This window comes from Triticum aestivum, chromosome 4B (genome assembly GCF_018294505.1).
Source record: "Triticum aestivum cultivar Chinese Spring chromosome 4B, IWGSC CS RefSeq v2.1, whole genome shotgun sequence".
Classification (NCBI taxonomy): Eukaryota; Viridiplantae; Streptophyta; class Magnoliopsida; order Poales; family Poaceae; genus Triticum; species Triticum aestivum.
The window spans coordinates 359103092-359175180 of record NC_057804.1 but is presented as its reverse complement, the minus strand read 5'-3'; the positions used below and the strand labels follow the sequence as shown (position 1 = coordinate 359175180).

Here is a 72089-nt window from a genome sequence, read left to right as displayed (position 1 = left end):
TACCATTCCTAGAATATAAACGATTGACGTGGGGAAAATGGAAAAATGGGTTTGTCTCTCATGAGTCTCGTCACACAATCTCACAAAAGGCCGCCGTAGCCTCTCTCTCTCAGCGTTGGTCAGTGATCCGGTCGCATCACGTTCGCTGGCGGAAAGGGAGGATGTGCATCGTCTCTCCGTTCGACGACATTGAGGTAGCTCGTCCCGATCTGCGGTACCCGCCGTTCTCTCTGACCAAGCTCCGATGCGGTAGGGCCTTCGCCACTTGCTCGCTGCCGCAGTATGGGCAGATCTCGACCGCCGGCGCCCTCCTAGTAACATCCCGATGACCCTCAGGTACAGCTTCCTCCGGCCTTGCTCCACTGCCCATCTTCCCACGTTGCTGCATGTGGATCTTCTTTAGTTGTTTGCTTAAATCGTATCTCGGCCGGCATACTTTCCATCTTGCAATCTCGTCCTCAAACCATTTTTGATAAACCACCATGTGCTATCTTTCCCTTTTTACATGGAACATGCTTCTTTTTTGTCGGCGTATGTGTCTTGAACTCGTGTTATTGGGCAGTAATTGTTTCCTTTCGACCTCCTTCTGCAAACAGGGCTATCCATTTTCACCTCATTGCTATTGCGACCTTTTGGTGAACTGCACAAATCACTTTTCTGAAGAGTGTTTTGTGCAGTTCCGCCAAAATGTCACATGGGCAACATTTTTACATTTCTGTGGGACTGCGGAAAGGGAGATTGGTTTTGCTATCCTCCTCATCCAACTCCGTGCCTAATCTTCTCCAACAAGAAGTTAGTCCTAAAGAGAGATCGTAGAGGTGATCGGCTTCTATTTATGTGTGTTATGTTTCATCATCTAGTTCCACTATTATTGCAATCACACTGACTGGATATCTTTGCAAACAGGGATGGTCCGCCCGATTTTAGTGGAGCTGCACAAAATGATCGGATTGTGGTGTCCTTCATACACCTCTTTTTTGGCTACAGAGCTGGGTGAAACTAGCTGCCAACCAATGAACACTGTGCCAAGGAAATGGAGCCATGCCTACGAACAGCATCGATCAATTATATTTTTTCTTTATTTGTACACCTTCTCACAACTTTGTCTTCAGTTGTGATGTGAATATTGGCGCTGATCTGCGAACCATTGAGATGCATTAGCCATGGTAGTTTCATTTGTATTTGATGGAATGTTGTAACGAGATAATCTCGAGGCAAGACACATGAATCCTAAGTTGAAACCTTTTTTTCCTGCGGGAACTAGAGTTGAAACCTTCATAGCATCACAGTACAATTTCATCAAAATTATGCGTACATATAAACAAATCCTGAAGGATTGATAGCAATGCCAGAAACAATTCAACTTCGTTTCGCCGACATGTTGGACATCCTTCATCCGGCTCCACCTGCCATGCAGCAATATTGAGTGCACAACACAACTTCAGGGAAAGATTCACCGCGGTCATTGCGCCACAGCAGTAATGACTAGTGAGTGGTCAAATCACAGAGCCCCACCTTCGCCACAGTAAGTTGCTCAGACGAAGCAACCATCATTTCTTTGTTCCTTGAATCCGCTGGTATTCCCATATTCCCACAGTAATAAGTTGCTCGGGCGAATCAACCATCACTATATCCGCTCACGTGTGATGACCACAGGAGCTATCCATTCAGATTGCATGTTAAAAAAATAAAGGTTGATAACTAATGCGGCAAACTTTCAAAAAAAAACTAATGTGGCACCTCGGGCCAACGCGGCCAGATCGCATTTTGCAAGAGAAATTACACACAATGTTTCGTTGACATGTGGTCCCATTCCAACATATCAGTGAGACGACGGCGAGTAGTAGGAGTATTTCCGAACCGACGTGTAGGCCAGGGCGCCCCTTCGTGCACCATCGCAAACTGGCAACCGTCCACCGACTCTTCGCCTTTCCCTCTTGATTTGGAACTGTTGTCGCACGCTCTTCCTCTCCCTCCTCCATTTTCCTTCAGCCCTTCACGCTTTCTTCTGCCATTGTTCGATCGTCTTATCCATGGAGGGAATAGGACGGAAATGACCCCGTTATTCTTGCCCCAATCTGAAAGATGACGTGGTGGAGGAACTCATTGATCGGTGAAACGTCATCATCTCGGCTAGCATGGCAGGTTCGTTCAAGCCCATTCTTGACTCAACTAATAACATCATTACAAGGAACCCAAGAGTCAAGGAACGGTTTGATCTCCCCTATCTTCTTCGCCGTGACCCTGATGACTGGCGCCGTCACGATGGAGGCCTCGCCCTGTGCAAGTTGATGCCACTTGATAATGATACGTATGATGTTAAGATGCCATCGCTTGAGGGCAAGGCTTGGGCAGGCGCAAATGGAGATTGGGTTGTTTACATTGGGTCCAACTGCGAGTGGGAACTTGTGAATGTGTACACTCGTGACCGAGTTCCACTTCCAAAAATCTTAGCAGAATGCCCAGAGGTTGAGCACACCGGTATTGTACGCACGTTCAACTACAATCATGGTGACTGTCTTCTACGGAATATAGCAATTTCTCGAGTTCCCGCCCGCTCTTGGAATTACAACAACTATGAAGTTGTTGCTATCTTCGACAAGCTTGTTGCCGTCGTTGCTGGTTTGACTCGATGGAAATTGCTCAAAAATCAGTTTCTGTACACGCATGAGTACTGTGATGCAATTCAATTTGAGGGCCTTGTGTTTGCTGCCACCACTCGTGGCACTGTTTTTGCATGGAATCGTTATGATTTCGGTATGTTTGTCTTCCACCGTAATTATAATTGTTTCATCCACATGCATGCGGGTTAGCAAGTTTCCCTTTACTAATTAACCTTCTTCTTGTGTTTCCAAGGTCCTGTGAACATTCCACCACCTATACTTGAAAATTTTTATAACCAAGGGGGAGATGATGATGGTGATGATCACGAGAATGAGGACGAGCAGCGCCCATATACTCGTTGGTGCCTGGCAACTAATTCCGATGGATCACCTCTTCTCATGTGTATACAGCCCACTGATGATGTTACTGGTAAGGAAGCAGGTGTAGTCTCCCATGGTCGGACTCTCTGGACCTATTCCAACACCCGTTGCATGGTATTCGGGATGGATACTAGTGTGCTAGCGCCAACACCTTCTCCCTGGTACAGAATTGATAGTCTTGGAGAAAACTCGCTCTTCCTTGGACAAAACTATCCGATGAAGGTGAAAGGCAATCCAATTGCTGTTGACACAACGTTACTAGCACCATTTATGAGAAGCAACTGTGTCTATACCTCGGACATTAGCGTGGTTCCCTACCACGGTACTGATATAGTAGGCCGCTTCAGCCTGGATGATCAGTCCTGCGTTGGTTTCGAGATCGACAATAGATGCCCCGTCCCAGAGAATCACTTGTGGTTCAAAGCAGGTGTTTCCAACACCGATGAATGGTTGAGTTGAAGTTCATTTCATTGCTTGTTATTTTTTGTGTGGTGAAAACTTTAGTATTTATAATGTATCCTCCTTGTCGATGTGGGTTGATGACCTGTTGTATGTAATAAAATGATATGCCTGTGATAAACTTACTAAATTTATGAATGGCTTTCGAGTTGCTTCTGTGAGTGACTAGTGCAATGAGGCAAAAAAATATTTTCCGAATACATAATTGAACGTGCATTGCAACAGGTTATCGGATGAGGCCAATCAACAATAGTAGTACACTATTTGTACTAGCTTCACATGCTTCGCGCGTCGTGCGGGTGTTTTTACTGTAGCCATATTATACTACGTAACCAGCACCTCGAATCCTCAATACTAGTACTATATAGTAGTAAGTAGTAGGAGTAGTAGGGTGGCATGGGCCAGAACAAGCATTCACGTCCAGGAGTACGGCACACGCCACCAGCACGACTTCTTTCTGACACCATATTTCTTGGAGTCCGTGCTAGAGCAATCTCTTCAACCTCATCATTTCTCTAACTCAGCCATCACGCGACGGGCGAGGTGGGGGTTTGCCGATAGTCGGTTTCCTCAACTGCGGTCCCACTTGTAAGGCCAACTCCCTTCGTTCTACTACCTCCGTCCTGGTTTATAGGTCCCCTTTGTAGTTTGTGTCAAATTTTGACTAAAGATTTAACTAACAAAATGTTAATGCATGTCAAGAAAAATTATCTCATTGGATTCGTATTTGAACATAGTTTTCAAAAATATAATGTTTGGTGACATGCGTAAACATTTTGTTAGTTTAATCTATGGTCAAAATTTGGCACGAAATATAATGGGGACCAATAAACCCGGACGGAGGTAGTATTTGTAAAAATATATATGTATCTAGACATGTTTTAGTATATAGGCACATCCATTTTTGGACAAATGGAAGTCAAGTATTTTGGAACGAAGGGAGTACACAATAAAAAATTTAAGTTTTTTTTGCGAGGAATAAATTTTTTAAGTTAGCACAACTAGTCTAATCCGAGAGCACAACCGAAGATTTGGTCGGGTTCTTCCTCCTTTTGCTGACACGTGGGACATCCAGCATCCAGGTCGTGTCATGAAAGAAAATAGAGTGGTAGTTGATAAGTTGAAGCCACGAGATGTGCATCTTGGGTTAAACTGTAAATAGAATCTTACTACTCTTGAGTAACTCCAAAAGCGGCCACCGAAGATCTTTCTTGGATTTGTTTTTCATCACCAGCACGTCGAGGTGAAAGATGTGCAGGTTCAGTGGGTCCTCTTGCGTTTTCACTGACATGTGGGGCCGCATGTGAGCAAACAGACGATGGGCTCTGCGCATCCGCTGGCTGGCTGAGAAGAGAGATAGAGGAGGGCTGAGCACGGACTGCAGGAAATTTGTTCTACGTAACCAGCACCTTGATATTCGCGTGTGGTTGTTTCTAGAATAAAAAAAAGGAGGTACCTCTACTTATGTTACTCCCACTACGCCTAGCCTAAGGTTAGTAGGTGACCTTGCGCTTGGCTCTTCGCCTCTTCCGGAAGTCGATGGTTCTACAGTAGTGCTTCTGGCAATCTGACACCAAATGAACTGCTGCACGTCCACCGCTTGTAAGCAAAAGTTTCTCCTCGTGCTGCAAGCCACCACGCACGCGTTGGCGAGGGAGAAGGCGTAATCAAGCTTCTCGTCGTTCTGCGAGTTGACGGGACACATCAAAGTTATTTACTGGTAGTACGTACTCTCTCCAAAAAAGGGTTGACCATGTCATTGCTACCATCCCGTGCTCCGTCGTTGAGTACGTGCATTATTCACGTGCCATTCACGTGCCATCGAGGAGAAAAAGTATTGCGTAGGTGCCATCGAAGTGCACGACTCACTTACAGAAAAGGGTTTCCCCCCGCTTCCCCCCCCCCCCCCGCACGACTCACTTACGCACTGCTTATCTGATTATCTCCATTTTCTTGCATGACACTTGCACCTTGATGCTAGATGTCTCGTGTGTTGGGAAAAGGATGAACAAAGCTCACGTAAAAGAAAAGAGTTGAAGAGCATAGATTCCCGACGACCGAGGAGGAGCAAGGAACCTCGCGGTGGAGCGTCTGCAAGGAGCCTTGCGCGTTTTCCCCTGTTTTTTGCTGCCAGCCCACCTATAAACAACTAAAAGAGCATGAACTTTTTGCTAACCACAAGAAACGGTACATCAGGATGCTAAGTTGAAGATGTTTTATACTCCCTACGTTCCCAAATATAAGTCTTTTTAGATATTTCAATAAGGGACTACATAAGTATAGAAAATGAGTGAATCTACACTCTAAAATATGTACACAAGCCAACGCACTAACTCCATCTGATCCAACTCAAGCACATACGCGCACTACATGGAGCACACAACGCACGTACACAAGACGTGCATGCACACACGCTCAGCCACAGAATGCACGTGAATAACACATGCATGCACACACACTCGGCTGCATGGAGGCGTGTGCTGTCGGTGTCAAAACCGGCGGATCTCGGGTAGGGGGTCTCGAACTATGCGTCTAGACGGATGGTAACACGAGACAAGGGACACGATGTTTTTACCCAGGTTCGGGCCCTCTCGATGGACGTAAAACCCTACTCCTGCTTGACTAATATTGATGATATGGGTAGTACAAGAGTAGATCTACCACGAGATCAGAGAGGCTAAACCCTAGAATCTAGCCTATGGTATGATTATTGTTCATCCTACGGACTAAAACCATCTGGTTTATATAGGCACCGAAGAGGGTTAGGGTTACACAGAGTCGGTTACAATGGTAGGAGATCTACATATCCGTATCACCAAGCTTGCCTTCCACGCCAAGGAAAGTCCCATCCGGACACGGGACGAAGTCTTCAATCTTGTATCTTCCTAGTCCAGGAGTCCGACCAAAGGTGATAGTTCGGCTATCCGGACACCCCCTAATCTAGGACTCCATCAGTAGCCCCTGAACCAGGCTTCAATGATGACGAGTCCGGTGTGCATATTGTCTTCAGCATTGCAAGGCGGGTTCCTCCTCCGAATACTTCATAAAAGATTTTGAACACAAGGATAGTGTCCGGCTCTGCAAAATAAGTTCCACATACCACCGTAGAGAGAATAATATTTACACAAATTCAATCTGCTGACGTATTCCGTGGCGTGACATCACACCACGGCCAAGCCTTTATTCGAATCGTTTTACTATCCCACCTCACGCGTTTAGCGAGGCGGTTTCCTTGGCACGTCTTGTCAAAGCAGAGATCGTGTCCCCTTATTCCAGGATTCTCATTAATACGGGCACGGGTAACCCAGTCGTGCCCATTGGCGCGTCTCCTCTATCGAAGGCGAGTACCGAACGATCACGGGGAAGGCTCTTGGTATTCAACCTCTTTATAAAGAGACCAAGGTTCCACTCCTTTCTTTCAATCTCAATCAAATCCGCGCCTCACCTCGAGTTCCAACACTCAAAGCTCCAGATTCAGGCGCTTCAGACCTTCGATGATGTCCGGCTCCGACCTGCAAGGCCGGTGGATGCCTTCCTCCATTACAGAAGAAGACGTGCTAAAGCTAAGAGATGCCAGGTATCTAACCGGTGAAATTTCGCATCAGTTGCCTGCCCAAGGGCAGGTTATTCCCACTCCCAAGCCTGGTGAAAGCGTGGTGTTCGCGTCTCACTTTCTTAGGGGGCTAGGCTTCCCGACGGACCCCTTCGTGAGGGGGCTCATGTTTTACTATGGGTTGGAATTTCATGACTTGGATCCAGAGTCCATCCTCCACATCTCATCGTTCATTGTCGTATGCGAAGCCTTCCTCCACATTACCCCTCACTTCGGATTGTGGCTCAATACCTTCAAAGTGGAGCCGAAGATGATCAAGGGGCAGCAGGCAGAGTGCAGAGGGGCTGTTATAAGCAAGAATGCTGATGCTCCATGCCCGAGGGCTCTTTTCAAGAGGAGCTCTGCCTATGGCAACAAGAGTGGTTTTATATCACAGCACCCAGGGGCCCCAAATGGGTGGCGCCACCTGCCTTTCGCTCGGGTCCTCCATCGCGGCTGGCGTCATGGGTCAATAAAGGACTTGACTGGGGGGCGTCCAAGGACGTGCCCTTGTTGCAGGGCCGCATTTCAAGACCTCCTAGAGAGAGAGATCACTCTGGTCATAGTAGCGCAGGTCATGCTGATTCATCGCACCCTGCCCTGCAAACATCGCCCCCTCCGCCTGTGGGAATTTAACCCGGAGGGACCACGAGCTCTCCAACATTTTATGGGCGCGACGCCTGTGGAGATGTACAAGCTTTTCTTTGGATCACAAGCGATGTGTCTGGACTTGACCGAGGGCGCAGGTCTGAGCTGCAATCGCCCATTTTGCGGATTGTGTCCTGGTATAGCAGGTTTAGATCACTACCGCCGTCCATTAGGACTTGTGTAAATTGGAGTCCGTCAATTATCGGATCTAATATCAAGGCAGTCCATCCTGCATTCCGGATACTTCTAGAGTAATCCTGATGGTCGAATGTGATTGGTTTTAACAACCAGTGGTGGGACTCCTCTGGGATAGGCCGTAGGGCGCGTACCTCTATGGGCGCCGCTCTATTTTTCCCTTTTGTGATGTGAAGTGAGTTTACTATTTTGACTTCTTGTGGGAAATTCTTTTGTTTTCCGGTGCTCTGCTTGTGGGGTTCGTCATCGTCCTCGCTTGGTGTGTCGAGCCCCTTGTGTTCGGTGTTGAGTTTGCCGGACTGCTTGAAGACCCAACAATCTCTGTGGGTATGGTTTGTAGGCTTCCCGGGAGTACTGTGAATTTGGCATATCTTGTCCAAGATTTTGTTTAAGTTAGATAGCTCGTCCCTGTTATCCTTAAGGGGCATTTTTTATGATTCTGCCGAGAGCTTTTGAATCCGGCGTTGACTGCCGTGCTCTTTGGGCTGTTTCCCTTGGTCCGGCTCTGGGCCTTGCTGCGTCACGGTTTCCCGTTTCCATCCCTGACTTCGGATGTACTTGGGTCACTGGTACTGCATCTTGCCAGCCAGCTATCCTCTCCCGCACAAAAGCGGGTCATGAGGCTTGCTAACGCGGCCATTGTTCTTGGCTTTTCTTGGCTGAGGTGTCTGGCGAGCCATTCGTCTCGGATGTTGTGTTTGAAAGCTGCTAAGGCTTCGGCGTCCGAACAGTCGACTATTTGGTTCTTTTTAGTAAGGAATCTGTTCCAGAATTTTCGGGCTGACTCTCCGGGTTGTTGAGTTATGTGACTTAAATCGTCTGCATCCGGAGGTCGGACATAGGTCCCTTGAAAATTTGCCCGAAAAGCATCCTCGAGCTCTTCCCAACTTCCAATGGTGTTTTCGGGGAGGCTTTTGAGCCAATGCTGGGCTGGCCCTTTGAGCTTGAGGGGTAAGTATTCTATGGCGTGGAGGTCATCTCCTCTAGCCATGTGTATGTGGAGGATGTAATCCTCAATCCAGACTCTAGGGTCTGTTGTTCCGTCATATGCCTCTATGTTTACAGACTTGAATCCCGCTGGAAATTCATAATCCAGAACCTCATCGGTGAAACATAGGGGGTGTGCGGCCCCCCTATATTTAGATGTACCATAATATTCAGATACTTGATGTGTTGCATTGCTTACTAGAGCTTGCTTTCTTGGCCCGTAGATAGATCTAACTGGGCCATCTTTTTGATGCGAATCCATGTGCGGGTCGCGTGCCGGCTTGTGTGCGGCGCCGTTTGCCGCTCTATGTTTGCCATGGGGTCGTCTATCCGACCGGGTGGTCTCCTTGTTCTTTGATTGCGGGGGCTCTACGGCCTCCTCATCAAATTTGGGTAGTAGTTTTCGCTTCGGGTAGCTTGTTGTTTGGCGACTATCGCCGTATTTGTCTGCGGTGTTGAGTACTTTGCTCCATCTGATTCTGAGCGCATCTTCCGCTTTTTGGAGCTTCCGCTTCTGCTTTTTTAGGCTACGCGTAGTGGCGATGAACCTTTTGTGGAGGTTCTTCTGCTCCAGCAACTTGTCCGGCGTGAGATCATCCGGACTGTTATCTTCGCCGGGGACGGATTGTTTATCCAGGTTGTCCTGTTCGGACGGTTGCTCGATGGCATGCTCGTCATTCACCGGTTCGCCCTGCTCTATGGCTGGGTCTGTATAGCTCCTCTCTTTGTCGAGGCGGGATTTTGAGCGGCGCTTACGTCGCTGTTTTGACTGCTTTTCGAGGGAATGATCCCTCGTGGCGTCCCGTTGTTCCTCGTTGTCGCTTCCTTTAGGTGTGTCCACCATGTATACATCGTGAGATGAGGTGGCTGTCCAGTGCCTTATAGGTGCTGGTTCATGCTTATCTCCTACATCATCGTCCATACCTTCGATGTCTTCGGTGTCGAAATCGAGCACGTTGTTTAAACTTTCGACAGTGGCTACGAAGTGGGTGGTGGGTGGGCTTTGAATTTCTTCGTCGTCCGCATCCCAACCTTGCTGACCATAATCCGGCCAGGGCTCTCCTGATAAAGAGAGGGACTTTAGTGAATTCAGGATGTCACCAAAGGGTAAGTGCTGAAAGATGTCCGCGGTGGTGAACTCCATGATCGGCGCCCAATCGGATTCGATTGGCAGGGGCGCGGAAGGTTCGGAGTCCAAAGAGGAGTCTGGCACCTTGGAGTCACGAGCTTCGCAAAGGACAGGGTTGGTGTTCGGCTCAATCGCCGTAGAGATAGCAGCCCTCGAGGCGGTGTCCAGCCACCCGTCCTCGATCGGCGCAGTCAGCTCCGAGCTAAGGGTCGGAGCGGACACTTGTGCGGCCTCCAGGGCACTTTCCGGCGGCAGAGCTAGATCATGCCCATCGTGACAGTGCGGCGCGCTTGGCTGTGGCTCGAACCCGTCAAAGATCAAGTCTCCGCGGACATCAACCGTATAGTTCAAACTTCCAAATCTAACCTGATGGCCAGGGCGTAGCTTTCAATCTGCTACAGATGGCCAAGCGAATTGGCCCGCAGTGCAAAGCCGCCGAATACGAAGATCTGTCCAGGGAGAAAAATCTCACCCTGGACCGCATCGTTGTTGATGATCGGAGGAGCCATCGGGCCTAAAGATGACGACACAGAGGAACTCCCAATGAAAGCACCAATGTCGGTGTCAAAACCGGCGGATCTCGGGTAGGGGGTCCCGAACTATGCGTCTAGGCGGATGGTAACAGGAGACAAGGGACACGATGTTTTTACCCAGGTTCGGGCCCTCTCGATGGAGGTAAAACCCTACTCCTGCTTGATTAATATTCATGATATGGGTAGTACAAGAGTAGATCTACCACAAGATCACAGAGGCTAAACCCTAGAAGCTAGCCTATGGTATGATTGTTGTTCGTCCTATGGACTAAAACCCTCCGCTTTATATATGCACCGAAGAGGGTTAGGGTTACACAGAGTCGGTTACAATGGTAGGAGATCTACATATCCGTATCGCCAAGGTTGCCTTCCACGCCAAGGAAAGTCCCATCCGGACACGGGACGAAGTCTTTAATCTTGTATCTTCATAGTCCAGGAGTCCGGCCAAAGGTGATAGTTCGGCTATCTGGACACCCCCTAATCCAGGACTCCCTCATGTGCCATCCGCGGTGACGTCCGGTTCGTCGTGCTACGGCGAAGCTCGCACGCAACGGCGCATACGCATCTCTTGCAGCACCTCTTTGCCGTCGTTGCTCAACTACTAGTCGTAGACGAAGACGACCGCAGCCTCAGCCTTAGAGCTAGCACCGATGGAAAAACACGCATGCTGCACGCACACGAGCACATACGGAGTGCCCACGACGTGGTGGTGGTGCATCCCCAGTCGCCTCTACTCCTTCTGCGCACATTGTCTATCAAGGCGGCCGCATGCTAATGATGATGTGGGTGAGATCTTCTAGACTCAGATGATGATGAGGAAAATTATGAGACACAAGGTGATGTACACCGTCAAGGTCCATGGTCAAGGGGGTGCTAGCAAGTGCTTAGATGTTCTTAGAGCAAGTACAATAGAGCTGAGTCAGCGGGTTATAAGGAATAAACAGTAGTATATTTCTGCTTAGTTGGAGGAAAGAGAAGAGGAGAGAGAAGGTAAGCGGGCTCTTCCTGAAGAGCCAGCTCTAGCACGTGCTCCTAGGCACTTTGTACATGTTGACTATAAGATGGGCTGTAGGCTTATAGCCAGCAGCTGGCTATACTATTAATGCTCTTTAGATGAGGTGCTAAGTGCATTAAATGGCTTAGTAACTCAAGTGTTCAATGCATAGGTGCTTAGTTTATTGGTGCCACATCATATTTGTTTGCCTACGTGGCAGGCTTAGCAGCTATACATGGTGGAGCACTGGGAGAGGCCAAGGCTGGTCATAGTGGGGAGTAACTTGTACTGTAACATATTACTATGTTACTCTAAACATCTCTATAAACCGGAAAGGAGGGAGTAGTAACATAGACTAGTGTCATATGCAGAGTATGGGAGCACATGATATTTCCCTGTCCGGACCGATCCCAAGTTGGCTTCTCACCTTCTTGTGCCAGCAAAAACCCCTCCCCCCTCCCGCGCGCGCTTCCCGCCCGGGGCCAGCTGAGCCCGCCGCTCCACATTGATGGCAAGTCAGGGCGACGCGACCTCTCACTGCTTCCATCGTTGAAGCAGCGCGTCGACCGAGGGCACCGCCGGTTGCACGCCCGACATTTCAGACTACACAGTGGATAGTAACTTTTAGAGCAAGTACTATAATAAGATGACATAAGCAGGCTATAAGGATTTAAATATAGTATTTGTGCTTAGTTGAAGGAGAGAGAAGAGGAGAGAGAAGAGAAGCAGATTGTAAACGTGTAGCCGGTTGTACTCCAACATACTCTACTTTGTGAGACAAAAGGTGGGGCCATTATTAATGATATTGTATTTATACTAAAGGGACTAACGGGCGCCTTAATTACTCCTTTTTTTAGACAAACCTTGGTGGGGCTATTATTGACTTTTTTTGAGCTATTATTGACTTGGACGTGGGGTTTGGGGGCCAAAGGCCTACTATTATACTCCGACCTGACATGCTCTACCCTAGCCGCCGCTGTATCATATGGTTTCGCACCGTTCCAAATCTTAGCGCCGCCACGCAATTCTTCTCCAACCCTCCTTCCGGCGTGCACCGCGAGAAGGGACAGCAGTCCTCCGAACCCCGCCTTTCGTGATCCTGTAGGGGAGAGGGGCGATCAGGTTTTTGGGGAGCACACTCCTGTGACTGCTGCCAGCGACGACTTCCTCAACGACAGCCTTCTTCCCCGACCTAGGTAACCTCTTCATCAACGACATGAGTGACAACATCAACCACATTGGTTCTGCTCCCGCTGTACAGTATGTGATTCTATCCTCCTAGTTTAGTCCGCATCATTACTTTGATGTTTGCAATTGTCATCATGATCTATTTACTGCTGATTTGGATTAAATCTCATACTAAATTGCTCATATATTCAACAATCCAATCCAAAAACTTGATCACAGGCAATTTACTCCGAGTGGTTTTGCTGCGCTTTTGAAGCCGCCTACTTTTAAGGGGGTGCAATATAAAAGGTGGCACACAAGAGCAGTATATTGGTTTCAGATCATGTACTGCTATGACGCCACTAAGGGTAAGCCTGAGGGCAATCTTAATCCTACACAGCAGGAAGCTTTTCAGAACATGGATACCCTCTTCAAAGCCGCCCTGCTGAGTGTTCTTAACGATTCCATTGTGGATTCGTATATGTTGTTTGACAGCGGCAAAGACATGTGGGCCGCGCTCGAGGCCACGTTTGGGCCCTCGGGCACTGGCAACGAGTTGTACGTCATGGAGCAATTCTGTGACTACAAGATGACTGATGAGCGCTCTGTTGTTCAGAGGACTCATGAGATACAGTCACTCTCTAAGGAACTTGAGTACATTAAGTGTGTGTTGCCGGAAAAATTTGTTGCTGGGACCATCATTGCCAAGCTTCCACCTTCATGGAACGATTTTGCTACTTCTCTGAAAAACAAGAGACATGAGTTTTCTGTTTTGGATCTCATTAGCACTCTTGATTTTGAGGAGAAGGCGAGAGCAAAATACACACGTGCTCGGGTCGCCGAGGGAGCTTCTAGTGCCCACATGGTACACGAGAAGAACTTCCAGCCCAACCAGCCCCAAAACAACAAGAACAAATCTCAGGGGAAAGTCAAGTTTGATGCAAAGAACAAGTCGTCACATTCTACCAACTTCAAGAAGAATTCTCATAACGGGAAGGGATACAAACCTCAATTTTGGTAGCACCGCACAAAATTTATATGGCTGCATCTACCTGCTATCAGCTAACCTCATGGTGCTCCAGGTATTCCTACACTCGTAACTAGGTACAATGACCACCGCAAGATGAAATTAGCTTATTCATACGTTGACTTGCTGAATGCAGTGCGGAACGATCCTGTCATGTGTGGAGGAGCAAACAAGCAGTGCAGCCGAAGGTGGAAATCAACCAAGGACTTATGAAATTATATGTAATCTTCCTCAGGCAGGTCAGTATCCCCTTCGTCCAGATGATCGTGTTTTGTCATGCCGAGCTATTGATATGTGCTACTATTTTGCAACACCATTTAAGTATAGCTACTGTTTTCCTATCTTTTCAGATTCAGGACAATGAATATGATATCAGGAGAACTGCACAATATGGACCCATGTTGAGTCATGTCTATTGCCTCATGTGTTTGCTGCAAATGTGTCAGCATCAATTGCAAGATGAGGCAGCTAGCTAGCTGTGGAGTTGCCAACATGCTCAAAGTGCTCACAACATTGAGAAGAAACAAGCATGCCCAGGAAATTAATGCGTGCGCAGGGAGGCCCTTTGCTCAGAGAAGCATTGACCGATTTTCTTTATTTCCACACCTTCTCACAGTTTTGTGTATTGGTTATAGTATGGTGAATCATTGAGATGCATAGACATGCTAAACTTTTGTTCTTCTGAATGTTAGTTTAATGTGAGTGTTTGCATCCAGTACCGCGTCCTCTAATTTGGTGGATGCACACAGAGAAAATAAATTTCCTTAATTTACTCCATAACCACCCTATTAAATAGGCCTAGTAACAAACCAGGCGCATGCAGTGGCTAGCGGGCACATGCATCCTGCATGCATGGCCAGTCATGCAGCAACGCAAAAGAAGAGAGCGGTTCTTGGGAAAAAGCGAGTAGTTAGTGCAGTGGGCCTTATAAACACGAACAGATCACTCTCCCACTTCCGCCTCCCCACCCAATTCTCCCCGCTCCCCAATCTTCCTCACTCGTCTAGAAAACCCCGCTCACCTTCTTCCTCACTCGTACAGAAAACGCATGCTCCTCTTCTTCCACTCCTACAGAAATCCCCAGCCCTCCTTCTTCCCCACTCGCACTGCCACTAGGCTCGTCTCTGGATACTCTGCTCAAACCCGTGAGCTCGGCGCGACGCCCACAAGGAAAATGGAGTCGGCTGGCCCCAGCGCCAAGAAGATGAGGGTCCCGCCAGCGGCGACGCCGGTTGTAGATCCTGCACCCGGTAGCGCGGGGAGAAGCGGCGAGCCCCCCCCTCCCACCCGGATCTGAGGAACCGGTAGAATCTTCGGTGGACCGCATCAGTGATCTCCCGGACATCATCCTTGAGGAGATCATCTCGCTTCTCCCCACCAAGGATTGATGTTGCACACAAGTCCTCTCAACTCGGTAGCGCCCTCTATGGCGCACCGCGCCCCTCAATCTCGACTGTCGTCAGATATCTGTCCTTCCTGAATTTGATCTCATCAGAGCCATCGTCTCTTCTCACCAGCAGGGCCCCGTTCAATGCCTCTGCATCCCGACAAGCTACCTGCTGTCCATACCCGGCAAGGTGTACGCTTGGCTGACATCCCCTGAATTCGGAAAACTCTAGCAGTTTGAGTTCTACCACTACCACGAAAGTTTCATACCACGAACATACCAAGAATTCGTGCCCACACCAACTTTGTCCATCTCGTGGTTTTCCTCCTCTCTCCACACCGCCACCTTCGCCCGGTGCCATCTACCAGACGATCTGGTACAAATGCTTCGACTCCCACTTCTAAAAAAACTTTCACTTGCGGTGGTTTATCTGTCGGAGGCCTCACTGCACAGCATCATCCACTCCAGTTGCCCTGCCCTGGAGCGCTTGCTGATTGTTTTCGGAATAGAAATCGGTATTAGTTGTCTCCAAATAAAGTCGCGTCACCTTAAAAGCATTGGAATTTGTTTTGAAGGACAGCAGCTCATCATCGAAGATGCACCTTCACTTGAAAGGTTGCTCCTTCATAATTCTTATACACCTTCATAAATAACTGTCGTCTATGTGCCCAAACTGGGGACCTTGGGTGTAATTCGTGACCCGTTTAATAATCACAAGGAGTTGGTGTTTGGCTCCTCACCTTTTCAGGTACCGTATATTATCATCTACACATTTGTAATCATATGCTGCATTTTTAATTTGTGCGCATAAGTTTTATATCATCTTGGAGTACACTTTGGGTACTAATATTATGTTATATGCTCAATGAAGAGTTCGTCCATTGATAGCCTATCAATGCTGCTGGATTCTATCAAGATCATATATATCAGAATGTATAGTTTTGATCTGGACATAATTATTGGCTTGCTGTGATGCTTTCGATATCTAGAGAATTTATACATAGAGGTGATGATTTCATGCACATTGAAAGCCCGTATATATTGTACTAGAATTAACTGTTCAGCTGTCGTTCTTTCGACATACTCTTTTTTCAGACCTTAACTATTTTCAATCTTCATGTCTACTTAGGCAGAACCACATGGAGAAAAACATATAACCAATCGTTGGTGTAATAAGCACAAGGATTTTCTCAGTTCTCATGACATTCGTTTGAGGACAATAACGATGGGACGATATGCATCCAACCAGGCAAACAGAAGCTTTGTCACATTCTTCCTGTTGAATGCGAGGTTACTATTGTCCATGAGGCTTAATTTTTACAACAGGAGATTTCTCACGGACGAACATGTTGAACAGCAAAAAAAAGAAGTTTCAGGTGGACAAATGGGCTTCTTAACGTGCTCGGCTTCTATTTACAACAAGTTGTACACATCCTAAAATAATTATTTTTGCACAGGATGTTGATTTTATGGATCAGACCAATCCATTTGTTTCTGACTGCAAAAAAGAGTGGTTGGGTTAGATGTTACTGTCATGTTCAATCTGGGTTTTGTCTAAAAATTTGATGAACAATTAATCCTTGGGCTTTTTGTACCATTTGTATGCTTGACTTGCATGTTGTTGCCCTCGTACTCCCCTCCACCTGCCACTACACTGCCGCATCTTCCATGGCTGCTGTCTGTTCCTGTCCGAGGCCTTGCCATTGTTCTCCGCCTTAGTTAGCTCGCTGTGCTCGCCGCCGTCTGGTGTTGTCAAAATGGTCAACAACCAAGAGGAATCAGGAGATGACTGTACGTGGAGAGGGTGATAATAGGGACCCACCAGGGTCATTGCATTTCGCAAGCAGGTGCCTCGTTATTATAAGCCAAAACAATACTTCCTCCTAATTGTTTGACAACTAGGTTCCACGCCATTGTCAATGTAGTCAATAAACGAGAAAATTACACAACGAGCGGATAACACCAGGGACCCAGCAGCTCGCCCAGTTGTTTTTCAATTTCAGAGACGGAGCTCAATTGCGCGTTGTGCGGGGGCTGTGGCCCGTCTAGCCCACGCTTACGCTTTTATTAAGCACATGACGAGCCAGTTGATATTTTTTTCTTTCTAAAATTGGCTAGCCCAGCTCTTTTTTTGGAGAATACCAAAACCGAGGCCTACTTGCTTTTCTCAGCCCTGCTGGGCTGCAAATCTTTCAAGACGAGGAGGGATAAGAAATGGGCTTCCCCAGAAAACGGGTTATAAGTTGTAAGAAATGGGCTGTAAATTTTTAAACCAAAGCCAACCGGCAATTGCATTAAAATATCATTTTTTTAGGATTTCTCTACTCTCTACTCTTATAAAAACCAAAGCCAACTGGCAATTACATTAAAATATCATCTTTTCACCCACAAGATAAACTACTCATACAAATGCATCTTCATGTTCCGTGCAACGAACGGGCATCTTGCTAGTTAAGATTCTAAATTTCATTCAGTCTTTTTGTGGAGAATTGTTTTTTGAATTTTATTTTGATATAATTTTTTGAAAACTATTTTTAACATGACTCAAAATTTCGTGATTAAAAGAGTTCGGACCCCACCGAAATATGCAAAATTTCGTTGAATTTTTTAGCAGTGCCTAGAATATATGGTTTGTAATGCTAATAAAAAGAATATGGGCTTCAAATATCCTTAAGAATTAGCAAATGGGCTGTAAATTATTGAAAATAATGGCTAATGCTTTGTATGCTGTTTTCCACAGATTTGGAGGCTGACTTCTGGGCCTACTAGGTTGACGATGACGCTGTCCTAAATTTATTTTTGACGCCTACGCAAGGCTTTGTCAACTTAGTCGATGCACATCAGTGACTGTTGGATGTCCATCCAACTGCCGCCGTGCTTCTTTAATATCTGATCTTCCTGCTCTAGCCTCCCAAACCAGCGCCGGCGGGCCTGCCTGCTCTCTCCTCTCGTGGCTGGCTGTGCTGCCGCCAGGCCATCCCTCTAACCACCCACACATCATGTTATTTTCCGGCAACGTCAGCCTCACCCCGCAGCCGACCAGTCAGCGCTCGTTCTCCCCTCAGCGTGGGCATCCACTGCGGTGGCTTCACCAGCTCTGGGTGGTTCTCTTCCTGGGCCCCGCCGTCGTCCACCGTGTTTGTGCTCTCGGCGCGGCGAGGTCAACATGGTCAATAAACAACAGCCATCGGAAGAGGCTGACAGTAGGGGCCACACAGGAAATTGCCTCCTTATTACGTGCATAATAATGATTCCTCCACCTGATAGCTAGGACCCACCGGAAGGGTCTCTGTATTTCGTGAAAAAAACATTCCCCCCACTGTCAGCTCGGACCCACCGGAAATGCCTCCTTATTACGCACAAAAAATGAATACTCCCCCTTCTAGCTGGGACTCACCTTGGTGGGAGGCTGACTTGTGGGCCTACTAAGTTTACGGGGATGGAGGGCTTTGTCAACTTAGTCAATATGAACAAATCTAGCTCCAGTGACCGTACGATGTCCATCCAATGGCCGTAGTGCTTCTTAACCCTCTGGTCTTCGTGCTCCAGCCACCCAAAGCAGCGCCGGTCGTGCCGCATGCTCCTGCCTCCCGTGGCCGGCTGTGATGTCGTGGAGGCCTCACCGCCCCTACTACTCCCACCACTGGCCAGGCCATCCCTCTACTCACCCACACCCCCTGTTATTCTGCGGAGATGGCAGCCTCACCCTCGTACTCCTCTTCGCGTGGGCATCCACTGCTGCGTCTTCCCCGGCTCCGCGTCGTCCCCTTCCTAGGCCTCGCCGTTGTCCACCGCCGTGGTGCTCTCGGCGCGGCATGGTCAATATGGTCAACGACCGATTTCCATCGGAAGAGTACTGTGCGTGGAGAGGCTGACAGCTGGGTCCACGGCAGCCGCAAGGAAGTGCCTCCTTATTACGCGCAAAATAATTATTCCTCCACCTGACAGCGGGGACCCACCGGACGGGCCACCGTATTTCGTGAAAAAAACGTTTCCCCCTGACTGCTGGCACCCGCCAGCTACATCTTTGCACGCAAGGAAGTGTGTCTAGGCAAAAAAACGATTCGCCCCCCTGACAGCTGGGACCCACCAGCTACATCTTCGCACGCAAGGAAGTGCGTCTGGGCAAAAAAAACAAAAGATTTGCCCCCTGACTGCTGGGACCCACCAGCTACATCTTCGCAGGCAAGGAAGTGCCTGACAGTCAGGACCCACCTGGTCGAAGCGTACTAGCGTTGTCATTCTGGTCGCGAACGTGTACGTACATACTGGTCGATGTAGAGGCGCGCACGTGTCGTAGTAGAGACGCGCATGTGTCGTGGTAGAGGCGCGCATGTAGCATGTACACGTACGTACAGCGGCGAGGGTTCAAGAAAGAAAATACGGCCACGTACGTACATACGGGCAGGGTCTCGAACGCCTACTCACGCATACGTACATGGCTGGGTCAGAACGGAGAAACAGAGTCATCATCGTGTTCATGGGGAGGCAACGAAATGCGTCGTGTTCATGGGGAGGCAACGGAATGCATCGTGTTCATCGGGAGGCAACGGAACGCGTGGGAGCCAACCGGCTTGGACGGAACAAGTGATGGAAACGAGGCCTGGCATACCGCAGAACGGAGGAAACGGCCTTGTGTTCGACCGGCCACGTTCGGAACGGGGTCCTGTTGATCGGGAGGGGTGTGGCGTACCGCAAAACGGAGGAAACGGACCTCCTACGGTCGGAACGGGCGTCCTGTTGATCAGGAGGGGTGTGGCGTACCGCAAAACGGACGAAATGGACCTCCTACGGTCCAAACGGGGGTCCTGTTGATCAGGAGGGGTGTGGCGTACCGCAAAACGGACGAAACGGACTTGTGTTGGAGCGCTACGGTCGAAACGGGGGTCCTGTTCATCGGAGGGGTGTGGCGTACTGCAAAACGGGACTCCACGGGATACTGTTCATCTCCACCGTCGACCTCCTCCAGCCTCCACGGGCTACCGTCGACCTCCTCCAGCCTCCACGGGCTCCTGTTCATCCAGCCTCCACCGCGCGCTACTACACCGGCTACTGTTCAACCACCCCTCCACCGTCTACTGTTCATCCAGCCCTCCACCGTCTACTGTTCATCTAGCCCTCCACACCACGGGGTCCTATTCAACCACCCCTCCGCGGCCACCCCTCCACCGTCTACTGTTCATCCAGCCCTCCACACCACGGGGTCCTGTTCATCCAGAGGCAATGCCACCGCTCACTGTTCATCCAATCGATCGGCTTCAGTTAGCAGCAGTAGCGAAGGAATCGCTCCATCGGGTTCAGTTAACAGCCATCGATCGATCGCTCAGGTTCAGTAACGCGTAGCCTGCAGTGCAATCGCTCGGGTTAGTTAGAGCCCAACGCCTCACTCGGGTTCAGTTAGAGCCAACACCTCGCACGTGTACGAGAGAAATGCGCATCGCTCGGCCCCCGACCTGCCATCGTAACCGGCAACTCCCCGAAATTCCCCCCCCCCTCGCTTCTACCACGGTTTTTTCGGTCATGGACGGACCAAAGAATGTCATGCAGCTGCGTCTATGGCCCGCCCAGGACGAAAAGCCCATTTTCTGTCATGATTTTTTGTCATAGAAGTAGGAGCCCACCACATCTATGATGATACCGGGTTTTGTCACAATTATCGTCATAGAAGTGTCATATGTATGACAGGAAAAAATTCCATTCGTCCCAAAATGTCACGGATGTGTCTTTTTTTGTAGTGTGGAGGCGTGCTTCAACGCGTGATTTCGGGAGCAAGGCACAGGGTGCGAAGCACCAAGCATGCAGGAGTTCATGATCAGGGAAATCGAGAATCTTCAGGAGGTGCAGGCCCTGCGAGGCGAGCGACGGCCCACATCGCCCAATGCAGCTGCCGTCCAGGACGCAAGCGGTGAGCTGCGCATCTGTGTCAACATCCCATGCCTCAACAGAGCTACTTCTCAAGAACTCTTCTAGCCGTCCCGCATCGGCCGATGTGGAGGACACCCCCACAGCTACGTTCGCATGCCGTTCGGCCTGTCGGGCGCGGCTGCCTTGCTCCAGCGATGCATGCGTGGCGTCCTGGCATCTCGTGAAGCCAGACGCCAAGCAGTCCTGACAGAGGAGGAGCCTAAGCCTCTAGAGCCCCCCCGAGGCTCAGAGCCTACTGGCTCATGAGGAGCAACTTCTGCGGCGCGCATCTCCAGCTACCTCAACACTTCTACCCCAAGAGTGCTAGGTGACTTTTTAGTTTGTTCAGTTGAGGGCGCCCCTCGGGCTGCATTATCCTCAAGCTATATGGGTCTGTCTTGCAGCATGTATCGTTTTGCGCATCTATCAGAACTGGCCTCGCCTTATCATGATTACCTGCATCATCTCCATTATCCCGTTATTCGCGGAGCCACCTCATGCGGCCTGTACACATTGCTAACCCGCCTAGAGTTCATCCCGCAATGGAGGCAGTTGGCACGGTGCCTCTGCTCGGGTCCGTCCCTGTAGCGCTGAAAAACCTGAGAGACCGAGCTCTGACTCGTGGCCTGCACCATACACTTCACCTCACTGGGTCCTCAATGCCTTTACCTCCTCGCGGAAAGATCACCGGCAGGTCGGCGAGCGCCACTGTATTCTATGCTTTCTTCCTCGAGCTAACCTGCAGGGACCTCCAGAGCTGGTGCAGCAAGTCGCGATCACTCCAAGGCATCTACGCGAGGCCGGCCATCCCTTTTTCCATGCGACTCGCTTGCACCTTAAAGGGGAAGCCCCTGAGCATCGCGTCTCAGGGGCCCCTACTGGCCCTCGAGCCCTCACCCCTAGCTTTCTCCATGGCATCGCGACCTGGCATACCAGCGCAGCTGATTCTCGCTCGAGAGCCGGGACCCGAGGATGTAGAGCGCCCATATGAGGGAGGAAGAAGGGGTCGGTGCGAGTCTCTCTTGGGGAATGTCGCGGCAATCGAACCACGGCCAGGCATCACGCGAAGGCTGACCCCGCAGCATGAACATAACCGCGGGTCGCCAAGATAAGTCTCCAAACATGCGCAGAGTGTGCATCTCGCGATCAGCATCATGATCCTCATGATCTCGCTAGGGCAAGGAGGCTTACCTTTCAGTCCTTCGAAAGCTGCTTGCACGTCAAAGGGGACCTCCTGAGCATCGCGCCTCAGGGGCTCTCACCGGACCTCGGGCCGCTCACCTCCTGGCCTTGACCACGGCATCGCGACCTGGCATACCATCGACAGCTAAAGCCTTCCTAGACACTGGGTCCTACTGACGTAGAGCACTAAGCTACCGCAAGAATGGAAGGGGTGACAGTGTCGTAGTGGGAGACGCAAGCGTAACACTGATTGGAGAATAATAGCGACTAAGAAAAAGCATCACAGTTTTTACATACCCCGAGGGGTCCATCATGACATATTGCAGGGCTAAAACAAAAAAGGAAGCCCTAAGGAAACCGCGGCCTCAGTAGCTTCACCAGTGACGCCGGGTTGACGTCGTTCCAGAGGTGCGGGCACGGTGACTCGGCAGCTCGTAGCTGAGGTCGTCGCTCGAGTCGTGCTCGGAGGAGGCGCTGCTACTATTAGAACAGGCGCCGCCACTATCTGAGGAGTCGCTGGCTAGGCCAAGGGCGAGTTCACCTTCGGTGGCCCTATCGCCTGATACGTCTCCAACGTATCTATAATTTTTGATTGTTCCATGCTTTTATATTACCCGTTTTGGATGTTTATGGGCTTTACTTTACACTTTTATATCATTTTTGGGACTAACCTACTAACCGGAGGCCCAGCCCAAATTGTTGTTTCTTGCCTATTTCAGTGTTTCGAAGAAAAGGAATATCAAACGGAGTCCAAACGGAATGAAACCTTCAGGAGCGATCTTTTTGGAACAAACGCAATCCAGGAGACTTGGAGTGGACGTCAAGAAGCAGCCGAGGCGGCCACGAGGTAGGAGGGCACGCCCTAGGGGGGTGGGCGTGCCCCCCACCCTCGTGGGCCCCTCGTGGCTCCCCTGACCGACCTCCTTCGCCTATATATACCTCCATACCCTGAAAACATCCAGGAGCACCACGAAAACCTATTTCCACTGCCGCAACCTTCTGTACCCGTGAGATCCCATCTTGGAGCCTTTTCCGGCGCTCCGTCGGAGGGGGAATCAATCACGGATGGCTTCTACATCATCGCCAAGGCCTCTCCGATGAGTTGTGAGTAGTTTACCACAGACCTTCGGGTCCATAATTATTAGCTAGATAGCTTCTTCTCTCTCTTTGAATCTCAATGCAAAGTTCTCCTCGATCTTCTTGGAGATCTATTCGATGTAACTCTTTTTGCGGTGTGTTTGTCGAGATCCGATGAATTGTGGGTTTATGGTCAAGTTTAGCTATGAGAAATATTTGAATCTCCTTTGGATTCTTTTATGTATTATTTGTTATCTTTGCAAGTCTCTTAGAATTATCAGTTTGGTTTGGCCTACTAGATTGATCTTTCTTGCAATGGGAGAAGTGCTTAGCTTTGGGTTCAATCTTGTGGTGTCCTTTGCTAGTGACAGCAGGGGCAGCAAGGCACGTATTGTATTGTTGCCATCGAGGATAAAAAGATGGGGTTTATATCATATTGCTTGAGTTTATCCCTCTACATCATGTCATCTTGCCTAATGCGTTACTCTGTTCTTATGAACTTAATACTCTAGATGCATGCTGGATAGCGGTCGATGTGTGGAGTAATAGTAGTAGATGCAGGCAGGAGTCGGTCTACTTGTCGCGGACGTGATGCCTATATACATGATCATGCCTAGATAATCTCATAACTATGCACTTTTCTATCAATTGCTCGACAGTAATTTGTTCACCCACCGTAATACTTATGCTATCTTGAGAGAAGCCACTAGTGAAACCTATGGCCCCTGGGTCTATCTTTCATCATATAAGTTTCGGATCTACTTTTTTGCAATCTTTACTTTCCAATCTATATCATAAAAATACCAAAAATATTTATCTTATCTTATTATCTCTATCAGTTCTCACTTTCGCAAGTGGCCGTGAAGGGATTGACAACCCCTTTATCGCGTTCGTTGCAAGGTTCTTGTTTGTTTGTGTAGGTACGAGGGACTTGCGTGGAGCCTGCTACTGGATTGATACCTTGGTTCTCAAAAACTGAGGGAAATACTTATGCTACTTTGCTGCATCACCCTTTCCTCTTCAAGGGAAAACCAATGCAGTTCTCAAGAGGTAGCAATAAGGATTCCTGGCGCCGTTGTCGGGGAGGTCTTCGCACAAGTCAAGACATACCAAGTACCCAATACAAACTCATCTCCCTCGCATTACATTATTTTCCATTTGCCTCTCATTTTCCTCTCCCCCACTTCACCCTTGTCATTTTATTCGCCCTCTCTTTTCCATTCGCCACTTTTTTGCTGCCTCTTGTGTGCTTGTGTGTTGGATTGCTTGTCACAATGGCGCAAGATAATACTAAATTGTGTGACTTTTCCAATACCAATAATAATGATTTCCTTAGCACTCTGATTGCTCCTCTTAATGATGCTGAATCTTGTGAAATCAATGCTGCTTTGTTGAATCTTGTTATGAAATATCAATTCTGCAGCCTTCCTAGTGGAGATGTCGCTACTCATCTAAACAACTTTGTTGATTTGTGTGATATGCAAAAGAAGAAATATATGGATAATGATATTGTTAAATTGAAGTTATTTCCATTTTCACTTAGAGATCGTGCTAAAACTTGGTTTTTGTCTTTGCCTAAAAATAGTATTGATTCGTGGAATAAGTGCAAAGATGCTTTTATCTCTAAGTATTTTACTCCCGCTAAGATCATCTCTCTTAGAAACAATATTATGAATTTTAAGCAACTTAATCATGAACATGTTGCACAATCTTGGGAGAGGATGAAACTAATGATTCGCAATTGCCCTACACATGATATAAATTTATGGATGATCATACAAAAATTTTATGCCGGATTGAATTTTGCTTCTAGAAATCTTTTAGATTCGGCCGCGGGAGGCACTTTTATGGAAATCACTTTAGGAGAAGCTACTAAACTCCTAGATAATATTATGGTTAATTATTCTCAATGGCACACCGAAAGATCTACTAGTAAAAAAGTTCATGCGATAGAAGAGATTAATGTTTTGAGTGGAAAGATGGATGAACTTATGAAATTGTTTGCTAATAAGAGTGCTCCTATTGATCCCAATGATATGCCTTTGTCTACCTTGATTGAGAATAATAATGAATCTATGGATGTGAAGTTTGTTGGTAGCAATAATTTTGGTAACAACGCGTATAGAGGAAACTTTAATCCTAGGCCGTTCCCTAGTAATTCCTCTAATAATTATAGTAATTCCTACAACAACCCTTATGGAAATTCTAATATGATGCCCTCTGATTTTGAGAATAGTGTTAAAGAATTTATGATCTCTCAAAATAATCTCAAGGCTTTGCTTGAAGAAAAATTGCTTAAAGTTGATGAATTGGCTAGGAACGTGGATAGAATTTCTCTTGATGTTGATTCTTTGAAACTTAGATCTATTCCACCTAAGCATGATATCAATGAGTCTCTCAAAGCCATGACAATTTCCATTGATGAGTGCAAAGAAAGAACCGCTAGGATGCGTGCTAAGAAAGATTGCTTTGTAAAAGCGTGTTCATCTAGTCTCCATGAAAATAATGATGAAGATCTAAAAGTAATTAATGTGTCCCCTATTAAATCTTTGTTTTTCAATATGAATCTTGATAACGATGGGACTGGAGATGAGTCAACTTTAGTTAAAAGGCGTCCCAATGATTCGGAGTTTTAGATCTTGATGCTAAATTTGGTAAAAGTGGGATTGGAGAGGTCAAAACTTTACATAGCGTTGAACCCACTATTTTGGATTAATAGGAATTTAATTATGATAATTGTTCTTTAGTAGATTGTATTTCCTTGTTGCAATCCGTGTTGAATTCTCCTCATGCTTATAGTCAAAATAAAGTTTTTACCAAACATATCGTTGATGCTTTGATGCAATCTTATGAAGAAAAACATGAATTGGAAGTTTCTATCCCTAGAAAACTTTATGATGAGTGGGACCCTACTATTAAAATTAAAATTAAGTATCATGAATGTTATGCTTTGTATGATTTGGGTGCTAGTGTTTCCACGATTCCGAAAAATTTATGTGATGTGCTAGGTTTCCGTGAATTTGATGATTGCTCTTTAAACTTGCACCTTGCAGACTCCACCATTAAGAAACCTATGGGAAGGATTAATGATGTTCTTATTGTTGCAAATAGGAATTATGTGCCCGTAGATTTTATCGTTCTTGATATAGATTGCAATTTTCCATGTCCTATTATTCTTGGTATACCTTTCCTCAGAACGATTGGTGCAATTATTGATATGAAGGAAGGAAATATTAGATTCCAATTTCCATTAAGGAAAGGCATGGAACACTTTCCTAGAAATAAAATATAATTGTCTTATGAATCTATTATGCGAGCCACTTATGAGTTGAATACCAAAGATGTCAATACTTAGATCTATTCTCGCTTTTATGCCTAGCTAGGGGCGTTAAACGATAGCGCTTGTTGGGAGGCAACCCAATTTTATTTTTGTTCTTTGCTTTTTGCTTCTGTTTAGTAATAAATAAATCATCTAGCTTCTGTTTAGATGTGGTTTTATGTTTTAATTAGTGTTTGTGCCAAGTAGAACCTACATGATCATCTTGGGTGATAGTTAATTTGATCTTGCTGAAAAACCGAAACTTTTACGCAGACGAGAATAATTTTAATAAATCACAGAAACGAGCTTTTGAGTTAACTATATTTGCAGTAGATCAAGAGATAAATTTCCCAGGACTTCCTATTTTGGTAGGATTTTTAGAGTTCCATAAGTATTCGAAAGTTACAGATTGCTACAGACTATTCTGTATTTGACAGATTCTGTTTTTCGTGTGTTGTTTGCTTATTTTGATGAATCTATGGCTAGTATCGGGGGGTATGAACCATATAGAAGTTGGAATAAAGTAGGTTTAACACCAATATAAATAAATAATGAGTTCATTGCAGTACGTTGAGTGGTGGTTTTTCTTTCTTGCACTAACGGAGATCATGAGATTTCCTGTTGAGTTTTGTGTTGTGAAGTTTTCAAGTTTTGGGTAAAGATTTGATGGACTATGGAATAAGGAGTGGCAAGAGCCTAAGCTTGGGTACGCTCATGGAACCCCAAGATAATTCAAGGACAACCAAAAGCCTAAGCTTGGGGATGCTCCGGAAGACATCCCTTCTTTCGTCTTCGTCTATCGGTAACTTTACTTGGAGCTATATTTTTATTCGCCACATGATATGTGTTTTGCTTGGAGCGTCTTGTATGATATGAGTCTTTGCTTTTTAGTTTACCAAAATCATCCTTGATGTACACACCTATTGGTAGAGACACAACATTATTCGGAATTTATTAGAATACTCTATGTGCTTCACTTATATGTTTTGAGCTAGATAATTTTTGCTCTAGTGCTTCACTTATATCCTTTTAGAGCACGGCGGTGGTTTTATTTTGTAGAAATTATTGATCTCTCATGCTTCACTTATATTATTTTTAGAGTCTTTTATAACAGCATGATATTTGCTATGGTTATAAAAATTGGTCCTAGAATGATGGGCATCCAAGTTGGGTATAATAAAAACTATCATAGAAAGTGAATTGGATGCTATGATCAATTTGATGCTTGATATTTGTTTTGAGATATGAAGATGGTGATATTAGAGTCATGCTAGTTGGGTAGTTGTGAATTTAAGAAATACTTGTGTTGAAGTTGGCAAGTCCCGTAGCATGCACGTATGGTAAAAGTTGTGTAACAAATTTGTAGCATGGGGTGCTCTTTTGATTTCCTTCCTTATGAGTGGAGGTTGGGATCGCGCGATTGTTAACTCCTACCAACCCTTCCCCTTGGAGCATGCGTAGTAGTACTTTTCTTTGAGGGCTAATAAACTTTTGCAATAAGTATATTAATTCTTTATGACTAATGTGAGTCCATGGATTATACGCACTCTTACCCTTCCATCAATGCTAGCCTCTACGGTATCGTGCATTGCCCTTTCTCACCTTGAGAGTTGGTGCAAACTTCGCCGGTGCATCCAAACCCCGTGATACAATACGCTCTATCACACATAAACCTCCTTTTATCTTCCTCAAAATAGCCACCATACCTACCTATTATGGCATTTCCATAGCCATTCCGAGATATATTGCCATGCAACTTTCCACCGTTCCGTTCATCATGACACGTTTCATCATTGTCATATTGCTTTTGCATGATCATGTAGTTGACATCGTATTTGTGGCAAAGCCACCATGCATAATTTTTCATACATGTCACTCTTGATTCATTACCCATCCCGGTACACCGCCGGAGGCATTCATATAGAGTCATATTTTGTTCTAGTATCGAGTTGTAATTCATGAGTTGTAAATAAATAGAAGTGTGATGATCATCATTATTAGAGCATTGTCCCCTACAAAAAAAGAAATGCCAAATAAAAAAAGGGAAAGGCCAAATAAAAAAGGCCCCAAAAAATAAAAATAAAAAAAAAAGGGGGACAATGTTACTATCTTTTTCCACACTTGTGCTTCAAAGTAGCACCATGATTTTCATTGTAGAGAGTCTCCTATGTTGTCACTTTCATATACTAGTGGGAATTTTTCATTATAGAACTTGGCTTGTATATTCCAAAGATGGGCTTCCTCAAAATGCCCTAGGTCTTCATGAGGAAGCAAGTTGGATGCACACCCACTTAGTTTTTTTTTGTTGAGCTTTCATACATTTATAGCTCTAGTGCATCCGTTGCATGGCAATCCCTACTCCTCATGTTGACATCAATTGATGGGCATCTCCATAGCCCGTTGATTAGCCTCGTCAACGTGAGACTTTCTCTCTTTTTTTCCACACAACCTCCATCATCATATTCTATTCCACCCATAGTGCTATATCCATGGCTTGCGCTCATGTATTGCGTGAGAGTTAAAAAGCTGAAGTGTGTTAAAAGTATGAACCAATTGCTTGGCTGAAACCGGGATTGTGCATGATGGGAGTATTTTGTGTGACAAAAATGAAACATAGCCTAACTATATGATTTTGTAGGGATAAGCTTTCTTTAGCCATGTTATTTTGAGAAGACATGATTGCTTTGTTAGTATGCTTGAAGTATTATTACTTTTATGTCAATATGAACTTTTATCTTGAATCATTTGTATCTGAACTTTCATGCCACAATAAAGAAAATTACATTGAGAAATATGCTAGGTAGCATTCCACATCAAAAATTCTGTTTTTATCATTTACCTACTCGAGGACGAGCAGGAATTAAGCTTGGGGATGCTTGATACGTCTCCAATGTATCTATAATTTTTGATTGTTCCATGCTATTATATTACCCGTTTTGGATGTTTATGGGCTTTACTTTACACTTTTATATCATTTTTGGGACTAACCTACTAACCGGAGGCCCAGCCCAAATTGTTGTTTCTTGCCTATTTCAGTGTTTCGAAGAAAAGGAATATCAAACGGAGTCCAAACGGAATGAAACCTTCGGGAGCGATCTTTTTGGAACAAACGCAATCCAGGATACTTGGAGTGGACGTCAAGAAGCAGCCGAGGCGGCCACGAGGTAGGAGGGCATGCCCTAGGGGGGTGGGCGTGCCCCCCCACCCTCGTGGGCCCCTCGTGGCTCCCCTGACCGACCTCCTTCGCCTATATATACCTCCATACCCTGAAAACATCCAGGAGCACCACGAAAACCTATTTCCACCGCCGCAACCTTCTGTACCCGTGAGATCCCATCTTGGAGCCTTTTCCGGCGCTCCGCCGGAGGGGGAATCAATCACGGATGGCTTCTACATCATCGCCAAGGCCTCTCCGATGAGTTGTGAGTAGTTTACCACAGACCTTCGGGTCCATAATTATTAGCTAGATAGCTTCTTCTCTCTCTTTGAATCTCAATGCAAAGTTCTCCTCGATCTTCTTGGAGATCTATTCGATGTAACTCTTTTTGCGGTGTGTTTGTCGAGATCCGATGAATTGTGGGTTTATGATCAAGTTTATCTATGAGAAATATTTGAATCTCCTCTGAATTCTTTTATGTATGATTTGTTATCTTTGCAAGTCTCTTAGAATTATCAGTTTGGTTTGGCCTACTAGATTGATCTTTCTTGCAATGGGAGAACTGCTTAGCTTTGGTTCAATCTTGTGGTGTCCTTTTCCAGTGACAGCAGGGGCAGCAAGGCACGTATTGTATTGTTGCCATCGAGGATAAAAAGATGGGGTTTATATCATATTGCTTGAGTTTATCCCTCTACATCATGTCATCTTGCCTAATGCGTTACTCTGTTCTTATGAACTTAATACTCTAGATGCCTGCTGGATAGCGGTTGATGTGTGGAGTAATAGTAGTAGATGCAGGCAGGAGTCAGTCTACTTGTCGCGGACGTGATGCCTATATACATGATCATGCCTAGATAATCTCATAACTACGCACTTTTCTATCAATTGCTCGACAGTAATTTATTCACCCACTGTAATACTTATGCTATCTTGAGAGAAGCCACTAGTGAAACCTATGGCCCCCGGGTCTATCTTTCATCATATAAGTTTCTGGTCTACTTTATTTTGCAATCTTTACTTTCCAATCTATATCATAAAGATACCAAAAATATTTATCTTATCTTATTATCTCTATCAGATCTCATTTTCGCAAGTGGCCTGAAGGGATTGACAACCCCTTTTATCGCGTTGGTTGCGAGGTTCTTGTTTGTTTGTGTAGGTATGAGGGACTTGCGTGGAGCCTCCTATTGGATTGATACCTTGGTTCTCAAAAACTAAGGGAAATACTTACGCTACTTTGATGCATCACCCTTTCCTCTTCAAGGGAAAACCAACGCAGTGCTCAAGAGGTAGCATCGCCGCAGTCACCTTCCTCAGGGCAGCACTCCAGGCGCTGACCTTCCTCATCAAAGACCTTGAAGAAGAGTGTCGACGCCCCGTCGTACTCGAAGTGGATGGCGTGGCCTCCCTCCGGGCGGCAGGTGCGGGCGATTGCACCCCACCCCAGGTCATGGAGGCGTGGCTGGCGTCGAGGACCTCGACTTCCGCCTCCGCCACGTGGACACAGCATCCGTCGTGTTGCAGCCACAACTCAACGGTCCCCCTCGGTGGTATCTCCCCCACGAAGGGCCTCGGGAGGCGAATCCATGTGCACGGCAGCATTGCCGCCCACACCATGAACTCGCGGGTTGTGCCTTCGGCGTGAGTCCATGAGTGGGGAAGCCCCCTGGCTGCAGCTTGCCCTCCTCCACGGCCCCGCTCCTCGAGACGCCAGTCGTCGCTCCCATACGCAGGACCCTGCGCGCAGGCGTACAAGGGAATCGTAAAGCCCGGCGGGGCCCGTTCATGCCAAGGCCGCGTCATCACGGCCACATCGGCGCTGCCCCGGGAGTGATCCGGCCTTTTCGTCGGCAGCAGCAGCTCGAGTTCCACCCGAGGGCCCTTCCCCTTCTTCTCTGCGGTGAACCTCCTGATCGCCGCCATGGGCGCGCTAGCAAGACGTTGGAGCAAGAAGAAGGAGAAGCAAGAAGCGAGAAGGCAGAAATGGGTAGGGGGCTCCGCCCGCTCCTGCATTTATAGCCAAGGGGAGGTAAATCGTCGACCTCCCACGATCTCAAGTGATGATGGTTTTCTCTACATGCAGCAGGCAGTTGTCAAGTTGGACGGTTGCCGAGGCAGCATGGGGAAGCGGAGACGTCCATGTCCCATCAAGAGCCACGCGTCAACTCGGTCTGTAGGCGATTGGCACGTGCGGTGCTCCGCACTTGCCCTTTGGCTTTGCCTCGAAGCCAAGCGCGAGCGCGCCTTGGGCCCGGGGGCTTCTGTCGGCATTTTGGGAACCAGGGTACCCAGACTTGCCTACCTGCGGCCCACGGCGTGGCTCCATCGACGGCCTGGTATGGCCCATCTTCAACCACGACAAGACAAGACCCTCATAAGGGGCCAAGCCTTGCGAGGCGGATGACATCATGACCTCCTGAAGGAGCGGCCTCCCCAGGTGGCCTCCGGAGGAGCGGAGATTTCTATGCAAGTCCTCACCTCATGAGACTAAGGTGACATCAGCCATGAAGACCAAGGCCAGGCGCGCGCCAGCGGGTGCAGAGCGACAGGTTTCCTCTTTGGTGCTAAGGAGGCAAGCGCAGGTGCAGAGTCCCAAGGAATCAGCCAAAGGTTGCCGTTTGTGTGCAACAAGACCATGACCGCCTGAAGCTTTGCAGGCGAAGACCACCTTTCGTCAGGATCAGATGTACTATTTGTCCTCTTTTAAAATGGGTCGTTGTGGGATCCCTTCCCGCCCAAGTTTTGAGGGAAGAGGACCAAGGCCACTATAAATATAGCCTAGCTACCACCTTAGAAGGGATCGAGTCCTTGAGAGACCAAACCCCTAGAGCTCATCACAAGAACAAGCCTCCTGAGGTTGTTCTTCCCCTTATACTAGTTCATCCTCTGCCCCCCGCGAGGCTAATCCACCACAAAGCAGGAGTAGGGTTTTACACCACAAGGTGGCCCGAACTTGGGTAAACTACCGTGTCCATCTCCTTCATGTTCATCGAGCTAGGTCGTGAGAGCAGCAAGTCGATTTGCTAGAGAGGTTGAGTTCTTCACACACGCCCCTGAGTTCGAATCTTTCTTGGGTCTGTGGAGCCCGGAATCCGACAGGCCATAAAGAGGCCTGAAGCGTTTTGGGCCAAAAGGGGTCCAGTGTGCAACACAGGCTTTTAACAGGCCGAAAGTCGGGTCGGGCTGGAATTGTGCCATGGAGAATGTGGGTCGCTAATGGACCGAAAGTCAGGTGGGACCATCAAAGGCCTAACTGTTGTGCGGGCCGTTAACAGGCCGAAAGACAAAACGGGCTAGAAATTGGCTCAAGTACCGAATGGGCTGACAAAAGGCCCTAAGACGTACTTGTAAGGATATTGGAACATCTCTTTAATGGGCTGCTAACAAGCCGAAAGAAACTCGGGCCATAATTGAGCCCAAAGACATAGGGGGTTGTTAACGTGCTGGAACAGACGATGGCCCAGGATGCTGTCAAATCTATAATGGGCCTTTGACGGGCCGATTTTGTGTAACTTGTATGGGATGTGGTTGTGAATGGGCCAGACGCAAATAGGCCAGTAATGGGCCAGCCCGCTTATTTTGACAGGCCGGCCTTTTAACCTAAACGGGCCACTATTGGGGCTTGCCATGTGTCGACGTATCATAGGTGCCTCATGTGCATTGGACGGCTGACATCTGTCGTGGCGAGGAGCTGACATGTGGTTCCTTTGGCCAATGATAATTTTACACGTGGAAAATTGCCATTAGTTCGGGATGTTATCGGGTTATCAGATCCAAAACCGGACCTGGTAGCTTAACGGCGACCCGTTACAGTGGATGCCATGCATCGGTTACCCTTGACGAAACCACTTCCATGACGCGTCGATTATCGTCATGGAAGTGGACACTTCCGTGATGATAATTTGAGTATTTTCATGGAACACTTCTACGACAGCACGGTATGACATCTTGATTCTGTCATAAAATCGTCATGGATGTACATGCATGAGAGAAAATGTGACCTATTATGACAAACATGTATCATCACAGAAGTGTTTTTAGTGCCCCTTCATCTATAAAAGGAGGCCCATGGTTACCTTTACAAAGGTCGACACTTTGTTCAATTACATGCATAGGTGAACTTCCCGAGCACCTTCCCGGCAAGCTACGGTTACACTTGAACTCCACATAATACAATCAAAGCAGGAGTAGGTGTTTTACACTTCAAATTGCCTGAACTTGGATAAACCTCGTGCATTCTACTAATTACGCTCTTTATGCTCGTTCATCTCCCCACCCAAACCGCAAACGGACCTTTGTTGGTCCCACAGATGCTCGTACACACGACATCTTTGGCACACCATGCAGGGGGTCACTTGCGCGAACCTGAATTAGTAGACCGCGCATAAGCTTCTTCATCATCTTCATCGCCATGACTCCCAAGAATAAGGGTGCCACGACGGTCCCTCCGTCCATGTTGAAGCTACCGATGCCTACGTAATAGGCAATGGTGGAGGTGCCGCGGAGGAGGCGGAGGCGGTGAATAACATCCATGACGCTCTGGCAATCCAAGCCATGCGAGCGGCATCTTCCGGAGTGTGAGGAGCAGAGATCCAGCTGCTGTTATGTCTAAGGACGAAACTATGAAGCTTACGGGCGGCGTAGTGACCTCCATGGACACTCCAGCAGCATACAAGACTCCCACGCCACCTCACACGCCACGGTCGTCTCAGGTCATGTGCGAACCTGAAGAGACAACCTGCAACACATTCTTCAAGTTTCCCATGTTTGGCTCTAGGCACGAGGTCCCGACCATCATTGAGCACTTTTAAGGGTTTATAAATTGACCTGTGGCATTTGCATATACATCTAGAAGATTTTTTATATAATTTTCTTTGGTGTCACAGGCTTTGAAGAACAATAGCGTATCATCAGCAAATAATAAGTGTGAAACTCCCAGATCCCTCCTCCAGATTTTCAATGGGGAAATATCCTTTATACCAATAGCATTATTAATAAGAGCAGGGAGACCATCAGCTACAAAAAGGAACAAGTATAGGGACAATGGATCACCTTGCCGAAGACTGTGCGACGGTGCAGAAGAATCCAACATAGCTCCATTAAATATTACAGAGTATCTCACTGAGGTCAGACATGACATTATCCAGTCAACCCATCGATGAGCAAAGCCAATCTTTTGCATCACTTGCTTAAGGTAGTTCTAGTCCACCCTGACATAAGCTTTTGAGAGATTTAGCTTATATGCACAAAAACTCATGGTAGGATCTTTTTCTTGCTTGATATGATGAATGCATTCAAATGCTACAAAGGCGTTATCAGTGATCATCCTCGGGAATAAATGCGCTTTGAGTCGGAGAAATGAAATCATCCAAAACAGGCCTCAAACAGTTTACCAAACATTTAGAAACCACTTTATACACAATGTTGCATAAAATGATGGGACGCAAATCCGTAACTTTCACTGGATTATCTACTTTAGGGATCATAACTATTACAGTATCATTTACTTTAGGAGGCATTGTACCAGTTCGGAAAAAAAATTCGCCACAACAATAATACCATCCTTTACTGTAGCCCAGTTGCCTTGAAAAATGTAAGCGGGAAAGTCATCCAGACCAGGCACTTTCAAAGGTCTGATCTGAAAGAGTGCATCTGCTATCTCCTTATCTGAGAAGTCCGCACACAAAACATCATTAGTTTATTGGGTAACAACCGGGTGAAATAAATCAGTGATGGTAGTGTGATCTAGTGTTGGGTCGGCCATGAAAAGGTTCTAGAAGTAGGCAGTCATCGCACCCCTTATATTCTTTACTCATGTGAGTACAGTACCATGCTCATCCTCCAGTTTCTTAACTCTATTTTACGAGCACGCCAAACTGATTTTGCATGAAAGAATTTTGTGTTCTGATCTCACTCCTTCAGCCATCTATTCTGGATCTTTGCAACCACATAATCTCCTCCCTGTACACTAATTTGTTCATCCTATGCACGCACGGGTTTTATAGGATCAGCGCTGCTGCTATGACCATAGTAGCAGCGCCCTTGCTGCCCAAGCGCTACAGCTATGTAGCAGCAGCGCTTTCCTTGGAAAAGCGCTACTGGTGAGCTCCTTTGTATAAGCATTTTCCTAGTAGTGGCGCTTGATATCACATCTTTCGGCGTTCATAGACATCAATTCCTCCAACAGTGTTCTGTATTTATCCATCTCCATTGAAACATTGTCGAAAATTTCTTTACTCCAAGAGAAAATTTTGTTCATGGTTGCTCTTAGGGATGCATGCACATCCCCAAGGCACACTTTCTGCCCAACATCTGACCATGTGCGCGTAATAACTTCCTGCAGTGTTGGATCTCTTTTCCACATCAACTCGTATTGTCGAAACTATTTTCTTACATGCACGTCCTCTAACATATCACATTTCACATGCAGGGCCATGTTATCTGAGGCTGGCGAGACCAGATGCTGGACCTCCAAGTGCTCAAACACATTGCGCCAAGACGGTGTTGCAACTGTCATGTCCAAACGTACCTTCACGTTACTCGCGCCACTTCTCCTATTATCATAGGTATGTGGGACCCCCGATAAGCCCAAGTTAGCTAACTCACATATCTCCATAGAGTCATGAAACGCTTGCATTTGTCTAGCAGGTCTTGGCGATAGCGAAAAATGTTTAAAGTCTCACATGCACTCATTAAAGTCACTGACGACTAACCAGGGCAGACTAGATTGAGCACTACCTTCATTCCTTCTAGACCTCTTGGGTACCTCTTTGGTGTTTGCGCTACCGCATCACTCGGAGATGTAGCCGCAGCCACCATAGACAACACAGCCTGGTTATTTTCACTAGGAGGAGGGAGAGCCAGAACCTCTTGTTTCCTTTTTTGCATCAAGCATCTCCTGATCCAAGGCAGCTGTTGTTTGCACACTAGGTTTGGCTGCTTTTCGTTTTTTTTGCTCCACTAACTCAAGCCTCCTCAACAACTCCTCCTCATCTAATTCATCTGCATATTCACTGCCATCCTTTTCACTCTACATATCTTATGAAAACTGATCAAAGGAGCTAGAAGTAGCACCATAGCGGCGACTGCCAAAACCTCCATGCCCCCTGTTTGAGCGCCTTCCAGCCCCTCTACCGTGTCCACCTCTGAAGCCCACTGTGGCTCGCATATCTTTGAAGCTCGGTGCTGACTTTGGGTGAACTCCATCACCATGTTCAGTATGAAAGTGATCGATCATGCCACACAAGGCACACCAATGGGGTAGTCTTTCATACTTCACCACATATGTTTGCCTCTCGCCGCCCTTTACCATCGAAGTGTGATTCTTCAGTGGCTTCCAGACATCTAACTTAATCTTTGCCTTGTAAAAATTCCTAGTGAAGTTCGAACCCTCATCAACTGCCACAAATTCCCATAGTTTCTTTGCAAGGGGTTTAACCATGGAGCTCATACCATTTGGCATATCGTGAAGTTGAACCATATCTCAAAACAGTTAATTCTATCGTGGATGGTTGTGCAAACCCATCATAAGAAGCCAGGATCACAGGGCATCCCCTCAACGCCCAAGGTCCCCCTTCCATCACTTTAGTCCAATCTCCTAGACACGAAAATTGAGTTGTGCATAAGTCATCCCCAAGGGCTCTGAATTTTACTTCTTGCACCAGATCCCAGGCAATCCACATCTGTTTATAGACCTAGAACTCTCCATATTCTTTCTAAATATGCAATTTGATCAGAGTAAGCCAGCGGGTAGCCTCCGACGGTGGCTGATCTTGTTCCTCAAAGACGACATCATCAAAATCAGTTTCTTCCGGTCCCAGGCATTCCATCATGGCCTCTAGATCGTTCTTCACTATCCTTTGATCCGGAAGCGCCCTGATTGGTAGTCGCCATGTCCTCGATCCAATCTCCCAAACCCTAACTCCGCGAGGCCCCCACTTCCTCACCGAGCGACACCCACCAAGGCCGAGGAGGAGACGCACGGTCGCCCCTTGATCAGCCAGAGCGGGATCACCGGCATGAACGAGGGGGATTGGCGGTGTAGGGGACGATTTTTCAATGCCCGGCGGCGGGAGTAGGTAACCCTAACGAGAAGTCGTGTCTAGTTAATCGACTGGGCAGAGGGACGTGAGACTTCTTGGTGCATGTGCCGTCCGCATAAGAAATTGAAGAAGTTGGAAGAAAATCCATAGGCCCTCGAAGCGAAGATGGATTTATGGCGGCTTGGGTGGTATTGAAGGGTTAATGGGCTTAGGTGAGGTAGAAAGTGAAGCAAGCCATGGTGGTCAAACATGGTTTGTTAACCGATCGATGTTGGCGGGCAGGATTATGGTTAATGGCGACGAGACGGGAGAAGGAGCAAGATCCAATGGCATCTTTTATTTTCCTTTTTGTTATGCTCTGTTGGTGAGCCGTTTTTTAACATCAGACTTTGTTACATACTTTGCTTAATAATATGGCTGCATGCATAGTTCTGATGCAGAGGCTGGGTTCATCCTCCTTCTCAAAAAAAAGTTGGGGCTAACCGGTTGAAAAGTAATTTTTTTTTTAAAAAAAAATTGTCGGACGGCTCCCCAGATCAAAAATGCCCAAGCCCACACGACTTTACTTTGTGACATGCATAAACTGAAGAAGAACCGTTATGTTTTATAAAATAATAATACGGCTATCCCTCCCTCCGGACCTGCGGAGTTGCAACGTTGCTCCTTCCATGTGGATGGAGTACATAAATAAACTCATCAGGTTTGGCAATGCCACACAAACAAGTCTGCATCACTGTGAAGTGGGGATAGATATACAGAGTCTAGGTTTTAGGAAAATAAACTAGATAGAGAGATAGCTATATATTATATTATATATATACACCACTGGACAAACTTGAGGCGACGGTCTACCCAATACTTGTGCTTCAGTTTTCCTCCCTCCTTCCAGCTGCCAAGATTTTCCCCAGCACCTGCAGGTACATACATACATGCATGCATGAGGCCCAAGGATTTCTTCATCCAAATGAAAACTAACAACCACACTTGGGTTAACCACACAAGTTTAACATAAGAAACTGCATGCTACACTAGCTTACACAGCATGTTTTTAATTATTATATTAGACGATGGCAAACACGCACGCGTCAACTGTCAGCATCTAATTTGGACCTAACCCTGTCAACAGGAGAGCCCAGCTGGAACTGGATATTATTTTTCTACAAGATCGGTTGGAATTGGATAATATAGGCAGCAGACACATGCAGGTTAGAGACCCCAACGCCAACAGCCAACAGCCAATCAAAATGCTGGATCTTGTCCAACTCTCACCATCCTACTGTCTCTGGAATCTAAGGAGCCAATATGAAGCGGTTTAATACATAATGTCGGTCGATCAACATGTGGATACAAGTCACTCTAATGCGAGTATATCTAGCACAGTAATCAACCATGATCAGAATTTAGCTACTACTAGAACTATTAACACGGAAAAAGGGAAAGAAATAACTACCTTGTCTCATTCACAAGCAATTTTGGTATCAAAACTGCTCAGACATATTGCAAATGATTGAAATGCTGATATCGGGTAGCGGTAGTCCATGGTGAACAAGTCTTTGCCTATCTTTCCAAACTGCAGAATCACCTTGTCATGCTCCTGACCAGCTGCTCCATTCTCATCTGAAGCCACCAGCTGAAAGTTCTTAACTGACGCAACCGTCACCCGCCCACGGAAATTGAGGCACCAACATTGCAGCTGCTCATGCCACCGAGGAGACTTGTTCTTCAGCACCAGCTTCTCTTCGTCCTGAGCCTGAGTGAGTGCACTGTCTATCCGAGCGGATTTTGATCTGAAGAATGGAATCGACGGGAAGGAGTCGAGGTTACCAAGAGGAAATTCAGTTTGTGTTGGAGCTTTGCCTCCCTCTTCAACTGCTGATGCAGGGATAGAACTCATAACACAGTTCATCCTTCTTGGACCTCTGCAGCAGGTATGCAACAGGACAATGAGTGATATCCTTCCATCACACGTGTACGAGGAATTTGATACAGTAATGTTACCATGCAGTGTCAATTAACATCTAAAGGGTTACATAGAGTAGTTTTTATGTTCATGCCCTTGTCAATTTAATCTAATTTGCTTATACGGACCAATAAAATCAGCTGCAATAATCACAACCAATATTCTAACCACTCAGAATTAGATAACATACTGTGAGTTTGCTACTATCAGGTGTTATATATATTTATACCAAAACGATAACATAGATCTAATTAAGACAGCAGAACAACAGTGTGAATAGCCATACCTGGAGCCCAAAACATTCAACTCATAAGAAATGTGTGAAACTGGATAATTGCCAGCAGGAACTCTTGGGGAGACCTGGTTCAAACCAATCACACGAGCAGACCGGCTTTTTGAGACGACAGCTCCATCATACGGTGGATGAGCATCATAGACGGTAAACTTTGTTCCCAGAAAGTTCGACCTGTTCATGAAACAGTTGGCCAGGTCATTTTTGTGTTGTTATTCCGGACTAGATATCAATCATGAAAACAATTCAGACAGCAATAAAGCCAAGAATAACTTTCCATCGAATGCTCCTGACAAGCAAATTATCCGAATATAAAAATATGTAGTGTTCATCTTACTAACTAAGACCAGTTGATGCTCATTGTTAGGCCATGTGCATCAATCGATGCAGAGGCTGGGCGTAGAACCTAGAGTAGAGAATACCTTTTTTTTACAATTTCACGCTCAGTATTAGCTTAACACGACAACAAATGGAAAAACAAATAGTACTCTGTTTTCTTACGACTTTAAGGTGATTTTCCAAAAGAAGAAAGAAACAACGCAGACTAGAATTTAGCTGAAACAACCTACAATAGAACTAAAGGATCTTGGTTACCCGTAATATCAAGGAAATAGCACAAATCATAGCTTCGAATGGAGTTCAAATCTCAAAACATCACCTTAGCTTGCCAATATAGGTGCTGCTTCCCTTTGACATATCACCCATATCAAGATAAATTAGGTAGTCTGTGTATGTAGGCTTTCTGCATTTGCGTGCAGCAAGCAAGAACTTCCCATCATCAGCCAGTGCTGCAACCAAAAAGTAGTAAGCATGAACCCACTATAGTCTGCATAACTACATTGCTTGCGCCCAGCAAAATGGGGATGATTAAGGAGGATACCTTCTGTGAGTCCAATATACAGATAATACGTCTGAGTAGTCCGGTTTCTTCTTATGAAACATTTGAGAGTGCCATCCTTTGGGCCAGGCTGCACATTAATTATGGAGTTAGTACAAATAAAATTTAGTATTGAGATAATATTAGACGGAAGTGGAATAAATTCTTACTAGAAGCACACACGAAAAAAGCCAATTGATAATGCAATCTAAAGCTAAGCTAATCGGACTCCGCGGATAAAAGGCCTGCATAGCATACATCAAGTTGGCACTTGCTCATCTTACTTGTCAGATTTCCTTATACATCACTTCATCATGGCAAATTTAGTTTACCAACAACCCTCTCTAGTCAAGTCATGACCAGGAAGACATCCAACCAGCATTACAAGTTTCAATACAAGAAGGCTTTAAGAAAACCAGATGGTTGGCACCATCCATGACAAAGATAGCTCGCTGCTTTAATCCCAAAGACTTGAGCAACATAGTGTAGTAGGACGATTTTATTCAATCACCATCCCGCTATACAAAGGTAATTCACTATACTAGTCTAAATACCACGACGGCAATGAAGCTATGACACAATTAATGTATACCTACGTACGTAATTGGTAGCATGACTGAGTGAGGGTGATGAAGAGGGGAGCGCGAACCTGCTTGAGCGAGATAGGGAAGGTGAGCTTGGCGGACGCCTCCGGGACGCGCACGACCTCCTTCATGATGCCCCTCCATGCCCGGCAGACGCCGGCGCATGCCACCACGTCCCGGCGGGAGGGCCAGCAGCCCTGGGAGTCCTCGATCCTGACCAGCACCTCCCGCAGGAGCTCCGGAGGCAGCTGCGCCCAGCAGGTCCCTTCCAGCGCGTCTGCCAACCCCAGCCCGACGGAGGCCCCCCGCGGGGCCCCGGCCCCGGCGGCGGCGCGGTGCGAGCGGGAGGAGCGCAGACCGTGGCGCGAGATATTGCCGAACTCGTCCTTCATGTCCTGAATTAGGCTCCGGAAAGACATTCCCCTTACTCCGACACCGCTCAAGAAATGAGGAATTCGAATGCCAAGCTTGAACCGGAAAGAAAGGAATCTCACATGTAGGAGCAAAGAGAAATGGCGAATCTTTGGATTAACCGAACGGAGCGCATGAGGAGCAGGCAAAGAAGCTATGGTGCAAGGTGCAAGGAGGAGGCAATGTATCCCCGGGATCCCAGAATAAATCCAGCCAGCCCAAGGAACGCACTCAACCCACCCAAGAGAAAAGCCGATAGATAGGGATAGCAAGCAAGCATGAAGCAGACCAACCTCGAATAATGAAGGGCGCTGCAATTTCGCAGAGATTCTTTTCTTGGTTTTATGGAGATGACGGGAAGAAGAAGAAAAAGAACAAGAAGAAGAAGAAGCAAGATTCGAATAGAGAAACGAAAGTTTTTTGTTTTGTGGATTGGGATGAGGATTGAGGAAGGGTAGGTGCCCGGGGAATTTTTAGGTGGTGGGGCGAATGGCGATAGATAGATATAGGTGGTGGTGGTGGTGAGACGCTCCTAATTGCGTCCTTATATAATGGCGTGGGGTAATGGGATGGAGTTTGAGAGCTGCTCCTGCTGGATCAGGGTTCCTTCGAGTGGGCGTCCATTCACTCAACCACCATCCACTCACTCATCCCAATTAGGAGTACTTGCTACTACTCCGTTAATCAAACTAATTAATGTGCGCTTATTCTTTACAAGACACACTGACCCACCCGGTCCCGGTGTCAATGCAAGGCAGATTTCAGGATGGCCACCCGCTGCATCATTCATCTCTTCTGTCCTTTGCCCCTCATCGGCTTTGGGCTTGGAGCTGGGGGTTTCACGCTTGACTCCCCCTTGACCTTCACATGACAAAGGCCACTGGGATTTGCAAAGGGAGACATAGAATTTTCTTTCTCCATATCAACAATGGTATGTAGTATATTCGAAAATCCGTTGGTGCTCATGGTATATGTGTTACTCCCTTCGTCTGAAAAAGGTTGTCCCAAATTTGTCTTTTAAATGGATGTATCTAATACTAACTTGGTGCTAGATACATTCATTTGAGGGACAAATTTTTTCGGACGGAGCGAGTATCTTAGACGAGTATATACGCCATGTAGGACCAATGCTGAGATGAAGGTGAGGAAAATATCATGAGAAGAGAAATATATAAGTTAGAAGCTTGGGTTGATCGAATTTAGTTATATGCATCATCTTACTAAATTAAGACACATCTCACCATATATTTAGTCATATCTACTACGTCCGTCTCATATTAACCGACCAGCGCTCAAACGGATACATCTAGCACTGAAATGCGTGTAGATAAATCCATTTCAGCGGCAATTAATATGGGACAGGAGTAGTTATTAAATATAAGATTAAGGAATAACTCATTTATATATTATTTTCTTTCCTTCTATAGATTAAGCTAGCGGGTTTAGGATAAGACTATCTTATTAATCATTATATATATATATATATATATATATATATAACACTGTTGTAGCTTCTGTTTTTTATCTCATAAATAAATATTATTTAGAAAGGAAAATTGTACCCATTGTAAAAGAAAAACAATCAAACATGACACATCGTATAAATAATAGAATTACTCAAAACCATATTAGTCGTCTTCTTCTTTCAATTGTTGGTAGCTCGCCGCAACTTGAAAATCATAGTAAACCATGCAATGCTTTGAAGATTACAAGAGCCACTCGATCACTAGCAACGAGATCCAATAAACAACAAGGAAACATTGATTGGGCATCACCTCCACACATCACATGCTTATAATCCTTCAGCGCCAATTCAGAGGGTTCGGAAAACCGGATCTTCACCTTGAACGAAACAGACAAAGAAGTCGAAATAGCGGTATCAAGATCTAGACAACAGTTTACCTTCATTTACACATCAAAAGACAAGATTTAGAAAGAGCACACCGATCTGATAACATCTATACTAAGACCACTTATGTGCCCTTCATTGACGCCAAATCAGATATCAAAGAAGTATACTTAAGAGAGAGGGGGGAGAGAGAGGGGGGGCGAGAGACCTCATTTCAACACACCAATGCCGACAGCACCACATCAATGCTAAAAGGAACTGTAAATCAAAGGAAAACAAAGACATACAAAAATTAATAACAAGAAGAGGGGAAGGTCTCCAATCCTCTGGTTGGTAATGAAGATAGAGACCGAGCCTGCGTTATGGAAGTAACCCTACTTGGTTGCTACTCTTTCTTCTCCTATGAGAGTTCATGTGAGGAAGTAGTTTGTTGCGTTGAATTTATATGTATTTTTAAGAAAAGACACTCAAAAGCATCTATTATCTTATATCCATCCAGTAAAATAATGGCCAATAGTCCAATACATAGGAAACAAGACATGGCACAAAACGACTGGTAAAAGAAAATGACATTGAAATATATATAGGCCATGTTCTTCCTTTGATTGGTTGGATGGTAAACATTGTTCAACTATTTCCTTCTTGCCAACCTTTGTGCGTTTTATTCGCCTTGTCTTGGCTACAAGTTTTTCCGTACTCGGAGGCTCGTGTCATGTAACAAAAAATTTAATGGTAAATATTTCAAATCAGGTGACCGCCCCATCGCTTATGTCGGTCGCATCCATTGCTTGCCACCTGTCTCATGCCATGCATCCCACAAACCACCCTTACCCTATCCTTATTCTTGTAGGAAGACTTTGAACCACTTGGTTATGCTCCTGTGCACAACTCTATCATCTCCTTAGTCCTCTACGTCACCTACCTCCTCCTTCGCTACAAGCCTGCAACAAGGCTTACCTGCAGCTGCTGGGAGGGCCATCGTCTACCTTCGCGACCTCACATATGCGGTTCCCCATCCTGTGACGCGGCGAACCGAGTTGTTGCGGGAGGGGGCGTCGGCATTCTAGAAATATTGATGTAGATGATGCGAAGCCGCTCGTGTAGCACAAGTTGTCCTATGAGGGACGGTCGACAATGTTGCAAGTGGCAGACTCATCCTACTAGGAACACAAAGACACATGCAACGGCGAGCGTGGGCGCATGTGCTGCGAAAGAAGGTGGCGACAACTATTGCAAGCGTGGAGACACATGTGAATTCTGCTGCGTGCAGCAATGTCTACAAGGGATGGAAAGAGGAGAGGGGCGACTATGCAGGGTTGGTCCGATGGCTCATGGTGATGCAATTAGACGATGCGAGAGGCAATCTTTCGGTCTCCACATCATTATCCAAATTTAATTAGTCCCTATTTTTAGATCAAGAACTTGATTAGCTCTGTTTTCTAGAAAATAAATTAGTAACTAGTTCTTTGTTACATGGATTCTTCGTTCACATGGATATGCTCACTCATAAGGTCATGGTCAATGTACAACACTAGGAGTATATTTTTACATGCTGATGTATTGAGTGAAAATATGAAAAGACGAGTTATTTTATACATGTTTATTCAAGCTCGTATGTATGCTTCACTTTGTATATGTGATAAGGCCACCAAATAGACTATAAATTTGGTGTAGCAAGGTAATCAAGAGGAAAAAAGGTAGTTTGGTGACCTCGGGAAGAATTGACGCTAAGCTCATACCTAGACGAAAACATAGTTTTGTTTGACAATAATACGACTTTATTTCTCAAACAATAGATAGGTCATTTACAAGCATATGAGAAGTAGAGTCTGGATGGATAGAATCCCAAACTGAGGAAGCTCTAGAACTGAAGCAAAGCTTTGCTAAATAATCTGCTTTCTCGTTTGCTTCATGGAAGCAATGATCATACAAAACTGTCCAAAATCATTAGCAAGGTTATGGCATTTCCTTACTGTCACAACTTCAAGGCTGAAGTAGTCCTCATGTTGTTCAAGGTTTGCACCGCAAATGTACTATCTGATACAACAATCACTCGGGTACCTCTGACATTTGCTGCCAGATAGAGCCCATTACGAGTAGCACACAATTCTACACAATCAACATTGTTAACATGTGGTAACAACTAGTTAGCTGCAGCCAGAAAATTCACCTTGTCATCACATGCAATAGCTCATGTGCCACCCGATTGCATGTCATGATGAAATACAACGTCCACATTGACCTAAAGGAAACCATGAGGTGGTCTCTTTCCACATGTGATCATGCTTTTGAACTAGTTGATTGGGAGTCACTACTCGTATAAAGTTTCTGGTCACTAATTTGATAGAAACGCTTGTATGATCAGGCAATTAGATAGTGTTACCCTTCACAAACTGGCGCTGTTGCCACCAAATATACCTTGCTGCCACGACAATCAGCTCCGCCATTGGTAGGTCTCCACAGTTTTCTTGGTTTCTTTCTAAAAATTTCATAGCAATAGAACCAGTGCGACCTTCCATCACTGCCTTCATAATGAATTCCTCCAAGCCTAGAGCAGCCCAAACTTTTAGCGATCTAGTGCAAGTGAACAAGCAATGATGTATATCCTCCAACCTAATTTTGCACATCGGGCATTGGCCAGTAATAGGAATATGGCGACTAGCTAGCACGTTGTAACCTGGAAGTACTCCACTTAGTACCTTCCATACAAAATGTTTGACTTCACTAGGGTCTATTAGACACCACGTATCCTTCCAAATTTCATTTACTTGAATGCTTCCAGCAGTAGTGATGTTTGTTGACCATATTGATGATCAAACTCCAGATGATATGAAGATCGCTCTGAGAAATATCCAAACCTTATGTGGTTCCATGCAACAAAGTCCTCTACAATATCAACCCAAAGAGGGATTTGCAGAATTCTATTGACATCCACTAAGCTGAAAACAGAACATATGAGTTCCTCGACCCATTGACCAATATGTGGGTTGATCAATGCCTCACCTTGGCTAGTAAGGTTTGTCCCCTTGGTGTGATCACCTTCCTTGAAACACCAGATGGAATCCAAGGATCTTGCCAGATATTTACCTTTTAGCCATTCCCAACTCTCCACAAACATCCCAATTAATAGGAACCCTCCATATCATATCATCGCATGGCTAGTATTACTTTTCTTTGTTGAAAGGTAAGATATGGACAACAATCCTGTAAGGTCAATTTGGACTTTTCCTTTATAAAGAAGGAAATTATGATGTCACTAAAGCATGGTGTGATGTCTGCTAGAACTACGTCGGTATTTCCCCAAAGAGGAAGGGATGATGCAGTATAGCGACGGTAGGTATTTCCCTCAGTGATGAGACCAAGGTTATCGAACTAGTAGGAGAACCTCCTAACACCACGTAAACAACACCTACACACAAATAATAAATACTCGCAACCCAACGTGTTAAAGGGGTTGTCAATCCCTTTCGGGTACGGCGCCTCAAGTAGGAAATATAACATGAGATAATTGTGGTAGATAGGATAAATAGATCACGGAATAAATACATTGTAGCAAGGAATTTTTATATTTTTGGTTTAATAGATCTAAAAATAAAAGCAAAGGAAAATAGATCGCAAAGGCAAATATGATGAAAAGAGACCCGGGGCCCGTAGGTTTCACTAGTGGCTTCTCTCGAGAAAAATAGCAAATGGTGGGAAAACAATTACTGTTGGGCAATTGATAGAACTACAAATAATCATGACGATATCCAGGCAATGATCATTATATAGGCATCCCGTCCAAGATTAGTAGATCGACTCCTGCCTGCATCTACTACTATTACTCCACACATCGACCGCTATCCAGCATGCATCTAGTGTATTAAGTACATGGGAAAATAGAGTAATGCGATAAGAATGATGACATGATGTAGACAAGATCTATTTATGTAGAAATAGACCCATCTTGCTATCCTTAATAGCAATGATACATACGTGTCGTTTCCCCTTTTGTCACTGGGATCAAGCACCGTAAGATCGAACCCATCACAAAGCACCTCTTCCCATTGCAAGATAAATACATCAAGTTGGCCAAACAAAACCCAAATATCAGAGAAGAAATACGAGGCTATAATCAATCATGCATATAAGAGATCAGAAAAGACCCAAATAACTTTCATGGATAAAAACATAGTTCTAATCATAAACTCAAAGTTCATCGGATCCCAACAAACACACCACAAAAAGACTTACATCATATGGATCTCCAAGAGACCATTGTATTGATAATCAAGAGAGAGAGAGGAAGCTATCTAGCTACTAACTACGGACCCGTAGGTCTACAAAGAACTACTCACACATCATCGGAGAGGCACCAATGGACATGATGAACCCCTCTGTGATGGTGTCTAGATTGGATCTGGTGTTTCTGGAACTTGCGGCGGCTGGAATTGATTTTCGTCGACTCCCCTAGGGTTTCTGGAATATTGGGGTATTTATAGAGAAAAGAGGCGGTGCGGGAGGCCAACGAGGAGGGCACAACCAACCGGGGCACGCATAGGCCCCCATGCGCGCCCTAGTGGGTTGTGCTCCCCTCTGAGCTCCCCTCAGGTGCGTTCCTGGCCCACTGGATGTCTTCTGGTCCAAAAAATACACAAAAAGTTTCGCTGCGTTTGGACTTCGCTTGGTATTGATTTCATACGATGTAAAAAACATGCAGAAAACAGCAACTGGCACTGGGCACTATGTCAACAGGTTAGTACCAAAAAATGATATTAAATGACTATAAAATGATTGTAAAACATCCTAGAATGATAATATAACAACATGGAACAATAAAAAATTATAGATATGTTGGAGACGTATCATGGTGCTAAACTAGGAAATATATCATGCATAGTGCTAAAACTTCCACGTCGTTTTTCTACATGCTAATTATTATCTTCGAGCTTGGTTGTGTTCTTTTATAAGATTTTATAGTTCCTCTTCACTATAAGGCGCCTAGCGACAAGTTCTCCTCCACTCCAAATTCTACCGGCCAGCTCTAGGATTCTCCTCTCCACTGCCTGTCGCTCTGGCGACTGGTGGCGGTGAGGGGAATCCCGATGCCTCAGGTCTAGCTAGTATAGTTCAGTTTGGAGTTTTTAGTCATCGCAAGGCGACGCTCGAACGGATTGTGACGCCCCCATTTATAATTATGCACTAATCAAACACACATCATGCACGATCACGAACGGTGACTAACGTCACTATCACAACACAACTCTATGACACAAAGGATAAACATAAATCTTTAGATTACAAGCTTGGGTCACGAGGACCCATAATACAACAGTCATCAAAGCAAATATTATCTAAGTACAGACATAGTTAGACAAGTTTTGCCTTAAGAAGGCTGAGCAAAACAATGACACTAGATCAAAAGGCAAGGCCTCCTGCCCGGGACCTCTAAACTACTCCTGGTCCTAGATCTCCATGTAGTAGCCAAGCTTGGGATTCTCTGGCTCCTGGGCTCCATCGTCTGATCCCAACATTTAGAAAGAAGAAAAGAGGTAGCAAAGCAACCATGAGTACTCATCCAAAGTACTCGCAAGACTTACATCATAAGTATGCTAGTATGCATCTGTGTCAAAGGAATGGGCTATAATTTGGACTATATTACAGAAATGCCAGAGTAGAGGGAGAGAAGCCTATCCTAACAAAGACTACATCTTCTTGCAACCATCATCTTGAAGTAGTAGAAGATAGGAGCATATAATAATATATAGTAACATGTTTATATCAACAATGCTCTGAGATCCTTCCTCGACTATCCTACGAGAAAGCGATCCCGGAGCAGAACGTCATTTAAGTTTCAATAAAGTATCTAGTTCTAGTTGTAGTAGATCAGGATACAACTCCAAGAGTCCTGTTACGGTGGACACGACTATTTGAATAAATTACTTCCCTGCAGGTGTGCACCACATTACCCGATACGCTCAATTATCTCTGGTCGAACACATTTTTCTGGGTAATGCCCGGCCCAATCAACACGCCATAGACCAACCTAGGCTCTCCAGAGAGTTCAACACTCCGGTCTAAATCCAAAGTGCCAAGAGGTCATGGGCCCATCACCCTAAACACTCCTGCACATTCCGCGACTAGCCGGGGACCAATCCTAGCTACCTCTGTATACAAAGCAGGCACTTATAGATACCCCAACAAGCAGACTACATCTCTGAGTTGTGTCATTTGGATTACTTCAGAGGGAACATACAATGCCGAGGGTCCCATATACCATTATCCCGTGCGGCGGTTAGTGCGTATAGGTCAGCGGCCAACTTAGATCAAAATACCCAAATCCGTTAGTGTATTATTAGTAACTCACGGAGACGACCAGGGCCGTCGCTCTGACTAGGTAACCCGCATACCACGACGAGGGACCAGGCCCACCTCTCGCCTAGGTTGTCTCCACCTGCCATGTCGTTTCGCCACATTATCTCTCAGGGTACCCTTGGGGCCGACCCATCTTTATCATTGTAACAGTCGGGGTTCAGGTCCATACCATCAAGGTGAAACTGGAGGAATCACCCTCGATAAGTTTACCTTGATATACTGCACGATAGAGTAATCACCTAGAGTGAAATACGAGGAATCACGCTCAGTAGATCACACTAGATGTGCTACACTATAGAGTCGTCAACAAGAGTGAAATACAATGAATCACTCTCGGTAGATCACACTTGATACGACTCGGTAGAGTCGTTCAATTGTAAGGGCCTTGTGACGCCCCCGATTCAATCGTACACTAATCATGCATGCAAATGTGTACGATCAAGATCAGGGACTCACGGGAAGATATCACAACACAAGTCTAAAAGTAAAATAAGACATACAAGCATCATATTACAAGCCAGGGGCCTCGAGGGCTCGAATACAAGTGCTCGAACATAGATGAGTCAGCGGAAGCAACAATATCTGAGTACAGACATAAGTTAAACAAGTTTTCCTTAAGAAGGCTAGCACAAACTGGGATACAGATCGAAAGAGGCGCATGCCTCCTGCCTGGGATCCTCCTAAACTACTCCTGGTCGTCGTCAGCGACCTGCATGTAGTAGTAGGCACCTCCAGTGTAGTAAGAGTCGTCGTCGATGGTGGCGTCTAGTTCCAGGGCTCCAACATCTGGTTGCGACAACCAGGTAGAAGGGAAAAGGGGGAAAGAGGGAGAAAAGCAACCGTGAGTACTCATCCAAAGTACTCGCAAGCAAGGAGCTACACTACATATGCATGGGTATATGTGTAAAGGGCCATATCGGTGGACTGAACTGCAGAATGCCAGAATAAGAGGGGGATAGCTAGTCCTATCGAAGACTACGCTTCTGGCAGCCTCCGTCTTGCAGCATGTAGAAGAGAGTAGATTGAAGTCCTCCAAGTAGCATCGCAGAGCATAAAACTACCCGGCGATCCTCCCCTTGTCGCCCTGTGGAAAAGCGATCACCGGGTTGTCTGTGGAACTTGTCTAGGTGTGTTTTATTAAGTATCCGGTTCTAGTTGTCATAAGGTCAAGGTACAACTCCGGGTCGTCCTTTTACCGAGGGACACGGCTATTCGAATAGATAAACTTCCCTGCGGAGGTGCACAACATAACCCAACACGCTCGATCCCATTTGGCCGGACACACTTTCCTGGGTCATGCCCAGTCTCGGAAGATCAACACGTCACAGCTCCACCTAGGCACAACAGAGAGGTCAGCACGCCGGTCTAAATCCTATGCGCGCAGGGGTCTGGGCCCATCACCCATTGCACACCTGCACGTTGCATGGGCGGCCGGAAGAAGACCTAGCCCCATTAATACAAGAGCAGGCTTACGGTCCAATCCGGCGCACGCCGCTCAGTCGCTGACGTCACGAAGGCTTCGGCTGATACCACGACGTCGAGTGCCCAAATCTTTCCCGCGTAGTGGCCAGACTCAGATCAAATACCAAGATCTCGTTAAGCGTGTTATTTTGAAGTAACCGCGAACACCGACCAGGGCCAGGCCCACCTCTCTCCTAGGTGGTCTCAACCCGCCATGTCGCTCCGCCACAAAGTAACAGTCGGGGGCCGTCGGGAACCCAGGCCCACCTCTACCGGGATGGAGCCACCTGTCCTTCCAGCCCCCACATCGGAACCACTTGCGGGTACTCAACAAGCCAACCCGACTTTAGTCACCATATGTATAGTATGTATCTATGTATAGTATATACCCGTGATCACCTCTCGAGTGATCACGACCCGATAGTATAGCAAGGCAGACTGACAAGAATGTAGGGCCAATGATGATAAACTAGCATCCGATACTAAGCATTTAGGATTGCGGGTAAGGTATCAACAACTGTAGCAACAATGACAGGCTATGCAACAGAATAGGATCAATCGAAACAGCAACATGCTATACTACTCTAATGCAAGCGGTAGAGAGAAGAATAGGCGATATCTGGTGATCAAGGGGGGGGGGCTTGCCTGGTTGCTCTGGCAAGAAGGAGGGGTCGTCAACTCTGTAGTTGAACTGGGGGTCGCCGGCAGTCTCGAGGTCTACCAGAAAGAAGTAACGGAGGGGGAACACAATAAATAACAGAGCAATCAAAGCATCACAAAGCATAACATGGCAATACGCGGTGCTAGGTGTGCCCTAACGCGGTAGTAGGTGATACCGACGAAGGGGGGAAACATCCGGGAAAGTATCCCCAGCATTTCGCGTTTTCGGACAGATGAACCGGAGGGGAAAGTTGCGTGTTCGCTATGCTAGGTATGTGTGGAGGGCGAACGGGCTGCGTATCCGGATTCGGCTCGCCGGTCTGAGCAACTTTCATGTACAAAGTTTTTCCATCCGAGCTACGTTTTATTTTATATTAATTTTAAAAGATTTAATCAATTTCTAAATTATTATTATTATTAAATTAATTCGAAAATTGCATTATTGCATCAGCATGATGTCAGCAGTCAACAGAGGTGTTGACTGGGTCGCTGACGTGTGGGTCCCGCATGTCATTGACTATTTACTTCATTAACAGTAGTTAATTAGGTTAATTAAACATAATTAATTAAGTTAATTAATTTAACTAATATTTGTATTTATTTACTTATTTATTTTTTTAACTTTTAACTTCTTCTTTTTAAACGTTCTTGGGCAGGGACTCACTGTCATTGGCTAAGGGGGCCTTAGCGGGTCGTGCGGGCAGGCAGGTCTCGGGTGACGGGAGGGCGCCCGTTAATGGGCGAACCCAGGCGGCCGCCACAGGCGCGTGAGCGGTGCCGGCGAGGCAGGCGAGAGGGGAGGCGGTAGGAGCACGGCCACGGGCAGCCGCGGGCATAGCCAGGGCATGCCCTTGGTGCGGCAAGCAGAGACAAGGCGCACAGGGGGGGAGTCGCAGTGAGCGAGACGCAGGGGCGGGGCGGGGCAGATGACCGGCATAGGGCGCGAGCGCGCGAGGCGCGGCCCGACGCTGCGAGTGCGGCGACGTGGCCGGGAAGAGAGGAGAGGAGGGAGGCGCTCATAGGGCCTGTAGGGAATGGCAATGGGCTCGATGGAGGCCTTCGGGGAGGAGGTTGGCGACGCGAGCAGACTAGCGAGGAGGAGATGAGGAGGCATGGTCCAGCGAGGAAGGAAGTCTGGTGAGGTGGCGAGGTGGCTCCGGTGACGGGGAGTCGAGCGCGACGGGGTGACTAGCAGAGGCGGCGGGGCGCACGCGGCCAGCCGTGCTCACGGCGGGGCGACGCGGATCATGCGCGGGGGCCTGCTAAGGAGTGGAGTGGGGGAGGCAGAACACTTGGGGCGGTGGAGGACGGCGACGGGCGGGATCAGGGTGATCCCGATCCAGATCATGGGGGGAAGGGGGGCGAGTGGGGGACGAGGGGAGTGGGGAGTGGGGCGACTCGGGAGGAACCGCTAGGGTTCGGTCGCCCTAGGGGGTGATGTAGGCGCCTGTTAGGCCAGCCTGTTTGACACCGAGGCCATCTGGGCCGTGGCCCAGCGCGGGGGGGGGGGTCTCCCTTTTTTCTGGTTAGTTTTAGTTCTAGTTCTCTTATTTATTTTTGTTATTTCCTTTTATGTTTATATTTTAGGATCTAATTATTTTAGTTTTGAAAAAAAAACATCCTTAGCACCTAGATTAGCATATCAAGTTAGACCAGTGCCTTAGAAAATATTATATTAACTATAAATGTATTTACTTAATTGTTTTAACTACCGTTGTAATTATTTTAGAGCCTTTAAACATTTTATAAAAGTGGGGTTTCTTCACCATAATTACCCTTGCATTATTTGGCACAACTCGAACATTTTAGTTTTATAGTTTGAGAACTTTTACCGTTTGATTTGATTTTGAATTTGAATTTGAATCAGTTTCAAACTAACACGAGATTAGCAACAGTAACGGTGGTGATGTGGCATCATTAACAGAGGTTTACTGTAGCTTTATTATCCGGGCGTCACAATTCTTCTCCACTACAAGAAATCTCGTCCCGAGATTTAAGTGGTGGAGTAAGGGGGGAAGGTGCTCATAGCGAAAAACCTAACGAGTCTTCTCGATCTTGGCTGCCCTTTCGAAGTGGTTGATCCCTTTCGTTGATGTCTTCATTTCTCTGCTTCAAGTCACCATGATCAAGTCATCATCATTTCTCCGGGATCTCCATCGGCCTACGAACGCGACTAAGGGGGAAAACTCCGGAAGAACGCATCTCCACAATGCTGGGCATCTGACGGTGAAGTCAATAGAAAATACACAAGGCACCCCACGAGTTGTATTTCAGTGAATTCGTTGTGTGCAATATACGATGGTACCAAAGTTTCAAATGGGTAGGCAATCATTCGATGACTACACAGAAGCTGGAATGGGGGTTTGAACAACGAGAATACCATGGTGTTTGATTCTAGAATGATTAATGGTATAGAATTTAGCTCGTGAATCACATACGAAGCCAGGTGCGAAGGATACATTAGAATTTGGGTTGTAAAGAAGAGTCAGGTCTCGATCCAGTGGACCTGTGGGTTATGGGCCCACCATGTGGGTTGAAAGTAGGAAGGGTGGCGACATCTTGCACAGCCACGACAGGGAGGCATGTGAGTGAATAGCTTGTCAGCTATGCTGGCAACAAAGTCGGTACCAAGGATAGGGAACGAAGAGAGCAATTTTCCTGCTTGTTGAATGAGGCGAACCAATTGGAAAAGTTATCACCCATCGATGGTTACCGGAATTTCATCAACAATAGTAACAGGGTCTTACAGACAGAGTGGTATAACAACGTGCCTACCTAAGCAGGAAATTATCTTTGCTTTAGTTAAGTCAGACTCAGGAAAGGTTAAACAAAAGAATGGAAAGAAAAACACGATTATCAGAGTAAACAGAACAATGGAAAGGAAAATTGTGATTACACACAATTACTAGGAGTATATCCGTCCCGTGTACAAGAAGAACATGGCATACAGGGTAGGAGAGCAAGTACCCAACCATTCCGATAAGAGGCAAGGATTAATCAAGATGTTACCCATACAACGGTGTTTGGATAACTAAACAAGAAACATTTAGCATTGCGCCTCCAATGTTCTTGTTGATGAGCGGGGTATCATAGTCATGCTTCGAGATAGCATTGACATGGTCAACAGGTGAAGATCAGACTTTGGAAAGAAAAAGGATCCATCAGGAACAACTTATAAAATAAGTCTTACAATTTGCTCATGGAAGAATGATTAACCTTGCCAAAAAGGAAACTATAACAATAGGTCCTTCGATCAGGTGTGCTAGGCATGACATCACCTTACCGGGTCATATAAAGACCAATGTTATAACTCTTGGAAATATGTTCCAACCATCATATCTGACCGAGATACAGATCTGATTGGTGTCAAGATACCTCAGACTCAGGATCCTGAGATAAAAAGGTACGACACGAATTAACGAGAAGACATCATAAGATTCTTGGGAAATGAACTATGGAAGCGAGTTCTGAAACAAGGGTTCATCATTAAACCAAGGGAAAGGGTGAGGGGGTAGCTGATGGAGTCTGTGACAATCCTTGAGATTTCCAAAAAGGTGGATTTCCACAGTTATGTGAAAAAGAAGATAACGTTTGTCGAATCAAATGATATAATGATGTATGCTCGAGGAAAACATTAAACATAGGCTGAAAAGTGCACCCGAAACATGGGATTAGGTAGTACGATCAATGTTAGAATGATGATTCGATAACCAATGGTCTAAGAATGAAATATCGACCATTAACTTCAAAGCAATAGGGTTGCTAGAAGTTTTGAAATCGCACATCATAGTTCAATTGTCGGTTCTCCGATTAGAAACAACACGGGGACTGAGGAATGAACGGATATTGCAAGAAGGATCACCTGTATCAATAATTCTTAAGAGGTGGTGAAATTCTCACGACATTCTCGACAGAAAAGACAATAATACTTCAAGGAAGAACACAACACTAGCTGGAGAGCAAGTTGTATTCATAATGTGGACAAGTTCGCGATGAAAGGAAGTCAAAGGGTGTTGTCGATGATAATAAAAATCATCGAGGGCAAGGAGGTCTCATCATGAACACAGTTGACATCTCGGAAGAAGTCAAAGTGTTGAAGGTGATCCGACACATTTGCCGGGAGGTTTCGAGAGGATGTAATCAAATAGCAATGGCAATAGGCAAGGGAATGACGAAGTGGCAAGTTATAGGATCAATATATAAGATGCAAGCTCGGAACCAAAGTTGCCTTTCAAGACAAGTAACATGATGTTCAAAGCTTGACGTAAGTCGTGCTCACACGCTGAAGAATTCGCGCACCAGAGAAGGACGAGGTGGCACAGTCAAAGATAGAAAGACCAGGATGCAGCCGATAGTCTAGGAATGACCAGAATGAGTTCAGAATTTCCTAGTAAAAATACTAGGGGTATTTGATTTGTAGTGGGGAATAATTTCACTAGTGGGTGTCCTCAGTTGACAACAATCCAGAACTCGTAGAGTGATTTCGACAAGGAAAGACATTACTTCAACAAAGTTAGTAAGATGTGGTGCAATGGCCAGACATCTTCGAGATACCAGAAGGTAATACTCGAAGGTAGAACATGATAGAAGTAGATCCGGGTCATTGACCTGTGACAGTAGATACTTCAACCTTGCCAAAAATAGACGAGGCACTGGAATGAATTCCCATCAGATATATCATATCAGGACAGCAAAGTCGGAACCATAACTGTAAGGAATCAATTCAGGAATACCGAAAGAATCATACAGCTGGATAATCATTTTGCAAGAAGCTTTCGAGACGGTCTACATCATTTTCATGGGCATGAACACAAAGTTCAAGGTCGACTCCCACTTCTTTAATGCATATCATTTCATTCACCTCTCGTTTTGATAAAACTGTAGTGTTGGAATTTTATTTGGTAGAACACCGAAAGAGTATGAATTGTGAAAACTTTTGGGTTCTCACGGATTAGGGGAATGCATAGGTTCAACCCATCGGGCATCTTAGTAACATATACCACAAGTTTCAAAAGTAAATACACAAGCTTGAAAGCAGAGCATGGTTGGCCAAGCAGAGGATACAATTTACCAAGGGCATTATGTATCAGGGGAAGAACTCACAAGGTGATTGAATATGAAGGACACTGTCGGATAAAATCCAACAATGGATCGGGCGATCCACAACGGAGCTGATGTGAGTATCGGTACTCACTCAGAGGAATAAAGAATGTAGAGACATCAGATTCAAGAATCACTTGATTATTCTGATGCTTAAATAGAAAGAAATTATGGTTTCCAAAACGAAGGATCAAAAGCAGATGCTCTGATCAAGGATGGATAAGTTGAAAACACTTAGTTGGACAATCAATAAAGGTTTGAAATGCCGAGAACCAACTCATGTCCGGAATGACGCCCGAGCTGGAAAGATAATCTTAAAAAGGATAACGTGGTGACTGCGTGCGTACGCACACATTGATGAATACGCTCAAAATGACTAAGACAAGGGATGTTAACAAGGACTACTAGTCATATGGAATTAACCATAATGCAAGTAGGCAAGAGTCTCAAGAGTAACAGGCTGCAGAGGATTTTCGAAAGAACGAAAAGCATTCCTAAGAATTATGTGAGACACATGAACAATTGAGAAGAACGGATCCTCGATAAATGTGAGGAAAAAACTGTAAGGGTTTTCATGCGAAATGAAACTGCAAGACAGTAAATTCAAAGGATTCTCGGGACAACGACGAATATTTCGAGGCATCTTGTAACAACATTCACGAGGAATGATCAAGAAAAATGACAAGTGCATACAGATATCCATAGGGATATATCGGTGACAGTGGATTGCAAAGGCGATGAGCACAAGGGTCTCAGGAAAATATCGAGGGATATCCTCAGAATCTTCTGACGAAGCAGGTGATCTTCCGAAATGAGGGCTCTCCGGGAGAAATAGTTACGAGAACCTAGAGTTAGAGTTAGCAAAATCACTTAATCCAAATAGAAGAGAGATCAGAGTCCCAGAGTATAGGGATATATCGGTGACAGTGGATTGCAAAGGCGATGAGCACAAGGGTCTCAGGAAAATATCGAGGGATATCCTCAGAATCTTCTGACGAAGCAGGTGATCTTCCGAAATGAGGGCTCTCCGGGAGAAATAGTTACGAGAACCTAGAGTTAGAGTTAGCAAAATCACTTAATCCAAATAGAAGAGAGATCAGAGTCCCAGAGTATAGACGAGAAGCAAAAGATCCTAATACCACCCAATGGCGACGTGGGCCCGTAAGCCGCACAGCCATGTTAGTAGAAGTTTTTCAATGACTAGACTCGACTTCGGCCAAGGAGTTGGAAAGTGGGATTCCTACAGGCAGTTGGCTCTGATACCAACTTGTGACGCCCCCGATTCAATCGTGCACTAATCATGCACGCAAATGTGTACGATCAAGATCAGAGACTCACGGGAAGATATCACAACACAACTCTAAAAGTAAAATAAGACATACAAGCATCATATTACAAGCCAGGGGCCTCGAGGGCTCGAATACAAGTGCTCGAACATAGACGAGTTAGCGGAAGCAACAATATCTGAGTACAGACATAAGTTAAACAAGTTTGTCTTAAGAAGGCTAGCACAAACTGGGATACAGATCGAAAGAGGCGCAGGCCTCCTGCCTGGGATCCTCCTAAACTACTCCTGGTCGTCGTCAGCGGCCTTCATGTAGTAGTAGGCACCTCCAGTGTAGTAAGAGTCGTCGTCGACGGTGGCGTCTGGATCCAGGGCTCCAACATCTGGTTGCGACAACAAGGTAGAAGGGAAAAGGGGGAAACAGGGAGAAAAGCAACCGTGAGTACTCATCCAAAGTACTCGCAAGCAAGGAGCTACACTACATATGCATGGGTATATGTGTAAAGGGCCATATCGGTGGACTGAACTGCAGAATGCCAGAACAAGAGGGGGATAGCTAGTCCTATCGAAGACTACGCTTCTGGCAGCCTCCATCTTGCAGCATGTAGAAGAGAGGAGATTGAAGTCCTCCAAGTAGCATCGCATAGCATAAAACTACTCGGCGATCCTCCCCTTGTCGCCGTGTGGAAAAGTGATCACCGGGTTGTCTGTGGAACTTGTCTGGGTGTGTTTTATTAAGTATCCGGTTCTAGTTGTCATAAGGTCAAGGTACAACTCCGGGTCGTCCTTTTATGGAGGGACACGACTATTCGAATAGATAAACTTCCCTACAGGGGTGCACCAGATAACCCAACACGCTCGATCCCGTTTGGTTGGACACACTTTCCTGGGTCATGCCCGGCCTCGGAAGATCAACACGTCGCAGCCCCACCTAGGCACAACAGAGAGGTCAGCACGCCGGTCTAAATTCTATGCGTGCAGGGGTCTAGGCCCATCGCCCATTGCACACCTGCACGTTGCGTGGGCCACCAAAAGCAGACCTAGCCCCCTTAATACAATAGCAGGCTTACGGTCCAATCCGGCGCACGCCGCTCAGTCACTTACGTCACGAAGGCTTCGGCTGATACCACGACGTAGAGTGCCCAAATCTTTTCCGCATAGTTGGTTAGTGCATATAGGCCAGTGGCTAGACTCAGATCAAATACCAAGATCTCGTTAAGCGTGTTATTTTGAAGTAACCGCGAAGGCCGACCAGGGCCAGGCCCACCTCTCTCCTAGGTGGTCTCAACCCGCCATGTTGCTCCGCCACAAAGTAACAGTCGAGGGTCGTCGGGAACCCAGGCCCACCTCTACCGGGATGGAGCCACCTGTCCTTCCAGCCCCCACATCGGAACCACTTGCGGGTACTCAACGAGCCAACCTGACTTTAGTCACCATCTGTATAGCATGTATATATGTATAGTATATACCCGTGATCACCTCCCGAGTGATCACAGCCCGATAGTATAGCAAGGCAGACTGACAAGAATGTAGGGCCAATGATGATAAACTAGCATCCTATACAAAGCATTTAGGATTGCGGGTAAGGTATCAACAACTGTAGCAACAATGACAGGCTATGCAATAGAATAGGATCAATCGACACAGTAACATGCTATACTACTCTAATGCAAGCAGTAGAGAGAAGAATAGGCGATATCTGGTGATCAAGGGGGGTTTGCCTGGTTGCTCTGGCAAGAAGGAGGGGTCGTCAACTCCGTAGTCGAACTGGGGGTCGCCGGCAGTCTCGGGGTCTACCGGAAAGAAGTAACGGAGGGGGAACAAAATAAATAACAGAGCAATCAAAGCATCACAAAGCGTAACATGGCAATACGCGGTGTTAGGTGTGCCCTAACGCGGTAGTAGGTGATACCAACGAAGGGGGGAAACATCCGAGAAAGTATCCCCAGCATTTCGCGTTTTCGGATAGATGAACCGGAGGGGAAAGTTGCATGTTCGCTATGCTAGGAATGTGTGGAGGGCGAACGGGCTGCGTATCCGGATTCGGCTCGCCGTTCTGAGCAACTTTCATGTACAAAGTTTTTCCATCCGAGCTACGTTTTATTTTATATTAATTTGAAATGATTTAGTCAATTTCTAAATTATTATTATTATTAAATTAATTCAAAAATAGCATTATTGCATCAGCATGATGTCAGCAGTCAACAGAGGTGTTCACTGGGTCACTGACGTGTGGGTCCCGCATGTCATTGATTGTTTACTTCATTAACAGTAGTTAATTAGGTTAATTAAACATAATTAATTAAGTTAATTAATTTAATTAATATTTGTATTTATTTACTTATTTATTTTTTTAACTTTTAACTTCTTTTTTTTTTAAATGTTCTTGGGCAGGGACCCACTGTCATTGGCTAAGGGGGCCTTAGCGGGTCGTGTGGGCAGGCAGGTCTCGGGCCACGGGAGGGCGCCCGTTAACGGGCGAACCCGGGCGGCCGCCACAAGTGCGCGAGCAGCACCGGTGAGGCAGGCGAGAGGGGAGGCGGCAGGAGCACGACCACGGGCAGCCGCGGGCACAGCCAGGGCATGCCCTGGGTGCGGCGAGCGGAGACAGGGCGCACGGGGGGGGGAGGTCGAAGTGAGCAAGACGTAGGGGCGGGGCGGGGCAGAGGACCGACATAGGGTACAAGAGCGCGAGGCGTGGCCCGACGTTGCGAGTGCGGCGACGTGGCCGGGAAGAGAGGAGAGGAGGGAGGCGCTCACAGGGGCCGTAGGGAATGGCAATGGGCTCGATGGAGGCCTTCGGGGAGGAGGTTGGCGAGGCAAGCAGACCAGCGAGGAGGAGATGAGGAGGCGCGGTCCGGCGAGGAAGGCAGTCCGGTGAGGTAGCGAGGTGGCTCCGGTGACGGGGAGTCGAGGTCGACGGGGCGACTAGCAGAGGCGGCGAGGCGCACGCGGCCAGCCGTGCCTGCGACGGGGCGACGCGGATCATGCGCGGGGGCATGCTAAGGAGTGGAGTGGGGGAGGAGGAACGGTTGGGGCGGTGGAGGACGACGACGGGCGGGATTGGGGTGATCCCGATCCAGATCGTGGGGGGAAGGGGGGCGAGTGGGGGGCGAGGGGAGTGGGGAGTGGGGCGACTAGGGAGGAACCGCTAGGGTTCGGTCGCCCCAGGGGGTGATGTAGGCACCGGCTGGGCCGACCTGTTTGGCACCGAGGCCATCTGGGGCGTGGCCCAGCGCGGGGGGGGGAGGGGGGGTTCTCCCTTTTTTCTGGTTAGTTTTAGTTCTAGTTCTTTTATTTATTTTCATTATTTCCTTTTCTGTTTATATATTTGGATCTAATTATTTTAGTTTTGAAAAAAAAACATCGTTAGCACCTAGATTAGCATATCAAGTTAGACCAGTGCCTTAGAAAACATTATATTAACTATAAAAGGTATTTACTTAATTGTTTTAACTACCGTTTTAATTATTTTAGAGCCTTTAAGCATTTTATAAAAGTGGGGTTTCTTCACCATAATTACCCTTGCATTATTTGGCACAACTCGAACATTTTAGTTTTAAAGTTTGAGAACTTTTACCGTTTGATTTGATTTTGAATTTGAATTTGAATCAGTTTCGAACTAACGCGTGATTAGCAACAGTAACCGTGGTGATGTGGCATCATTAACAGAGGTTTACTGTAGCTTAATTATCCATGCGTCACAGGCCTTTAGGGGTGTTCTTGTCTCGATATAGTGATCCATCATCTCGGTCAACCCAGATAGAATGGCATGGGGACACGGATAAGGGTGTAAGGCCACTGATGGGACACTAACTCGCCTATACTAAGCATATAAGTTAACAGATAAAGTATCAATAGTAGGTTATTAAAACAGGCTATGCATTAGAATAGGAGCTATCGAAACAACAAAAGTAGCAAAATCTAATGCAAGAATAAGAAAGAAAGGATGGGTGATATCTGGATGATCAAGGGGATTCTGCTTGCCTAGAAGCTCCACTGAGAAGTACAGGTCATCGTCGATGTAGTCGTACTAGGTGTCATCGGAAGTCTCGGGGTCTACCGAAAGAATAGAGGAGAGGGGAAAAGAAATGAATAACGAACCAATCAAATGCAACACAATGCATGTCATGGCAGTATGTGATGATGATATGCTCTAATGCATCCCTGGGCATTTTCAAAGAAGAGGGAAAACATCTGGCAATGTTTTCCCAGCTCCAGGTATTTTTCGGTCAGATGATACAGACGCAAAATGTCAAGGTTCATTATGTTAGAGGGGTATGGCAGGTATGTGGATGTCATATTCGGATTCGTTGTATTGTTTTGAGCAACTTCCATATATAAATTATTTTCATCTGAGTTGCGGTTTATTTTCAATGAATTTCCAAAGTTTTATTGATTTTCTAAATTTTCTGGATTATATATTAATTCGAAATTATGTTAAATGTAATTGCTATGGGTACACCAAAAGTGTACCCAGAGATGTGCATGTGTGGCTAACTAGTGTGATCTAGTTGACTGTCGAGTCAACAGTCAACATGGACCAGTTGACTGGTCAAACTGATTAGTGCGACACCACTATCATTGGCCCAGGTAATTAAATAGGTTTTGCTTATATCTAATTAAACTAATTAGCTAGTGGGGCCTATCTCGCATTGAGGCACTTTTTTCGAAAAGAGGGGACATCCCTCAGCCTCTGCATCGAGTGATACACACAACCTTCTATTTATCATATCGAAGTTCATCATCCGATCATAACAAAGTTCAACCAATAATTTGTCACACATAACTGCCCGAAGGGTAAATTAAAAAGTAAAAAGTAAAAAAATCATAGGAAAATGAGCCACACAATGAGGCATTAACTTAACCAATTTTAATTTTATAAATTTGGTAAATTAGTGGCAGTGGGACCCAACATCAGTGACACATGTTTAATTAGCCAAGTTAATTGACAAAGAGGGCCCGCGTGTTAGTCCCACTGATTCTAATTAAAAGATGGATTAACCCTTAATGACACAGCCACATCGGTGTTAATCACCGGCGCTAATCCGGCGACTCAGCGATCGTCGGTCGGCCGATTCTGGTGACCAAAGCAAGCACGGCTGGGTCCGTTGGAGAGATGGCATTGCACCACTTCTGTTGGTGGTGGCGGTAGTGTTGGGAAACGTAGCATGCGATTTCAAAAAAATTCCTATGCTCACGCAAGATCTATCTAGGAGATGCATAGCAATGAGAGGGGGAGAGTGTGTCCACGTACCCTCATAGACCGAAAACAGAAGCATTTTTTAACGCGGTTGATGTAGTCGAACTTCTTCTCGTTCTGACCGATCAAGCACCGAACGTACAACACCTCTGAGTTCTACTGTGGGGACCCCGACTCATAAGTCGTGATCACCGAATGCACGTGTACAGTGATCCCAGAGATCATTGCTCACTGAACACACAGAAGCTGAATAACAAGAGTCTTACATCCATACATACCGTATTACACAAGTAGGACCATTATGGTCGAGTCTTGAGTATAACATCTCAGCGGAAATCTTCGTCGATAACTTGGACCCATGCCATCTTCCTTAACCCTAGAGGCATTCTGACTGGGAAGCGTCCTAGCTCGCATGTTCGTCACCGAAGTATTCTTCATCATATCCTGTTCTTTCATGCCTGGCCAATAAATTAACCAGTGGCAAGCCAATGAGTACTTTGAATGTACTCGCAAGCAACCCAAGAGTGATAACAGAGTAATTATGCAAGGCTCTACTGCTAATTTGGCATTTTTGCGGAAAGCTAGTTTTTCTCATGCAAGTAAGATCAACATTTATCACGGACATGGATGCGCCTGCAACAAGTATCAGGAGGTTACAGACACCAACATCGAAAAAGATTTATGAACAACTCATGCTCAGCACATCATGATTTCCTCACGAATCATCTCAACAATATTGCCAAACCGTGTTGTTTCTCAGAAACATATGGACATAGTCTAAGCAGCACTGCCCAACTGTCCTTGACCGTGGACACGGCTATTCGAATAGTTTGACACTCTGCAGAGGTTGCACACTTTACCCACAAGATCCGGGGAACTTCCGTGTCATCCACGACCCGCGGTACCTCAAGTACCCGGGGTAAGCACCCGATCACTATCTTTCCCTAGACGACACTAACATGGAGTCCACTCGATTGGTAGTAACCCCGTGCCCAACATTTCACATCTTAAAATTGTGGAGCCTCGCTCCCATATTTATCACATACCACTAGAACGGGGTACCAACAGTGTGTCCGGTGCCCCATAAAAATGTTCTTGGCCGCCCTACCTGGCATGACCCCGTCCTAAGAGAGCGCACCAACAACTCTCCCATCACTAGTAATGCGGGCTCCAAGCTAGTATCGGCCTAGGAAATCAATAATGCCCTTTCCCATATAAGGGTATAGTGGTTGCGCATGTAAGGTTGGGACAGTCGACAAATCTTAAATCTAATCCATCTCTGTAAACAACACTTTTATCAAGCCCCGGTACACTACTTCTCCACCAAGTAGTGACCTAGATCATCATCATCTCCCAGGGGCATCAGTGGCACCCATTGGGGCTGTTTGCATGTATGCCAGACCACACTTGTTCCTTTCCATGCGTAACCCTGACCCACTTTGCGTAGCCATTTACTATAGCATATTTCTACAACCCACCAACACAACTCTAAACAAGGATAGAGTCATGAACAATGCAAGAATCAACGGGGTATGCAACGGAGGCAAGCCTAGCAAGGTTGCCATTCAAAGTATATCATGCACTTAGTGAAGTAACGAAAATGATATTATGATGTAAAAAGGTTCATCTTGGTCAAAGGGTTGCTTGCCTGGTTCATCAGAGTCTTGAAATCTTCTGGTCCTTCTCCAAGTACTCCGTCTACTTCGTCAACTAACGTCGAAACAATCATAATAAGCAACACAACAAGGCAAAAAATAAAAGTGCTCTAAAATATTAATTTGACTTTTCTAGGACATCTCTGGTTATATGAAAAATAACCAGAGTGGTTTCATTGGAATTGGATCCGTGGATATCTCTGAACATTTCAATATGATGGAATCAAGGGGTTTATGGATTTGCGAGAAGTGTACAGAAGTATATATTTTAAAAAATGAGCAAAGGCACCCATTTAACAAATCATGATTTTAGAAGCATCTAGGAGTTGGTCTCACTGGATTTGGAGTTCAAATGATTTTCCTATGAATTTGCAAAGTTGGCTATACATGAAGAAATAGACCATTATTTGAGGTTGTACATAAACTATTAGTAAAATTGTTCAAAAACTAAGTTTTGAATTTATAAACATCAAGGAATTTGAATCATGGAATTTGGATAAAAAATGAGCTCTCTGTGATTTTCTAAAGTTCATTACAGAAATTACAAACAGGGGATTTGATAAATATTTGTGAAGGAAATGATTCTGGAAAAATGTGCAAATAGCACCATGTGATAGGGAATGATTTTAGGAACTACTAGAAATTTGAACCACCCAATTTGGAGTTAATTTGGATCGTTTATGGATTTTACAAACTGTACAGAAAAGAAAAAGGAAAAGGTTTTTACCCAAACGGGCTGGATCTGGGCGGCGGCGGCGCACACTTGGCGAGGTTTAGCAGCAGGGCGCCACTGGGTCGGCCCAGTGGCTCGGCCGCACACGCGCAAGGGCCACGTCGGAGGCGGATTTCTCCCGGCCTGTCTCCACTTGCCAGCGTGGCCTGGAGGCTGGGCCGCTGATGAGCGGGGCCCGCCTCTTGGTCCATCACCAACCTCCCGCGCGGCGCGACGAGAGACAGAGGGAGCGAGGCCGAACGGCGCCGGTGCTCTTCTCGGCGACTCCGGCTGTCCCCGGCGACATTCGGCATACCGACGGACTTGGGAGGCCGAGCTGCACCCATCCATGGGTCTCATGCAGGCTGGGGAGGACCGAGACAACGGTGGCCTTGACGCCGGCGGACTGGGCTTCGGGTGAGGTTTGGGCATGGCAAGGCGAGCACTGGAAGGAGAAAATAGGGCGTGGGGAGAGTTGGCGGTGGTGCTGGTGCTGCTCTAGAACAAGGAGGTGGGGAGGAGGGGCTCTCAGTGGCATGAATTTAGGCAGAGGACGGCGGTATTGCTCCGGCCATGGAGATGCAAGGAGGGCACGAGAAGAGGGATGGCTTGGTCCAGAGGGTGCACGGGAGGGAGAGAGAGCCAAAGGAGTAGGGAGGGGGCTCGGGGGTGGCCTTAAATAGCCGGCCCGTGGCTCACCATGGACGCGGCACACGGGTGGCCGCGGCAACGGCTCGGCAGGCCAGGAGGGTGGGAGACGGGCTGTCTACCGCGTTTGTGGGAGTCGAGTAGGGTGCCAGGAAGAGAGAGAGGGAGCGGGGCAAGGCTCTGGTGCTCGCGCGTGCGAGGCCGGGCATTGGCCGAGCCGGGCGGCTCTGGGCACGCGCCGCGGGAGGTGAGAGAGAGGGAGAGACGAGGGGGCCTGCACGGTGGCATGTTGCGACGTCTAGGCACCTCGACTGGCGTGAGGGGGAGGCCCGAGGAGGTCGGGGGAAGCGGCGTCAACGGTCGCCTGCTCTGCCTCGCGCTCCAGAGCGCGATTTTGGTCGGCACCCGCGGCTTCTTGCGCGCACCAGCGCGCCCACTTGTGTCTGGCGGCTGTAGGGGGAATAAACAAGAGGGGTGGAGGCTTTGGATGCTCTGGAACTTGCCAGGAGTGATAGAGAGATGAGAAATGGAGGAAAAAGGTGGCTGTCCAGATAAGAAAAATGGGTCTCTGCCCCCCTTAATCTTTGCCTATCAGACAGGGAAGCACACCAGAGATAGAGGGGAACTAGGAGGGGTGATGGTAAAAAGTAGAGTCCATGGAGATTAGTGGAAGAGGCCAAAAATGGGATTTTGGTAAAGTGGCAGAAGGTGTTTGATGCTGGTTTGGGAAAGAAGATGAACTCCTCTTGTCATAAGGCTTGACAGGGCCAAATGGCATGAGATAAAAGTGGTTCCACCAAGATTTAGTCCATTTGGGTAAAGTTGCCAATGTAACTTTTGTAAACCCTAGAAATCAACAGAAATGGACTTTCCAAGATTTAGCCATGCAAATCTATTCTCCTTGATGCACCACTTGGTGTAGTGTCATCATTTGAGGTTCTTAACATGTCCACAAAAGTTGAGATCAAAAGGAGAAACTTGCCAACGTAGAGTTGTTCAAATTTGGTTGTGGACAGGAAGAGTTTTGGGGCTCTTTGATCAAGTTAACTTGTTCTCCAACTTGTGCCATTTGGTATAGATGAATGATTAGACCATTTGAGCATGTTCACAAGGTTTGAGAACATTTGGACATGTTTGGCAATGTAAAGTTGCTCAAACTTCAAAATGGACATAAATGGTTTTGAGGAGATTTCATGGGGTTATACTATTCTCCATGACATGATACTTGTCAAGATCATCAAACATGTCAGATGTGACATGCTAGAATTTTCTTGGAATTTGTGGGGAATGTTTCCTTTCTAAATATTTCAAAAGCTTGAAGTATCCAGAAAGGGTTTTTGAGGGATTTGACCAATATTTTGAACATGACCATGTGTTGAAACTCTTATATATGTACAATATATGTCCACTGAGTTTCCCTGATATTTCTCAATTATTGTTGAAGCTTTAAAATAATTTTAACCTATTAAAGACCATTTCCGGCCTTGAGAAAAAGCCTTTAAATAAAATAAGAAAATAAGTTTTAAAATTATATTTTTGGGGTTTATGGGTTTCCTATATCTAATAGGAGTCAAATATATTTTTGGAAAGATTTTTACTGCCCTTAATTAAGTACTTGTAGTGCAAATCTCAATTCAGGGGTTTTTGGAAAACTAGTTTTTGAAAATACTATTTGGCCAAATTATTTTTGTAAGAAATTATTTTTATGTCCTATACACATGGCATGATCATTGGGCAAGGTTTTTGGATCAAGGAGAAGGAGTATAAGAGTTGGAGGATTTATTTGATTTTTAGAGCACTTGCAAACAACAGACAAAAATCAAATCAAGCAAAGACCAAAGAACTCAAAAGTTTTTGTCAAACCACAATGTATCACGATTTATTAGCTTAAGTGTTGTGACATGAAAATCGGGATGTGACATACCTACCCCCCTTACAAGAATCTCGTCCCCGAGATTCCCAAACTAGGCGCTGAAAGGAGTATGGAGACTTGGATTTGGGGAAGTCTTCACGTCCTCATACTGCTTCTTCTTCCGAGTGGAGCTCCCTTGAACCTTGAAGTACTTGATGGTGTGGCTTCGTGTATGACGTTCTGCTTGATCCAGGTTGCTAAGGGGTTCCTCACATAGGTCAGGTTGGGCTGGAGGTCGGTGGCTTGACGATCGATGTCCTTGTAGAGATCGGGCTAGTTAGGAAGTTGGAAACACTTCCGGAGTTGTGACGCATGGAAGATGTTGTGCATCGTGGGTAACTCAAGTGGTAACTCTAGCCGGTAGCCGTCTATTTCTCGTCTTGCAGTGATCTTGGAGAGGCCGATAAATCTTGGTGTGAGCTTCCCTTTGACATGGAAATGCTTGGTTCCTTTGAGAGGTGTGGCTTGCAGATACACCTGGTCTTCGATGAGGAAGTTCACTTCTTGATGATGGCGGTTGGTATAGTTCTTCCTCCTTGACATGGCGGTCTTCAGAAATCCCCTAACTAGCTGGACGGTTCTTCTTTCGTCTTCGGGTAGACAAGCATGTCATCAAATAACGATGACGACCAGCTTGTTCGAGTACTCCGTGAATAGTTGCCCACGTGGTGCATATGGTATAGGTTGAGGTATCGGTGGTGGTCACGGTTGAGTATTGGTAGGGTCTTCTCGACCTAGAGTCAAGTCCCAAGGTCATGATCCGACCATGATGTGGCTTGGTAAGGTGTAAGGGTTTCAAGGATTCTGGTGTGCAAGTGAATGTTTGTCATCCCATCCTTGGGCACAGTTCCTGAGATGCCAATTGTTCTATCTAGTCCTCCAAACAGATCACCTTATACCACCGAAGGTATCAACTCGTGTAGGTCAGCTCCAATCATTACAAATGCTATTATTATGCCTCATGACTCTCGAGAGGAGGTCTAACAAAATCATATATGTCAACTATCCCCAAACTCATATCTTTGCAAATATAACCCATGGGAAGAATATACAAGCTGCTAAGCTTGAATTAAACATCACAATCCAAGTACTCAGCCCATTCTTCCAAGGTCTAAGATAAAGCATATCTATGCTAAGGAAACACGTCGTAAGCCACTCCAAGATCTTGTTTCCTTCCTATGAATCAACTCCAACAACCCATTAACTACACCAATCACTACATGATCCAGTAGTTCTACAAGTCCAATCTCTATGGTGTTCCACAAGATCTTCTAATATCCTATAATTCTCAAATACTTGAAAGGGCTACCTTGCTATGGTCAGTCCACCAATTTCCATTATCATGGTCATGTAAACTCCAAGGTCAGGCGTATATAGATCCCTAAATCAACTCCGACAACTTAATACAATCTCCTAGTTTATCGTCCACCGAGAAACATGGTATCATGATCGAGATCATCAGTCTAAATCCAATTTACTCCGAACCATGTAGACATACATCATCATCTATATTCAACTAGAATCACCTACTTAAATCCAAATCTCATGTCCAACGAGAATTTCTTCACTTTTCCCCAAGTCATTATCGTAATATCATCTATCTCCTTCCAATATCCCCCGGCTAAGTCAAATCCTTGTACTTCCAAGAATTTTTAGCTTGCGATCATAATTGTCCCACTAAATCCAATTTTCTCAGGGGCAATGAGAGTCATGCCTCTCTATTAACGGATCCCACCAAGTTCATCTACCAACATGAAAGCCTTGCAATCCACCCAAGAGTCTCAGATAATTCCTCAAGGTCACTGATATAAACTCATCAAGTCATTTATCCTCTATTCCTACATCCTCAAATTGGTCTTCCCTATGGCATCGCCAGTTCTCGTGCTATATTAGGATCGTAATGTGCTAGTTTACTATATCCACTAGTTCCATATTGAACCCAGTGATAAGCAAGGTTACGGGGGCTTAACTGGTTCTCTTGCAATTCTGTGGGTTAAGCACATGGTTAAGGATTTGAGCTGGGGTATCTTGTGAAGTCTCGAAGGGTCTAGGAATGGGTTTCTAGTCTAAAGGGTTAAATCATAATTCTACGGGGTTGCAGTTGATCGTGGAGGTTGTAGCAGAAGTCTTCATTGCTAGTCGGTTGCCGAGGCAGAATCCTTAGTGTAGATTGTCTTGCCGGTCTTCAGTTGGGGAGAGAGATGAGGGGGAAAAGTAGCATAGAGGAGGGGGATGCCTAAAGGGGGTTCTATAGTGCAAGTGCAAACAAACAAGTGCCGAAAGGGCCAAACAAAAGAAACAAGGTAAGGAAGGTGATATAGTCGCGTACTTGTTGCCTAGGGCAAAAGTTGCGGCCTATCTAAAAACACAAACAATAAAAACAAGCAACACACAATCACGATTCTATTTGAACCATCATACAGACTCATCTGCGCATAGGGGGTACGCGACTCATCCTACCCTAGGGGTTCTCGGACTCAGTAGTCGTGCCCTGTGCCCCGTGCAGTCTTCTGAGTTTTCCTTAGGTGTTGCTACGTCTCTTGTAGTTGTTTGATGGAATGATTCTGGGTTGATCCTGAAGAGTCTTCAACAACTTCTTGCCTGTTGAAGTGATGGGGTGAAGGTGGCTCCTCGTAGCTGGCATTGACTCGGCCTTCTGTTGTCTTCTTAATCATGACGATCCCTTTTTCCTTTTAAGGCGTCAAGGGTTTCAGGTAAGCAATCGTTTATGCAATGACATTAACAAGGCATAATAGAGGTCCAACCTATCAGTTATGTTGATGACAACATCGATACCAAGAGTGGGGGACGAAGAGAACCATTTTCCTGCTCACTATAGTGAGGCGGACCAAATGGCTAGGTTCTCATCCACCGGTGGTTGCCGATACAACAACGATAGTGACAGGGTTACTCTATTAGCGATGTATATCATGATCATGCATATCCTATGCCCTGATCATCGTAGGCTAGGGTTGCATCATCTTGGGGCAGTGTCAAGGGTGTCACCATCTCCTGGGTCTTCATGTCCTCATTCCTCGAGGATGTATCTTCTGTTGGTATCGTCTTGTTGTGGTGTCACCAATCTTGTGTTCGGGAGATGTGGGTGAATGTCTGGCAATGCATCTTCCTTCTAGATTATCCTCGAGGATTACAAGGAATCCAGTGGTTAGGGGCATAAGGGTTCTAGCGACCAAAGGTTTTGAAGGGAAAGAGATCAATAAGGAAAGTATACCTTAGTTTTCAAAAAACTGAGAAGGGAAGAGAAGTATAGATTGTTTTGAAAACTAGTAGTAGTCTTAGAAATATTTTACCCTAACTAATGACCATGCTAACTAAGGCTTCC

At 46.1% G+C, this 72089-nt stretch overlaps 1 protein-coding gene across 1 annotated transcript; it reads right to left on the bottom strand.

Annotated features, from left to right (window-relative positions):
• Positions 1-38367: 38367 nt before the first annotated feature.
• Positions 38368-42457, bottom strand: LOC123092177 (tubby-like F-box protein 6). Its single transcript, XM_044513860.1, has 6 exons — positions 41562-42457; positions 40916-41003; positions 40694-40823; positions 40030-40209; positions 39234-39702; positions 38368-38694 (listed from the first exon to the last, which is right to left on the bottom strand). The coding sequence occupies exons 1-5, from the start codon at positions 41913-41915 to the stop codon at positions 39240-39242; spliced, it is 1215 nt and encodes a 404-aa protein (XP_044369795.1). The 5' UTR covers positions 41916-42457; the 3' UTR covers positions 38368-38694; positions 39234-39239.
• Positions 42458-72089: the final 29632 nt, after the last annotated feature.

Bases quoted from the DNA above. Each gene is read 5' to 3' on its own strand.
- LOC123092177 (XM_044513860.1), bottom strand. From the start codon at position 41,915: ATGTCTTTCCGGAGCCTAATTCAGGACATGAAGGACGAGTTCGGCAAT. The intron at 40,824-40,915 runs GTATCCTCCTTA...TTTTGGTTGCAG, and splicing joins GTATATTGGACTCACAGAAG to CACTGGCTGATGATGGGAAG. The intron at 40,210-40,693 runs GTGATGTTTTGA...TTTCATGAACAG, and splicing joins ACCTATATTGGCAAGCTAAG to GTCGAACTTTCTGGGAACAA.